General features: G+C 42.0%; 1 protein-coding gene across 1 annotated transcript; it reads right to left on the reverse strand.

Annotated features, from left to right (window-relative positions):
• Positions 1 to 12023: 12023 nt before the first annotated feature.
• On the reverse strand, positions 12024 to 16402 carry PIM3 (Pim-3 proto-oncogene, serine/threonine kinase). Its single transcript, XM_086609948.1, has 6 exons — positions 16318 to 16402; positions 15850 to 15959; positions 15632 to 15682; positions 14928 to 15291; positions 13404 to 13580; positions 12024 to 13249 (listed from the first exon to the last, which is right to left on the reverse strand). The coding sequence occupies exons 1-6, from the start codon at positions 16400 to 16402 to the stop codon at positions 13065 to 13067; spliced, it is 972 nt and encodes a 323-aa protein (XP_086466074.1). The 3' UTR covers positions 12024 to 13064.
• Positions 16403 to 72089: the final 55687 nt, after the last annotated feature.

Below are 72089 nucleotides of genomic sequence, written 5' to 3' on the forward strand. Positions count from 1 at the left end.
ATACCTTTGCCTTTGCTTCTGCATCTACCCACTTGGTATTTTTTTAACAGTTCACTTCATAGGTCTTCCCAAATCCCCCGGACATGGTCCAAGGCAGGTCTGGGAAGAGTCTTGCTCTGTTGTGTTTGTGCTGTATACAACAGTCAGTCCCATGTTCCCTGGACTTCATTGATTCCAAGCTAAAGGGATGCAACTACCTACCTCCAGCTCATTGATTTTTCTGAAAATCAAGTTTACTTTCAATATGTTAACACTTCCCTTGATGAAAGCATTAATTTCTAGAGATAACTGAGACTCAAGATGAGATCTTCTCTTTCTCTCTCTGCAGCATGGCAAAACAACTGCTGGCACAGTGAAGACGTGCTGCTAACAGGGATAATAGCAGTGGGTAAGAAGTTGGAGGGGGAACCTGACAAAGTGGTATGGCTTCATTTTCTTTTTAAGAAGTGCAGATATAGAGGCAAAGAATTCATGTACCTGAAAAGTAGTAGTTTCTAGAAGACATTTGCATGAATAATCAACTCTTAGTTCCAACAGGAACATGTAGGCTTTATATACACCTGTATATGTGATAGACCAGAGATGTTGCTACATATGATGCTAATATAATGAAGCTAGGAACATTAAGTCAGGCAGTGAAATCTCCAGCAGCTCTATTCTGCCAGGGCGGTCTGTTAGGTAGCTTGAAAAAAAGGCCCACCTTACACATCTGCTTTATCACCGTTTTCTGTTTCCGTGTGTCTTCTGGTTTAGCACATAAACTGTGGCTTGTACAGTTTCCTCTCAGAAGTGATATGGTTGCTCTGACTAGATATTCTTTGGTTGATGAAGGGGAGATGAGATCAGTTGTCAAGCAATAAAAATAATGTGTACGTGCCTAACATGTAAAAATAAGGTGCCTATGTAAGTGACAAAAGTAGGCTGGTTCCATTGGCCACTCTTGTCCAAGGTTGTCCTGTGTTATAAGCTGATGTAGATGGTTATTGAACAGATTGGGGCCATCTAGCAACGCCAATCCGTCTGTTCACCTAGCAATGTCAGAACAAGGGGGCAGTTGCCTCTAAAAGCCACTTACATCTTAATCCACTCAACTGTTTTCTGCTTGTACATCTGGGGATGAGGCAGGATCAGACTCTAGCCATGACCTCACATAATCCTCCTGCTATAGTGACACCCTTGCATAATACAGAAGAATATTTGTGGTGTAAGGGTCATATGTCACAGCAGCGCAGGGAGTCACAAGTGCCATGACTGTGTCAAGGAGTTTTTAAACAAGTGTGACTGGCAGGGAGCCTTACACATGTCTGTCATATGGCCTTGTAAGAGACAGATTTGGGAAGCCCTAAGCAAGGCTGTTCCCAGATGTAAGGTCACCGTCACATAACAATGATGTCCCTGTGAGGTGTTCCAACGAATGATCATCACATTTGACCATTAGATTATCAGAGTGGATGTTGTAACAACATAGTGTTGAGTTTGAAAGGAAATTATTTTCATATCTGAGCCAAGAAAAATTTTCCAGTAACAGCAGGAAGATTCAACTTGGATCCCTACAAACTATTGCGAGTTAATAATGGCTAGGCAGAGGGCCAGTGGAAATAGACGGTATTTGTTTTAAAAAATATATTTGTCCCTTTCCCCTTCCTTATATTTTGCCTGCTGTTTGTCTTCCTGGACTGCAAGTGCTTAAGAGCAAAGCTGTGCTTATTTCTTGGGATCAGTCTGTTGCTTACTTAATCAATGGTTGCTAATGATAAACAGTAATAATACAAAACATTAATGTCTTTTTACCCACGTCTGCATCTGTCTTATGGTGAAGTACTGCACTTGTTACCGCTGCACCTGACCATATGTTCATGGTGCAATCCCTTTAATGTCATCACAGCAGCAATACACCTGGGACGTGAAAGCTGCCAGCAAATCCCTGGTCTCAGAGCTGGAAGCAAGAGACAGAAACCAAAAAAGCCAAGAGATACATTAAACTCAAGGATATGGTGTAAAAATGGCAAAGAGAGTGGTGAAGAGTCAAGAAATCCACATAGTCAAAGGTGAACCCTGGGCCAAGGGAGAGGCAGGGACAGAGCAAAACCTGGCAAGCTAGGTAACAGAGAGATCCTACAACACACATCAAGCAAAAGATGTAGTAATGAGATTCCCTTATTGCTGATCGGTCTAACAAGCCAACTCTTGACCTCAGCTTTGGCCAAATGGCTGACTGCAGCTCAGTAGTCTTCATGGATACAGCAGCATCCATTACACTCTGACAAGTACTTGGGGCCCTTATGACATTCTGCTCAGAAAAAAGTAATGAGATACAGACCTCTATCGTGTTCCATATAACGATGATGCAGCAGGACGCAGATGTATGTAACGAGCCATTGAAAACAGGCAGTGTTTTGCAAGTCTTTACACCTCGCTGTAATAATAAACAGTAATCAGTCATTGTCATTTTTCTGCATTTTTCCTTCTGATTCTTTAGAGAAACGTTACACCAGAGCAATCTGGTTTCATTAGCTTTGAAAAAGCTGCTGTAGTCTCTTCCCTGGAAATGGCAAATATGCATAAAATCACATTTTGTATGAGTATTGTAATAAAGATTCAAGCAGAAATGATTGTGCAAATTCTAGTGCCCTTATCATTCATGAGACCAGACTACCACAATGAATCTCAAAATCTGTGAAGCAATTTTTTTCACCTTGCTATTCTTCACTTTCTAGTTTTAAGCCCATTCAATTTCATTAGTATTCCTTCACTGTGTTGTCAGTCTGCATTATGGTGGGGTTTTGGAAGGCCTTCAATAAAAGAATACTTGACTGTGCTACAACCCTCACCCTTTGTACCTCTGTTCAGATCCCAACAGAATGAATTTCTAAATGCCTGCATGTTGCAGGAAACATGAATTCTTAATGAATCTTAAGATACAAGTCTAAACAGATGACAGTACTTTCCAATCTGCTACGGAAACAATATGTTTTAATTAAGTATAAGGTTTAATAAAATTTTCACTCTTTGTACAAAAATGAATGGTGATTAGCAGACAGCTGACAAGCCAACTCTAATAATTTCTGATTAAATGCTTTTGTTTAGTGTTTTCAGTCACTCTCTACAGGGAATTAATTACTGGAAACTAAAAAAATGAAGGTTCATGCCAGTTAATATTATTGAGAAAGTGGAAAGTAATCAACTGTATAAATTACAGTGGCATATGCAGGCCAGCCAGCTTGTGGTCAAAATTTGTACAACATACCCCAGCCAGTTTTTAAGTTGGTTAGATTGAAAACTGGGGAAGGCAGGGGAATCTATCTCAAGTAGCTACTCCATAGCTTTAGGTAAATAGTGAGCAACTGTATTGGAAACAAGACGCCATGTTGGCTTCCTTCTGTTTATGCTATTTTTAATGACATTTACTCATTTACAGTGGCCACTACTATTGTAGGTTCGAAACGTGTTTACATGATTCTTTCGTGCTTCAAATTGCTCTTTAAGTAAGTGAAGCAGCTTCTAAGGGCAAATCTACATGGAAATATGCATGAGGAGAACCATTCACCAGAGGTTTAATGGGATGGAGGTGAGTATATGGGCAGAGAGTGCTGTCACCCTGCTCCAAGGAGCTGCTCGCTGCAGTGGACACTCACATACCCACACTGGCCGAGGTTTCATCTAGCCTTGCTGAGGCCATTTCAGCTAAATTGGTGTAGCAGGTAAATGTCCCCAAACGGGCTTTGTATAAAACTAATAAAAAAGGCGAAAGGAACCTTTTTTTTTTTTTTTTATCCGTTGTCCTCAAAGAGGTGCTAGTTTGAAAATTTACCTGGGAAAGTTTACTTGGCCTTTAGCTCAAGTAAGCAATCTCTTAGCTGAAGTCTGTAGATCTGCTTCTCTGAGTTGATTGCCAATTAACTTGAGCTAGTTAACAGCTTTGTAAATGTTAATCTAGATATTTCATGACCAACAGAACAAAAATGTTTATGTTTTTCTCCAGGTTTAAGCCAATTGGCAATCAATTAACTTGAATTTTAGCAGCTTCAAGTGCGGTACTCTAGAACAAACACACGCCCTCTGTGCTGATCTTTCCCCGGCAGAAAGCCATTGATGTCTTATCACTATGCTATTTGAAGCTTCTTCCATTCCAGTTTGTCTTAAGTACCACATAAGCTTTGTACTGGCCATCTGCAAGAGCTAAGGGAGAACTTTATGTGCACCTCTGATAATCTTGTGTTTGTCCAGGGATTCTTTAAGACTTTGTAATATTCTCTTGATAATCACCATTTAGGATGTTTAATTGTCAGTAAGCTTCAGCTGAACTAACCTTTTCACTGCAGAATACTTATTACAGCAGTCTGAAATATTAGTAAATTATGTAGCCATATGTATGAACTAAGACCTGTGTAATTTGAAATTTCTGTTAAACAAACACTAAGTTTTCCAGTGGAACCAAAAAATCAGCCAGAAAGACCAAATAATTCCGGGTGTTTTTGGGGTCACTACCTACAGCCAAAGGTAAGAAAAGGTAATAGAATAACGAATTCGCCCATGACAAATATTCATTGGGTTCTAAATTTCTGTTCACTTTTTAAACTCTTCTCTAGTAGATTTCATTGGGAACTGAAACAGCAGAAGCCTAAGAAAACATGGATTAGAGTAAAACGTAGAGACCTATTTCCTAGAGTTCTGGTTTTATTTTGTATTTTATATTTATATTATACACCATACAATAATTAGCAGTTATTAATTACATAATATAATTAAGTATAATAAACATATTCTGTTTTATTGTTCTAGAAAAGAAAAGGAAGTTTTTTAATAACTTGGCTAAATGTTCAGTGCTGTCAACTTTATTACTTTGATCTGGAATCAAAGAAGCTTTTCTATAAGGTGGCAGTAAGATCTAGGCAAAGGGTTTCTATCCTATGTATTCTCACAATTAACAAATGAAGTTTCTAAAGTGCTGTGAATGATGCGTGGGTAAAAAAGACTATTGGCACCAGTACAGTTTTTGCCATTGTGGATGTTATTTTTTAAAAGAATATTAACTAATAAGAATGTAACTTAATAAAGAATACAAAAGTATGTACTATCTGTTCTGCAAGTGTGACTCACACATGTTCACCTTACCACCTGTATCAGAAGGAGTTTGTCATAGCTCATAAAAGGAGTCGCGTTGTGCCCTTTGTTTGTGACATGAAAAGTCTGTTCGGCAGAGGAAGAGGAAAAGAGGGGTGACAATTATTATCAACATTGTTATGAACACTTTCTCACACTAACAGGCAGTTAGATGGGAAAAAAGACTTCTAGTGAGTAACTGCTCTTTGTGGTATTAACAAAAATACCACTCAGGCCTCAGGTTCTAAGACAATCTTTATGTTCTACTTCTCTTTCAAGTTACCTTGCCCTTGCTTTCCAGATACCTAGTTTGTTATCTCACAGGGAGATGCAGCTCTGACTTCAGAAAGACGGAAGGGCTCCCTTTCCCTCTCTCTACCTCTTTCCAGCATTGCAGTAGAGGGTTTTCTTTTCAACTTCAGGCTCTCTTACTCATTTTCTCTCTAGGGTAGCCCTTCCTTTGTCACAAGCTAAGAGATAATCCTGTAGTCACACTACACAGGCAACACTCCCCTTGAAACGATTGAAATTTTTGAACAAGAACTGCAGTATTTGGTCCTATGCCACCAAAGTGCTCCAAAGAGTACTTTGGCTAGGAGTCGTCTGGGGAATGATGATACTCAGCTCGATACTCTACTCCAGCAGATCACCGCAACAAGCAGTAGACTGGAGGACGGTGTAGCTTTAAAATGCACTCAAAATTCGTGGTTTACATAGAGTCTGACCAAGATTTCCAAGATGAATTGCTGAAGTTTTCCTCTAAGTATATTGGAATACTATATATTGAATTATGAGTATCGGTAGAGATATTCTAGAAATGATAATGGAGCTCACGCCTGCTGCAGAGACTGACAGTGACAGAGAAATAGAGAAATCATAGATCTTGAGACAAAGCAATAAATGGAATTATGCTCTTTCAACTCATTTGCGTTACTTTTTCTAGCTGTAACTTTTTTCTTCATGCATTGTTGTAAAGTGTCATTATTTATTAGCTATTCTGAAATGTTTCATGTATTTTCTCATTTGTAAATGTACCTGTGAAGCTGATTAAAAAGTAGGGCATACTGTTGAGATGTGTAAAAATATTCATGAATTAGGTGCTGATCTCTGTAAGATTCTGGGTGATCTGAGTTCTTCCACTTCATCAGGAGCTGAGGTACTGCGTACCTTTCAAGCAAGTGTTCAGTATCTGATCTGAAAAAAAGCCACCTAAAATAATTTGCATGCAAGGTTGAAAATAGAGGGATTTGTCAACATTCTTTGGCAACTCTTTTTTGCAGAAAGTGTAAAATAGAAACTTGAGGGTCTGCTTTATGGCACAGGCTAGAGAAAATCAGTGTGTTATTACGTATGTCCTTTCTTCAGCAGTAACATCTTTCTTCCCTCACACTCCAGTTCCAAGTGATTGTGCGTATTCCCTCAGTTATGCCGGGTCGTTATCAGAGGGATCAGTTTATTGATTTGACTATCAGTGCACCAGCAAAAGGAAGGGATGGTGTGAGGGAGGATCGGTTTAGCTGATGCTTTGAGAAAAGGTCAGCAGCCCCATAGCCTTACCACTATGAGAAAGTCTGTCACTACTTCTATTGATTAGGTCAAATCTGCATTAAAAAGTGTTTTGCCGGTAGCAAAAGGGGCACTGTCAATAAATTTTGTAGTGGTTCAACAAGCAGAACGAATGCTGTGAACTGAAATATCTTTTTTTCTTTTTTAACTCACAAGCATTAGGCTGATGAAATCTGAAGTATTTTTCAATCAGCTGTAATTTCTAGATGATTTATGAAAAATGCTTGTTTCTAAAAATGATGTTTTAATATACTCCACAGTCCCTTTACTCTGGTGTTTAGCTGTCCTTACAGATACAAAGCTCTTCCTTACCACAACTTAATCTGCCTTCATGTGGACTAAGTTTGTTATCTATTTACCTCTGCCTGGACAATAGATAAGTTACCTTTGGAAAGCTGAGATTTGTTATGCTTTTCTATGTTGATGTACATCTACATATTGTAAGGCTTTTGCTATTACATAGGTATTTAAAATGCAGAAAAAATCTTGCATGGAGTCTGAACAAGGGAACATTTCCCTGTGAATAATGGGTAACTTCCCATAGGATGATCTTGAAAGAGACTGTTCCCTTTCATGACACCATTAGGTTTGGAAAATTTTGGGTAGAAATAAAACCATCTAGGAGATCGTCCTTCCAACTAAAATAGATGTTGCAAGCAAAGCATTTTTATTTCAATTAAACAGCATTTTTTAGTAGAATATGTATACACAAAAACATTCCAACTAGCTCTTACACAGATAATGATCCACGAAATTATAAAACATTTTTTCAAAATTCTGCACAGAATGGAGCAAAATACCCTTCAGTTTTCAGTTTAATTTTCTGTAATCTTTCATTACTCCTAATTGGAAAGTTAAAGTGACTGCTGAGTCATTAACAGTAAACAAAGAAGCATATTGATCCACAAGACGCTCTGTTGCCTACGACTTAATTGTATTTTCAAGGTTTAACACAGACTTACCTGAGAAAGAGTGCAAGTTAAAGTATGCATCTCACTAATTCTCTTACTGGACTAGTATAAGCAGCTTTTTACATAATGGTTTGTGTAGTCAATTAGCAGAGTATTAGCTATAATAGATAACATTCTTACTAAGACCATATTAATTAGAGCTTAAACACAGCTAATCTGAGACCTATATTGAATTTATATTATTATGTAAGCATAATGCTTCCGTAGGCAAGTAATTTCCTTCATGGCATTTTTAAGGAAGAGGAAATCCTAGCATCTGAGATATAAATATGCAAATTTTAACAGCTATTTGGAAACCACGTAAGGTTTCTTAAAACTTGAGTGCGCCAGGCCATATTACAAATAATGGTAAGATTATGAGCTGTAAAGGACACAGAAGATTCAATACCTTTTAAATTTATTGGATCTGTTCCAATAAGGAGTGGGATTGCTAGCTAAGAAAATCTCTGCAAGAATTTCACATTTATATTACTGCTCCTCATTTTGCCTTGGTTTTTTGACTCCAGTTCTGGGGTTCTCTAGTGTAACTTCTCTTCAGCAAAAATAAAGCCTAATGTGTCTCTATGTCCACATTTTTTATTGACCACATGAATTCATCAGTTTTTAGGTAAACATTCTATGAAATTTATCAGGAATTCTGTCTAAATACAGACTTAAATTCATTTTTTGTGGCATGGGCCTGTGGCCTTCTTATCACTTTGTTCAGTAGTTCTGCAATATAACCAAAGCTTAATATGTCTCTGGTATATCAGCTACCTGAAGGAACCCCTTAGGCAAAAATGTATTAACTTTTTAAATCACAGATAACCATGAAACTAAGCAATTGCAGATTTCCGAGCATGGTAAACTTCAGTATAATATCAGGAAAACTGATATACACAATTTCACAATGAAATTAAAATGCCACCTTCTTGACTTCTGCCACCAATAGCAGCATCACTGCTGTTAGTAGAAAAAAATCCACTAATACTAAACTGATAGGTCCACAATGTTCTGTTCTGTTATCTAGTTACACTGCTGAGCATTGTTGCCAATCTGTATGCTAGAAGACAAGTGCTTCTCATCGTGACTGAAATGAAGTGGAAGAACGAAGACTAATATGCTCCTAAATGTTCATGCCAAGAGTCGTGTAAGTGACCAGGGGTTCACTAGGCAGGTTACCTCTGTGACTTCAGGTGCAGAGTGGACAACCTTTTGAATTCATACTCCTCTCTCCCATTTTTATGGAAAATCTATTTTCATATTTTTAGTATCTTTTCTTTTTCTTTTTTTTTTTCCTGCTTGTTTTTGCCATGGTAGCCTTTCAAACATCGTGGGATATTTAAATATCAGCCATACTCTTCCATATCTAAAAACATCAGTCAGTGGCGTTTTAAAATCTCTCTTCCAAATTTATACATTATTATTTTTGGAACATATACTTTAATTTCACCAACAGAGGTCAGTAAACCACTGAAAGAGAACCGTAAGTGTTTGGCGAGAACACACCCTAGTCGGTCTTTCTAACATCCTTCTGATAGTTCTGTGCAAAGGGCTCTGGTTCTGTTGCTTCAGTAAACACAAGCTTAGTTAGCCGAAAAAAAAAAAAAAAAGCAAATGTATGCTTATGCACACAGGAGAATGTGTTTTATTAAGGAGATGAATTACAAAAAATACTATATTGTTAAAGCTCTTTCAGCATTAGAATATATTTGAAATGCCTGTTGCCGAGCCAGTAGCATTCATACATGCACAGGTATGATCACAGCTAAATCGATTTCTCAAGGTTAAAACAGGTGGTGATTTAAACAGTAGTACTTGGAACAACCTGCAGAATTCTGCTTTTCAAGCTCTGTGCTGTTGAAAACCAACCTAGTGTGGAAAGAGTACGGAGGGGAGGAACCCAGAGAAGCAACATTCAATGATATTAAAACGACAGAAGTGCAGGAGAAACCAAGAGTTGTCACCGACTTGCTCCTTTTGACAGCAACACTCAGCTAATGGGACTATATTAACACATCATTTTCCAACTTTCAACTGTAAAGAAAAGCTATTTTTACAAATCACTACTTTCGGTATAGGGTGTTTCAGCAGCACGTGGCTGCTATTAGTGTACAGGGGAGTTTCACAACCAAAGCTGCCTCTGCAGTACTGAAAGTGTACCTTTTATGTCGAGCTAATCCCAGAGGGGAGTCAGCACTCGCGCCCGCGTCCTTTTGACCTTTATCCTTTTAATGCATTTTGCCTCAGTAGCAAAAGGTGACAACCTAGTTTTTATGTTTCAAAACAGACCGCTTCAACAGCAATTCTCTATGAAGCTAAGGAAAGTAACACACGCTCCTGTGGAAACGCTGAAAGTCCCTAGTTCAGCAATCAACAATAGCTTTAAAAACGTATTTTTAGAATGGCTTTTCTGGTAGCCCTTTGAAGCTCACCCGCACGGCCTCGCTGCCACCCCTCTCAACAGCTGCGAGCATGCGAAGCCACTGGAGTGGAAGATGTTAATTATCATCAGCTACTGGAATTTCTCCAGGGACCACTTGTGGTTAGAAACGTGCTTCCTTAAAGAACTGCACTAGCCGCTGGGATCATCTCTCCTGCAGGTTATGAGAGTCCCTCCACTTTCCCAAAAGACACAAACAATTGAAACACCCAGTCTTCACTTTGAAGCGTTCTTAGGACGTGATCATGTGATTTTCCTAAGCAATGTTAGCTGTAAAATCTTTTATTTCTGTGAATAAGGATCCGACAATAGGCATTTTCATCTATATGTGAGCTTCCCAGGGACTAGGCTTAGAATACGTACAGATTTTGATTAAAAACTGGAGAAAGAAGTCTAAAAAGGAACAAAACCAGAAAACAGACAAATTGATGGACACGACTGCGCTTGGGTTTTATTTCTCTGACAAGAGTCACTTGAACTTCCTTTTTATGGCCAAGAAAAAGCTACGCACCTTCCCCCCATATCATCAGAAAACCGCACACACAAAAAAAGGTTTTTCCCCTTCTGCTTTACCTCCTGCTATTCAGTGGCATTTCGAGTCTAAACTAGTTAGCGTCAGGAGCTTGATGTGATGTCAGCAAGCGAGATATCCCCACAGGGAACCAAAATAATAGTAGATGAGCTGGCAGAAAGATCCGCAGAAAGGGAAATAACATAAAACCAAAAGGGAAATAACATAAACCCAACAGATTCTAAGCCTAGCCCTTCACCATGACTACTACACAGCACCTTTAATGACTGAACACATCCTTAAATAAGTCTTGCTTGTAGATCCCTCTGTGGTAAACCTAGTAATCACTACCACCCCTGCAGAAAGACCAAGTCAGGTCAGTCTCTAGCTGCAGAGAAACTAGGATGAACTCAGTAATCTGCAGGACTTGACTCCCAACACACCAAGACAAATGCTGAGGATGTTTCCCTTGCCTTCACTATGGACGAGAATGGCTCGTTGCCCAGCCCTTTTAAGAAGTGACACACCAGTCTTTCTAGTTTTTGACTATGAGCTGAAGGAAAACATGTGCCCTGCTCTCCAAGAATACTGTTCTTTTCCTGTAAGGGCACAGGAAATCCCCATCCACCCTGGGAGGAAGGGGTACGCAGGAGGAAGGAAACTGAATGTAATGGAAAGTAAACACGTCAACTGCAAAAACAGTAACCATCAGTGACTACAAAAACGCTTCCTTGTTGTACTTCAGGACAATGGTATTTCAGTTATTCAGTGTTTACAGAGTTAAACCCCCCACCATTACTGGCCAGTTCCCTTCTGTGTAGGCCGTTAGTGCTGTTGTGTTGTACACCTTCTCCAGTTCAATATCGAATACATGATCAAGAAATAGATACAGTCAAGATGAGGGATTGCTTAATTCTTCCAAAACGGTCACTGCTTAATTGCATAGTCCTATTAACTCCAGGTCAGCTGCTGTAGGCCTTTACAAGCTGGAGAAGGTAACAGAATGCATGTTTGCCAGCTGGCAACAAGAGTCACGGTGCAGATAAAAGTGAGCACACAAACACAGAACTGTTATATACAAAAAAAGTTTAATTGAAATACCTGTATAAAAAATATGATCTCCATACATTTCACACTGTTAAACAGAAGAAAAAAAATCCAAATCCAAGCTGCATAAATGCAACCAGATCACAGAAACACAGCTATTAAAATAAATTAAGGTTTATGACTCTGCCACTCTACTTTCCAGAGCCAATGCACGGAGACTGTACAATGTCAATAATTTAAAACCCTTCCAAACAGCATTACTTTACATTTCTGGTACAATAATACCAGACAAAAGGCATACTGACTAACTTTAAAAAGTCATTCTATTTCCCTTAAATTAGACTTTGTACAACAATTTTCCATCTTCCAACAAAAATTGATAAGGTCAGAATTTTTTTGTGGGTGTTTTTTTTTTTTTTTTTTGTTAAACAAAAGTTGACAGGAATGCAGAAAAAAAGTGCCATGGGCAAATCACTAGAATTCCCATGGGGAGAAGGAGGGGAAAGCACAGTGTTGAGTAACTCTAACCAAATAAATTAACCAAATAAATAGCCACAGCTGAAACCTGTGGGAGGTCTTCTAAACTCCAAACAATAAATAACTGTATAGCACATGGGGAAAATACAAGTTTACATAAACACATTATACAGGTATGGGAAAAAAAAAAAGTAAAGTCCTTGAATATTGCATTGATTGTGCATTTAACATGCCCATACATACTTTAAGACTCGCAGGGTGACAAAAGGCCAGGGGGAGTTGAGAAAGGGGCTTCTCATGCCCAGTGGTAGAGATGATAAAAGGAAACATGAATAAATGTTTCTGATAAAAAAGCTGATATACCTGTTCATATTTCTGTGCAGGCTATAGGAAATATTTTGAGCAGCAGAGGTGGGTTGGATTTGGAAAGGGCCAGGGGGGCAGGAGTGAAATGTCTGTGTTCAAGTATTCCATCACCAGTGGATGGGACTACTTCATTCAATCACCGAACATGTTTTCCAATGCATCATAGGAGCTGCTTCCTCCAGCACTGAGTCTAAAGGGAGCAAATTCCTATAATGAACTGGATCTTCTTTGGACATACACAGCTCAAAAAAGAAAGTCCCACTGAAGCAGCTTTCAAAAAGGCACTCAAAAGCAAATAAAATCTAGTCCAGGCTCTATGAGAGCAAAAAGGTTTACCATGTATTCAAGAGGTCACTGCTTTCTTAATAAGGTCAGTCTTTGACTAAGTACTGGCCTGCAACTCCCAAACATCAGCGTTTCCAAAGGAAATCTCTCATTCCAAAGCAGAAACCAGCAAAGGGGGAAAATAAAATCAAGTCCCTCAGACAAAGATTCAACTACAGAATAATGAATGCATTTTTCTAGCCCCTCCTACGTATTGGCAGCAGCACTGTGGTCTTTCTGCTTGTAGCTCCCCTCCCAGTGCGAGGTCCTTAGTAATTCACAGACTCTCGTTACTTGAACTTGTGCTAGATACATCAGTATCAAGGGTCCGTAGCCTTATGTCACAGTCCTCAGACTTCACGACTTCGGATTTGTGCATCCATTGATGGTCAAAAATTTGCTCAAGTGTTGGTCTGTCTGAAGGCCTCAGTGAAAGGCACCATTTGATCAGCTGTTGACATTCTGTAACAAACAAATAAAAAAGCAATTTCAAACTAGGGAAAGTAAAAAGACTTTTCTTGAATAAGAAAATCCCTACTTGTACAAACAAAAATGTGCAGGACTATTTAAAAAAAAAAAGAAAAAAGAGCCCCCACTTGACCCATGCACAACTTACCAGGCGAAATTCTTCTCCTGAAGTATAATCGTCCCCTCAAGATTTCTTCATCCTGCTCAAAAGGGATGTCTCCGCAAACCATATCATACAGCAGAACTCCCAGAGACCATACTGTTGCTGACCTCCCATGGTATCTGTGGTATCTGATCCACTCTGGAGGGCTGTATACTCTCGTTCCTAAAAGCAGAGGGGAGGGAAAACAAAAAAAAAAAAAAGAAAAAGAAAAATGAAGTCAAGGTTGAGAGTGTTTCCCTGTTGTTCAGCTCCTTCTAGTAGGGATAAATTAAATTAATAAACTTGTCATTTAGGAGTTAAAAAAAAAAAAGCTTTACATTTCTTATGGGCCAAAGCCATTAGCGGTGTAACTTCAGGTCATCTGCGGGGTTACACCATCAACAGACTTGGCCCATCCGGTTGTGCTATTTCGTTGCAAGGAATAACACAGCCCGTCAGCTGACTGTTTACTGAGGCAAGCTCCCTTTCACTGACCACGTGGCGTCTGCAGCATCACACCAAAAATAGACACAAAAGGACAAAGGGGGCTGGCGGGGAGGAGGCAAGAGGGCGGCAAGAAGGTGAAACTCGGGTCCACCCGCCTTACACGGGGCTAATCTGCTTTATCCAATTCCGCAAGGCAGTAAACAAAACAGGGCGCTTTACAATTTCTACGTTTTTAAGGCCGCTCCCCGCTCTCCCTCCCCTCCCTCCGCCCCGGGCTTCTCTGCGGCAGCTTTTCCCAACCCGCCCCCCCTCCCTCCCCGGGTGCCCGCGGGCTCCTTGGATACCAAACAAAACCGGGAATTCGTGATGCTGAGGGTCACGTGCGGCGGGGCTTCGGGTTTCACAACAAACAGATGTGAGTGCGGCAGCTGGGGGGGGAGGGGGGCGGGGAAAAATAAATAAATAATAATAAAAAAAGTCCCTCGTTACATCAGTCACACTCAAAGGGCAGGGGGAAACGCTCCCTCCTGCCACCCGCTGGATTATTTTCAGCTTTCCCGTCTCTATAAAGCATCGAGCCCAGCCCTGACGCTGGTATCGACATTTCGAGGGAGCGCGTTTAGCCCCATCGCTTTAAAAAGCTGCAATGCGGGATTTCCAGGACATCGGTGGAAAAAGGAGGGGGGGAGGGAGCTACCGCTTCACGTTAAAAAAAGCACCGCATGTGAAAAAACGGCATATCCACACATGGAAACATCCGACATTGGCGAAGCCATCATGTAAACAGATCGCCCTCTAGGAAAAAAACCCGCATTTTCCAAGACAGGGAAACATAAACTGCTGCGTCACTGCCTGGGATCGCTTCTTTCCTACGCAACTGAACACCCCTAAGCTGCCTCGGGTCCAAGGGTTTCCATTACCGATGGACCCGATATGAACCCCTGCGTCAGAGGCATTGCTCGTTACTGCGAGGCGCCAGAAACGGGGTGGGTACGCGGCGCCTTTATAGGGCCATCACCCCGCGAGTGGTGTGGGGGGCTCTGGCCAAACCCGGGCTGCCCCTGGGGCGGCGAGGGCACGTACCGTCGAAATCGGTATAGACCGTGTCCTTGAGGAGGGCCCCCGAGCCGAAGTCGATCAGCTTTAGCTCGCCTGTCCTGAGGTCAACCAACAGGTTCTCATCCTTGATGTCCCGGTGCACCACGCCGCAGCCGTAGCAGTGGCGCACGGCCTCCAGCACCTGCCGGAAGAACCCGCGGGCTGTCTCCTCGTCCAGGGCGCCCTTCTCCGTGATGAAGTCGAAGAGGTCCTTCACCAGCTCGGGCCGCTCCATGATGATCAGGTAGCCGTCGGGCCGCTCGTACCAGTCCAGCAGCTTGATGACCCCTCTGAAGCCGGAGCCCACTTTCTTCAGGAGGACGATCTCCAGGGGCACCATGACGCCGCTCTGGGCAGAGAGGGGGCCGCGGGTCAGCGAAGCGGGGAGAGCGGAAGCGGCGCGGCCCGGGGCGCCCCCGCGCTGAGGGGAGGGAGGGAGGGAGCGAGTGCGGGAGGGAGGGGAGGGGAGGGAAGGGCGGGGAGGAGGGCGCGGCCGGCGGGCCCCCTCCGCCGCTGCCGCAGTCCGAGGGGCGGGCGCGGCGCTGCGGCGGCGAACCCCCGCCAAATTCCCCCCGACGCAGAGGCCGCGCCAGCGGGGCGGGCCCCACCGCCCACACAATAGCTCCGCCGCGGCGGAGCCCCGCGGCCGCGCAGCACCCCCGGAGCACCCCCCGCCCCGGGATACTTACAATCGTGCCCCACTCGGTCACCCTCTCCTTCACCACATGCTTGACGGCGACCTGCGGAGCGAGGAGGAAAGGAGACGCCGTGAGCGGCGGGGCGGGCACAGCCCGCGTCCCGCCGCGGAGGGCCGGGCCGGGCCGCGCCCGCAGCCTCCCGCGCGGCGCCGCTCTCCCGCCCGCCGCCCCCGCCCGGGAAGCGCTGTGCGGCCATCCCCGCGCCTCACCGGCAAGCCGTCGGCGATCCTGCTCCCCGCGTAGACGGTGCCGAAGCCCCCGCTGCCCAGCACGGAGCCCACCTGGTAGACTTTATCAAACGGCTCCTTCTCCACTTTCACTGGGGAAACGAGAGGGAAACACACCGCGTTAGCGTCCGCAGCCGCGCTGCGCCTCACCAAAAATAACAATAAAAAAATAAAAATAAAAGCCCCCAAACACTCTGTCCAGTGGACGCGTATTATGTGCGCTGCCCTAATTTTGCCCAAGGCTTTTTTTTTTTAAAAAAAAAAAAGAAAAAGCAAATCGTCTTGATCAATTTAAAAAAAGAATAAAACCGGCACCCTCGGAGTTCCGGGGGCTGCGAGCCGTTGTCCCCGGGCACCCTGAGGTAGCACGGGGCCGGTCTGCGCCCCGCCCGGTGCGGCGCGCTGCCCTCGCAGGGGAACACCCCAGCCCCGGCGCCGGCCCCGCCGTACCTGGCTGGAGGATCTTCACCGGCAAGTGGTCCATGCTGGTGGGGCTGCAGATGTGAGCCAGCGAGCCGAACTTGGAGAGCAACATCTTCCGAAGGGGGGGAGGTGGGGGACGGCGAGTCCCCCGCGGAGGCACCGCAGAGTCCTCCCGGCTGAGCGCTCGGCTGTGCGGCGCGGCTCTCCTCTCTCCGGAGCCGGCTGGGGGCGGCGGGCCGCCGAATCCTTCTTCAGCGGGCAGCGGGCAGCGACGGAGTCCTCGGAGGTCCCCGCCGGCACAAATCCACGCGGCAGTCGCACCAAGTCCTCCGGCGAAAGGCAGTCGGCGAGGGCGCCGCTCCCGCTCTCCCTCTTCCAACCGCCGAGAGCCGCTCAGCGAGCTGGCACGCGCAGGCAGAACCGGAGCCCTCCGCGGAGGCACGCGGGGCCGCGCGTGAAACCCGCCCCTGCGGGGGCCGCCGCGGCGGGGAGCGGGCTGGGCGCCGCAGTGGAGCCGTGGCGGGCGCAGGAACCGCTCCGCCGCCGTGCCTGCCCGCGCGCTTCTGAGCCGGCGGCGCCGCCGAGCCGCCTCTTAACTCCCAATATTTTGGTGCGGGCAGAGCGCGGCGAGAGAGCCGAGGATATCCCTCCGCGGGGGAGGGGGAAACACCTCTCTCGCTCTCCCCGCCGCCCTAGCGGCCCCCTCCCCTCCGCGTCAGGGCGCCCGCGGTGCGGCGGCCGGGACTGCAGCCTCCCGTCCCGCCCCGTCGTGCGGGCGGGCGGGGGGAGGGCGGGGGGCTGGGAACTACTTAATTTGTAGTAACTGGCGCGCAGAGTTACCGTCTGCGGAACGCATCACACATTAGCGGCGAAAAAAAACCCGATGGGGGGGGGTGTGTGTGTGGGGGAGATTCTCCTGTTTGCGTTAACATTTCCGCGCGGCCAATCGAGGGGTGCCTTTTCAAAGGGCCGCCGGCGCGGCCAATGGGGAGCGGCTTCATTTGCATGCGGCGGAGCGAGGCCAGGCAGCAGAGCGGGAATGCCGCGGCGCGCCGGCCCCGGCCCCGCCCCGCGGCTGCGGGAAGGTCGCTCCGCGCCGCGCCGCGCCGCGCCGCCCGAGACACTGAGTCTGGGAACCGCCAGCACCGCCGTCGCCGGGGCAATGCGGGCCGCGGCTTCGGCGGACGCGGCCCTCAGCGCGGCGTCTGAAAGCCCGCTTGTTCAGGAAGACGGTGCTCGCCGAAGTAACGCGTGGCGCGCTGCCCCCGCCCTCCGCGGCGATTTCTCCGCCGCTGCCCTCCCCGCCTCGGCGCAGCCCCGGCGGCGTGCCAGCGCGGAGGGACGCCGGGCGCCTGCCTTCCGCGCCTGCTTCTGTCAGTCAGCTCCCCTGCGCGGAAGCCCCGCGGGGCCGATGTGGCGCGACGGCGGGCTCCGGCGGCGCGCCTCGCAGGAGCTGAGGGCTTCCCTCCCCCCGCCCCGCTCAGGCGCCGCGCCGGGAAGGGACACCAAACTGTTCAGCTTCCCCGGCGCTGTCGCCGCTCGGCTCCGCGGCGCGTCCGCCCCGCCCCGCCCCGCAGGGGGCGCTGCGTCAACGGCAATCGGGGCGCGGCGGCGGCTGCCGGGGGCGGCCTACCCCTCCCCGGTCGGCTTCAAGGCGGCTGTGAAGTGTCGTCTTCCGACGAGGCGGCTTTCCGCGAGGCACCCGTTTCCGTCCGGCTTTACCCGGAGCGGTCCCAGGGAGGCTGTTAACGGCTCTCGGGGCGCTGCCGCCGTGAGGTCCCCGGCGCCGGCCTCGCCTGAGGCGGGGGGGTGTGGAGACAGAGGCAGCCGGGCGGCCCCGGGGGAGAGGAAAACCCGAGGGCTTTCAGGGGATCTAGTCCAGCAAAAGCTGTGGGTCACTGCTTTAGAGTGACCCACAGCTTTTAGCACAATTAATTAGTGCTGTGCTGGGTGGGTAACAATATTTTAATAACTGTTCCAGCAGCTACTTAGACTGCGACCCAGGTGCATGTGAGTGGAGAAATGGCGTGCAGACGCACGAGGCTGAAGCTCAACCAGGGAATAGAGTACCGTGATGTTTTCAGACAGCTGAAGCGGTCAGCACCTCCACCTCCCCGGCACTGCCGTCGCTTTTACACCAGCGCAGTCCCAGGTGCATAACAGGCGTGTCCCACGTCCCCTCTGTAGAAAAGAGTGAAGTTGGAGACACCGGAGCTGCAGGGGGGATCCCCAACGTGAGAGTATTTTTGGGTAATCACTTGGAGAGCTGGCAGTCCTTCCCAGCCTGGGCACTGGGAGAGCCTTGCAGTTGGCATTGTCTGATAATAGTAATGCTGTAATCTCAGGCAGTCGTGCCCATAAACAAAGCAAGGGCTTCTAGGGAGAGGTAATGTCTTTTATTAGATTAGACCAGCTGATGTAAAGGTCAAGTTTTCAGGCACGGTTTCAACCCTTCATGTCCCACAATGTGTGTTTTGAAGCTACATCACTTGGGCTATAAAAGGTCCTGCCTCTCGTACAGACCGTGGTATTTGCAGAGGAACCAAACTAAACCATTCGGTTTATTGAGCAGCTGAAGAATTCGGGAGGTCTCACGTTTACAGATTTTTTTTTTTTTCCTTAAAGCTAATGATTTGGTTTATCAGATGCAGCAATAAGAAAGCTTTTTTTTTTTTTTTTTTTAAATGTTAGATATCCTGCCTTTTGGCTCTCTAATCACATGAAATAAGCTTTTAGGAGGTTCTCCAGATAAAGGCATATACACGCTATACTTATGTTTATTGCTGCTGAAATGTAAATAAGTATAAAGAGTAGGAAGATTCAGTGATCTCACAATATACGTTCCAGGTTTATTTTAAAGAATGTAGCTATATCTGTCTTTTGCTATAATCCTTGTCAGTAGCTTGTTGTAAGTATTGTTTTAAATCGAGAGGAGGTGTTTCTCACTTCCAAAACGAGATCTCTGGTTATTGAAATAGTGAATATTTTTAAAGAGAGAAAACTGGCATTAAATATTAATATGCATAAGTGCTAATTATTTAGGGAATTAACACTGCACATAGTTATTAATTCCTGTTTTTTTTACATGGCTAAGCATGAAAAATCATGCATGTATCACTAGTCTGCAAACGTAAAAACATTAGGCCTTTTCATTCCAACTGCATTTGCAATTTCTGAAATCCACCTCTGTGTTGTCAATCTATGGTAAATCAGTGATATACTTGCCTTGAACCTGTAATACAGAGTTTCCTCAAAATCCTGTTGAGTTCAAGCTGCATCTTTTTCAGCTGTAATACTCTGAGTCAAAAGAGTATAGCATACCTTTACGCATCTACATTTGAAGCAAAATGGTAATCTAAAAAAGGCCATGATCAATGTCTGGTATTGGTATCACTCCTGATCTGATTTGTATTTTCACAATGGTGTAAAAGGAAGGGTATTTTATATTTAACACTAAATAAAACAAGGTAGTTAATGTAAAAAAAGTGATAAGGGGGTATTTGTTCTTTGCTCACTTAATTTTGGCAGACAGACATTTAATTTGTATGCAGCTACAAGGACTCTTGCTTTGACAGAATTACAGATGGATCCCAGACGTGGAATTTACCCTGTCTTTACACATAAGCCTTTCATGGGTTTGTGGTGCTCCTTTTGATCTGGCTTGGAACATGCAGTTCAGTGGTCCTAAACAATTATAGCTGCAGAAATATTTTATAAACTAGTTTTGGCCTCTTTAGCAGTGGCTTTGCAACTATAAATGGAAAATCATTCATGGGTAGGATGCCAGTTTTTTCTTTGATGTACGAATCATTTTTCTGTGCAACGGTCCCTGAGCAGGCATGAGTTTCTCAGGCACAGAAATACAGAAGATCCACGGGAGTTTCTGCTTGCAGCACAGAGACAGTACCACCTTTAGGCTACCTTTTAATGTCTGTGTGGAATCCAGTTCAAAGTTTGCTGTGGCACATCATCAGGTACTGTACTGGTGGTGTGCCTATAGCTGTTGTAGGTCTGCTGAGTGGGACTACCAAAACGCATCTGTTTGCATAATGTGACCATAAGGACCACTGCTAAGAACGCTTTAGCAGTTCCTTGCAGTTGAGAAGAATATTGGTATTCTCAGGTCCCTCAACCTCCTTGTATGTCCAAGTTCCTAGCCATCTCAATGACCCCTCATTCAACTCCCTTCAGTCACTCTCTTTTATTTGGTGAGAGAACAAACGGAACACAGTGCTCCAGATGTGGTTTCATATATGCTGAATAGAGGGCAATAATCATGTTCCTTGACCTACTGGCTGTAGTCTTGCCGATGTAGTCCAAGACGTGATTAGTCTTCATTACTGCAGGGACACACTGCTGACTTTGGTTTGTGGTCCACTGGGTCCGCTCTCATAGACCCGTTAGTCCTCGCCTGCACTCCTTCCTAAGTATATCCTTTCCCAGATGCAGGACTTCTTTCCCAGATTTATCTTGTTGAAACTTCAGAACAGACGTATCTGTTACACACTTGTTCAGCCTGAATGGCAGATATACCCTCCAGTATACCAACAGTGTCTCTTGATTTGGTCACCTTGTACTTCCTAAGGGTCTCATCGTGCAGTTTATGGATGTAAACGTTAAATAATATCAGCCCTTGTATCTATCTCAGGGTATACCACTTGGAGTCACCTGCTAATTGGACTTTGAACAGTTATTAGCTACCCTTTGTGGGTAATATTCTGGTCACTTTTTAACTCGTCTTGTAATCCACCTACATCTCTCCAGTTTGGCTGCAAGGACACTAGGAAACTGCATCAAAGGCCTTGCTAAAGACAAGAAGAACAGCACCCACAACTCTAACCTCACCCAGAGAGCCTATAATGTAGTTGTAGAAGGCAATCAGTTTGCCCTTGGGAAATTCAAGATGGCTGTTCTCAATAACATTCTTGTCATTGTGTCAATGGAAATGGTTTCCATGAGTACCTGCTCCATAGTTTTTCCAGCGACTGAGAGAAGGTTGGTCAACCCTGTCATCATCCGATCTTCCTTCTTGCCATTTTCTAAGAGAGGCATAACATTTTTATAGTGGTCAGAAACTTGCTCTGATCACTGTGACCTTTCACAAGGAACAGAGAGTGTCCTTCCAATGATATTTGCTGACAGTCTTAGTCCCCTCAGTCGTATTCTGTCCTATCCTGTGGACTTGTATTACGTTTCCAGCTTGTTTAAATACACAGTAGCTTGATCTTTGCTACTTGACATGGAGCTCTGGGAGGCCTGAGGGCAGACCTTGCCAGTGAAAACTGAGACAAAGACGACATTGAGTACCTATGTGATGTGTCACAAGGTCACCTGCTGTATTCAGCAGCAGGCCTAGATTTTACTCAGTCTCCCACTTTGCTTCAAAAGTGTTGTTACCCTTGACACGCAGCTTATCATCGCTTCTTTGAGAAATGACCACAGGAGTTTGTTTGCCAGTTCCCCACTGAATACGAATCTAATCTCCCTTCACAGGCCCACAGAGCCATTGGGTGGAGATCCCTTAATCTCTGTGGCCAAGACAGAGTTTCAAATGGATGAGGACAGGTGGAAAGACCTCTCTTCCAGTACCTTTTACAAGCAGTTTGCCTTTTGCATTTGAATGTCTAGAAATCAGGGTGGTTCTTTTTTTTCTTAAACCTCTCTTCTTCTCCTTTATAGAATCATAGAATGGTTAGGGTTGGAAGGGGCCTCAAAGATCATCTAGTTCTAACCCTCCTGCCATGGGAAGGGAAACCCTCCACTACACCAGGTTGCCTAAAGCCTCATCCAACCTGACCTTAAACACTTACAGGGATGGGGCATCTACAACTTCTCTGGGCAACATGTTCCGGTGCCTCACCACCCTCTGAGTGAAAAATTTCTTCCTTATATCCAATCTAAATCTGCCCTCTTTCAGTTTAAATCCATTGCCCCTTGTCCTATCACTACATGCCCTTGTAAAAAGTCCCTCTCCAGCTTTCCTGTAGGCCCCCTTTAAGTACTGGAAGGCTGCTATAAGATCACCCTGGAGCCTTCTCCAGGCTGAACAGCCCCAACTCTCTCAGCCTGTCTTCATAGGAGAGGCGCTCCAGCCCTCGGATCATCTTCATGGCCCTCCTCTGGACCCGCTCCAGCAGCTCCATGTCATTCTTGTGTTGGGGACTCCAGAGCTGAACGCAGTATTCATAGAATCATAGAATCATAGAATGTTTAGGGCTGGAAGGGACCTTCAAAGGTCATCTAGTCCAACTCCCCTGCAAGGAACAGGGATATCTCCAACTAGATCAGGTTGCTCAGGGCCTCGTCCAACCTGGCCTTGAACGTCTCCAGGGATGGAGCATCCACCACCTCTCTGGGCAACCTGTTCCGGTGTTCTACAACTCTCATGGTAAAAAATTTTTTCCTAATATCCAATCTGAATCTACTTCCCTCTATTTTAAAATCATTACCCCTGTCCTATCACAACTGGCCCTCCTGAACAGCCTCTCCCCATCTTTCTTGTAGGCCCCCTTAAGGTACTGGAAGACCGCTATAAGATCACCCCAAAGACTTCTCTTCTCCAGGCTGAACAGCCCCAACTCTTTCAGCCTGTCCTCATAGGAAAGGTGCTCCAGCCCTCTTATCATCTTCGTGGCCCTCCTCTGGACCCTCTCCAACTGGTCCATGTCCTTCTTATGTTGGGGGCTCCAGAACTGGATGCAATACTCCAGGTGGGATCTCACGAGAGCTGAGTAGAGGGGCAGAATCACCTCCCTGGACCACACTTCTTTTGATGCAGCCCAGGATACGGTTGGCTTTCTGGGCTGCCAGCGCACATTGACGGCTCATGTTGAGCTTCTCATCCACCAGCACTCCCAAGTCCTTTTCCTCAGGGCTGCTCTCAATCCATTCTCTGCCCAGCCTGTACTTGTGCTTGGGATTGCCCCGACCCATGCACAGGACCCTGCACTTGGCCTTGTTGAACTTCATGAGGTTCTCACAGGCCCACTTCTCAAGCCTGTCAAGGTCCCTCTGGACGGAATCCCTTCCCTCCAGCGTGTCCACAACACCACACAACTTGGTGTCATCTGCAAACTTGCTGAGGGTGCACTCGATCCCACTGTCCATGTCGCCAACAAAGATGTTAAATAGCACTGGCCCCAGTAGTGACCTCTGAGGAACACCACTCGTCACTGGCCTCCATTTGGACATTGAACCATTGACCCTTTGAGTGTGACCAGCCAATTCCTTATCCATCGAGTGGTCTATCCATCAAAACAATGTCTTTCCAGTTTAGAGACAAGGATGTCGTGGGGGACAGTATGAAATGCTTTGGATAAGTCCAGGTAGATGATGTCAGTTGCTCTTCCCCTATCCATCAATGCTGTAACCTCATCACAGAAGGCCACCAAATTAGTCAGGCAGGATTTGCCCTTAGTAAAGCCATGTTGGCTGTCACCAATCACCTCCTTATTTTCTATGTGCCTTAACATAGTTGCCAGGAGGATCTGCTCCATGATCTTGCCAGGCACAGAGGTGAGACTGACTGGCCTGTAGTTGCCTGGGTCTTCTTTTTTTCCCTTTTTAAAGATGGGGGCTATGTTTCCCGTTTTCCAGTCATTGGGAACTTCACCAGATTGCCACGACTTCTGAAATATGATGGATAGTGGCTTAGGAACTTCATCTGCCAGTTCCCTCAGGACCTGCGGATGTACCTCATCAGGTCCTGTGATGGTTTGATGTGGGGGGGAGGTTCTGGTGGCAGAAGCTGCCCACCAGATTGGACTCCCATCCCCCTCGGGGTTAAGCCAATCGGTGCCTCTGCGAATTGCCCTATTTATGTTGGGACAAAGGAACCAGAAAGGTGTGCCCTTGCCCAGGAGAGGGGAGGGGTGTGCTGCCCCCGCTCCCCAGCGCCTGGCTGGGCGACAGCCTGTGCCGGGCTGGCGCCACCCGCTGAGGATGGCCGCGGCGGAACCGCTTGGGGAACTCGGGGAGAGCCCCGCTCCTGGGGTGCCCACCGGGCCGAGTTCACCCAGACAGGACTAAGATCTGAGAGAAAGGGCTATGCAGACACCAGGTCAGTGAAGATGGAACGGGACAAGGTGTGCCGCAGCTGAGTTTCCCCTGCAACCAGTGGCAAGATGGCAGGCGGCCCCCTGCAGCCAGGATGGTCTTGGTGGAACAGAGACCCACTCGCAGCCCATGGAGAAACCACGTTAGAGAAGAGATGCCTGGATAGCTCAGTTGGTAGAGCATGAGACACATTTAGAGTCTGTATGATGACCCACGCCGGAGCGAGTGGCAACAACTCCCTAAGAATCCAAGACTGTGGTAAAGCCAGCACCGGAGCAATCTGATGGAGGATTGCATCCTGCGGGTAGGACTCATAGAATCATAGAATGCTTAGGGTTGGAAGGGACCTTAAAGATCATCTAGTTCCAACCCCCCTGCCATGGGCAGAGAAATCTTCCACTACACCAGGTTGCCCAAAGCCTCATCTAACCTGGCCTTGAACACTTCCTTGACTCACGCTGGAGAAGTTTGGATCTTCCTCATGAGTAGGGGATCCACTGGAGCACGGGAAAATGGTGTAAGGACTCCTCCTCTTTTAAGAAAGGAGTGGCAGTAACAACATGGGATGAACTGACCTTCACTCCCCCATTCCCTGCCCCCCCTGTGCCGCTGTGGGGAGGAGGTAGAGCTGGGAAGAAAAGGAAAGGGGGGTGGAGAGGTGTTTTTTTTAAGATTTGGCCGTGTTTTCTTTTTATCCTCTCAAGTAACTGGTTTTGCTTGTCTTTATTCTTTTAAGTAACTGTTAATAAATTGTTTTGCTTTAAGAAAGCCAAGTCTGTTTTGCCCGGGACCATGGTTGGTGGGTGCTCCCTCTGTTCTTGTCTCGACAATGGGTGCTCCCTCAGTTCTTTTATTATATTTTTCTCCTCTCCACTTTACTGGAGAAGGAGTTAGAGAGCGGCTGTGTGGAGTTTAGTTGCCAGATTGGCCTAAAACCACGACAGGTCCCATGGACTTGACCGCCTTCAGATTCTTTAGATGGTCTCGAACCTGATCTTCTCCTACAGTGGGTGGCTCTTCATTCTCCCAGTCCCTGCCTTTGCCTTCTGTGACTTGGGCTGTGCAGCTGGAGCTCTTGCCAGTGAAGACTGAGGCAAAGTCATTGAGAACCTCAGCCTTCTCCATATCCCGGGTAGCCAGGTCCCCTGTTTCCTTCCGGAGAGGGCCTACATTTTCCCTAGATCTCTTTTTATCACTGACATATCTATAGAAGTTTTTCTTGTTGCCCCTGATGTCCCAGACCTTCTCCTTTGGGAGAAGGTTAAGAGATAAGCTCTGACCATCATAGTCTAGAAGTATGTACAATTTTTTTTTTTTCGTTCCGCACCTGGTATTTGATAGCTCTTTAAATCTCACATAGGAAGAGTTTCCCAGCCTGGGAACTGAAAGAAAACAACAAACTATAGAATTAAAGCACAGATGGGTAACAGAGGATAACTGTGGATGTAGTCCTCTGTTAATTGAAGACCTCATGTTGAAACTGGATTTAAAATAAGGCAAGAAGATATGCTCATGTGTAAAAAACTTACAGTTTTGATGTAGAATTTGCATTAGTTACCATGATATTGTGTTAAGGGAAGTTGGACTGGAAAGTCTCTGCAACATTAATATTTATGACTCAAAGAGCATGGTTCCCCACAGAACAGAGTTCTCAGGACCTCATCTTCCACTGTTATGCAGGTGGCACATTGTGTTCAGTAGAGAGATTGCACAATTTCAGCAGCTGCTTTCCCCATGTCAAAAAATGTATTTGAGAACTAAAGTAGGATCAAGGAAGGGTAATGAGAGTGACTGAGGATATGAAAAAAACCCTCTTTTGAAATATTAGGCCTTTTTTCACTTTAGAGAGAAGATTAAGAAAGGGGATGCAGCAAAATAATAGTCTAGGTACAGTAGATTAGATGACCATATTCTCTGTCATCTAACATGAGCACAGGAACATCAAGGAAAATTAAAAGGTAACATTCAAAACTGATAAAAAAAAAAACCAACCTATAATTAACTCTACTTATAAAACTTGTAATTAGACTATGGAACTCACTGTCAAGTCACAAAGGCCAAGACTGTAGCAAGATTAAAAAGAGTATTGTATTTTAAGGGATAATAAGAATAGTCAGAGTTATAATTGGAGGATAAAAATAATACAAGGGCTATTAAGTCTCAGATTTCCAGGTGGAAACCAACTTTCTGTCTTGTAGAATAAGCTGATATTGACATTGGCAAATCAGTGAATAAGGAATGTGAGCAAGGAGGAGGTGGCCCACTTCTTCCTGCTCTGGGGTCTTTGTATAGAGTGACCCAAAGTGCTGGAATAATGTTTAATGAGACAATTCTTAATAAAGTCCTGAATTTGCCTGGTTTAATTCTGTTTGTTTCAGTAGCTTTATACTTAGACCACTGCAATGATGTGAAAAGTTGATCCCAGTGTTTTGTTCAATGGGATTATAGATTATAGACTATATCACAAAGTGTTCTATGAATTCTATGTTTGCCCACATGCAACCAAACAAAATTGAGGGGTGAAAAAAGAGAAGTAATAAAAAAAAGTCAAGGTTTACTTTTTTTTTTGTTACTTGATAAAAAATAGTAAGTTGCAAAAATAGATCAATACATAGTCCTTCAGTTAGAATTAGAGTCCTTCAGTTAAAATTAGAGAAATGCTGGAACAGATGCATCTCCTAAGCTTTCATGTAGAAATCATAAATTTAAAGGGACATTTACTATATGGGATGAAGCAAAAAAGCATTGTTGTTGCGCCTGTGTGTGAGTTTTAAAGAAATGTTAGAATACAGATTGAACTGGATTCTGATAGTACCTTTTCTTTTCAAAATTCTTGTATGGAAATTTTGAAATGTGAAGGATAAGTATATGAAAGTCTTGTCTGAGCTGTGACCATTACAGCTGTAAAATTTAGATAATTTTTTGGATATGTGACCTGATTCTAAAGGCGCATCGCTGTGCTCCTAGTAAAATAATTCGGTAATTTTTTAATCATAAATTCGTTCCAGAAGTCAGTGACAGTACTAATGTGTCTTTCTATATTTGAGAACAGATAGAAAAGTTTTCAATTATTGTGATGACAGTAATATTAACAATGGTAATAATAATAAAATCACTGAAGACTTGCAAAAAGAGACTTAGTATACAGAGCTTTCAGCTCTGCACTTGATCTGTCTTGAATCTTGACACTAAATTTAAAACCAAACTTACAATACCAACATTGTGAAACAAAATGTTACAGGTTTACATGGTCCTATGCTACTAATTTCTACTTTACATAGAGATACAGTTTGAATTTTAAAAGCGAGAGGAGTCATTTAGAAGAGACTGAAAGGACAGTTAGTGGTGATGGAGTTAAATCAAGAGTTGTTAAAATGATATTGTAGTTGTAATATGGACATGATGGAATAAGTTCACATTTTTAAGTGCAATAAGTGGATCCACTTTGGAACAGTGGTTTAAATTTTCAACCAGTTTTATAGCTACGTAAGCTCCTAGTTGAGGCTTCCTGAGCTAAAACTGAACAGTGTAAAATCATTCAAACCTTTCCTACTACCTTACCATTGCATCCTGTGTGCCTCCATCTCCACTTTCTCCACTTCTGTGGAGCTTCTCAACCACTCTGTAATGAGAAAACTACAAGTTACCATGATCACAGAAGTAAGATCTGTCCTTTGAACCACATACAGGAGGGACGCACCAGATTACTTTGAATGGGTGTGCCCCAGCTTTCTGGTTGACAAGCTGCCAGTGTTGCTGATCTTTGCTGAGCTAAAAGAGTGTAATTATTAACCAGCAAAAACTCCAGTCCTGCACGTGCATCCCACGTGTAGTCGTCTGCAGAACTGTCAGTAGTCACTGCTACTTTCATTAGTATCAGACGCAGACAGCATCATTAGCAAACTGAGTTGGTGTGTGTGCCTTTGTACAAAGGATCCTCAATGCTCTCCTGATATATGTAATTGACAACAGAAGTTCAGGTGGAGGGAAGGTTATGTATTGAGTACGTTTTTCTGTAAGTATAATTACTCTTGTCAGCATAGGCTGCACTTTTTTATTTTTCAAAGTCAGATCAAATCTATGAGAAGAACAATTCCGTTTAGCATATACAGAAAGTTGATACCTGGTTTGTTAATGTACTGTTAAAATTAAAAAAAGGATGAGAAGGAATGAGTATCATTAAATGATCTTTGATCAAGGCTCAGCTGAATGCACTCTAACGTTTATACTATAATTAAACACATAGTGACTGTCCTTGCTCAATGTTTTATTCATAGATAACTAAGGTATGTACCATAAACTGCATATGACTGTGTGATCAAAAGACACTTTACTGTGTATCTTATCAGCAGTAGGATACTAACTTTATGATCATAATTTTTCTGTTGTTTCCATGGTCTTCGTAAAGATTATCGTAGTTTATGTTATGTTAATAAATATCTTACCGAGGTTGTTTTGTTTGTTTTGTTGTTTTTTTTTTTTTTAATTGCTTCCTAAATGTTAAAATCTAACAACAGATATGCTACAATTTAACTTTTGCACTTTCTCAGAGGATGATTTTACTCATATTTCAAACTGGTGATTCTCTTATGCCTGATCTAAAAATGTGTCCACAGAGAAAGAAGAAAAGGTACCAAAATTGGACAGCAAAAGCTGGGACATACAAGATGATAGCTCCTTTTTTGAATATTTTAGCCATATTATCTTTTATTCCTTTCCTATGTGTATGTTTTTGAGACCAGATGTGAGACTTTCTGGCTTTGAACTTATCTGGAGAGCTTTTCAAAGGGTCTGATTTTGAGGAGGTGGGGACTCGGTATTTTTGCTAGTGTTTATGCATGGTTAGGAAATAATTCAAGTATGTAAAAAGATGCCATTTTAGATGGCAAGGTGTCCTAGTTTTAGCTGGGACAGAGTTTTTAACAGCTAGAAGAGCTCCGTGTTTTGGTTTTACTCAGAGGCTCACTCTGAGAAGAATGCTGATAGCAAGCTGATGTTTGAGACTCCAAGGACTTTTCAGTGTGCCGGAGAGCAGAAACACGGCGGGATAAGGGGGGAGCATGGCTGGGACAAGGGGGACACGATTCCCCTTGTGATTTGTGGTGGAACTTAAGATTGAGGGCCAAACTGGCCAATTAGTATTCTGTCGCGGACTGCCTGTATCCTCTCACGATGGGTTGCAACCAAACGACTGTTGCGACCACGATGTGTCTCACGATCAGAAGGCTGATCCAATCTCACTGTTATCTCAACCAAAGGTTATCCAACAGAGAGCTTCAACTCAAGCTCTCCAGGGGCTGCTACCACTCCAAACTCCAGGAGGGAAATGCCCCACTCCCTCTTGGGAGTGCCCTGCCTTTAAGCTTCCCATAGGTCACGTGGTCTCCAGCTGACCACCGTGACTCACAGCACCTGTCTCAACAAGGCACAGGTGCTCCCCATGTAGCAGCCAGGAAACTTCCCCGACAATTCCCCCTTTCTTTTTTTAAAAAAAAAAAAAAGAAATGCCTCGCAGCCTTTAGGGGTTTCCAACGTTTCGATTCCATTTTCCGTCGCCATTTGTCAAACACCTTGGAACCAGTTCATGGGGAAGTCGTTCTCATTTTTTTATCATACCACGTTGGCAGTGGATATATCCATTGTTCTGATGATATTGGATACATCCACCCTGGCTGTTCTGGCTGCTTTTCCGGCTGCTTTAACATTCCCTCTGCGGTCTTTTCTGGACTGGTCTGCGGCTGTTGCAGCGTTCCCGCAAAGGGCTTGCCTGGACTATAAGACATCTGTGCACGCTTTCTCTTTCTGCTGTTTCCCGGCCGGCCGTTTGATTTGCAGTTTTTGGCGAGATGACCTATTCTCCCACAAATATAACATCTTTGTTTAGTTAGAGCAGTGGCCAATGTGGTCATCTCGCTTTCTACGGGCCCGACTTTGGCACATGCAATCACCATTTCTTCTAGAGAGGGGTCCCCCGGCAATACTTCAATAACTCTCCGACAATCGGGGTTGGCATTATCTTTTGCCAGCTGTTTTGTCAATGGTGCCCGTAGTTTACTGTCATATATTTGTTTTTCTATTGCCCCTTGTAATCTTTCTACAAATTGTAGAAAGGGCTCCTTGTTTGATCGTGGAGTACCTCGCCCTGGGCTCTGCCATTTCTGTTGTGCGCATAAGGGCTTGCATCCCTATTTGTTTGACCTGTTCCAGAATCTGGGGATGCCACTGCGCCTGGATTGTTGGATTACTAAAGATGTGACCTGTCCCCATTAATACATCTGTGCCTACAGCGTAGCAGGGGTCACCCTGGGGCAATTGGATGTTCTCTAATGCTTGATGGTCGGCCAGCTGTCTCCAGACATTCATGAAAACGGAGCACTGTATCGGCTGGAACATCACCTGAGCCAGATGTTGGAAGTCATATGGCACTAGTATTTCTAAGTTCAGTAACCGTAATAACTGTGTTACTGCTGGAGAATTCGCTCCGTACCATGCTACCGCTTTCTGCATATCTTGAATTACCTTCCAGGACCAGCCCAAGTGTCGATTGGGCTGGTTGGAGCCCGGGAGGGCTAGTTCTACGGGGAATACACCCGGTCCTCCTCCCATTTCTGTTGCAGTCGAATCTTTATTATCAACTGGTACCCCCAGGGCTTGGACCAAGTCCCAGTCTCTACCCTTTACTGCTTTTATCCGAACCTCGTCCCAGTAACGGACTGGGTCACGAGGCTGAACTGTTGCTTTGGGGGCTCCCAGGGGGTCTGGTTCAACTAAACAGGCGGGTTTTGGTGACTTTTTCCTTGGTCGAGAAACCGGCGGTAGCTCCCCAGCTGAGCTGTTACTCGCCTCAGAGGTTTCTTTTATAATTTCTTTTGCTGTAGGGGGGGTCATGGCCCGTTGCAGCATCTCTACTACAGCTGCTAACTGTTGGGATATACCTTGCAGCATTGTCATGGCCTGGCGTACTAATAACGGCTGCATTGCTCGTACCTGCGCCATATATGTTGCCAGATATGAAATTGCCAGGGGTGGGGTCATTAAATCAAGCGGCAGAGCCGTAGGCTTGATACCTCCTGAGGAGGAAGGGGGGGCTGCTGGGGCAAAGGGTGGGGGACGCTCCAGTATCTCCTGGAGGGTGGGGCAGATTTCCTGCATAGTCCCCGCAACTTTGTTGATTTCCGCGAACAGCGAGGATACATCTAATTTGCTGTCCACACCGTCTCCTTCAGACAGTTCGTTGCCCCCTTCATATCCTTCGCTCGCTGATACATAATCTGTTAATTCCTCTTCCTCCTCTTCTGCCAACCCCTTTTGAATTATATTATCCAGGGCCTCCCATGTACGCAGCAGGTCGATATCGGTTAAGTCCTTTTTCCCAAGGACTACCTCACAAAGTAGCTTATCCCCCAGCCTTTTCCAAAGTTCTAGGTTAAAGGTGAAGGTAAGGCCAACTAGGTCTTCGTGTCCCGCTGCCCAGTTAAGTAAATAATATAAGTCTTCATTACTTATATTGGCCCCCGCAGCCATTCCCGCAGATTTAAGGAAAGTGAAGATCTGATTCTCCTTGACAAAATTCTGGCCCATTTTAACTCCCAACGGCTCACCTTGTTCCAGGTGTCTAGGTCAGTCTGCAGCTTCTGCCACTTCTCAAGCTTCGCTGGGCTCTGTATCTTGTGTTTACCGCACTTCACCCTGCGGTCCAGGCAGCTCATGTTTTGATGAATCACATCGGGGTCACCAGATGTCGCGGACTGCCTGTATCCTCTCACGATGGGTTGCAACCAAACGACTGTTGCGACCACGATGTGTCTCACGATCAGAAGGCTGATCCAATCTCACTGTTACCTCAACCAAAGGTTATCCAACAGAGAGCTTCAACTCAAGCTCTCCAGAGGCTGCTACCACTCCAAACTCCAGGAGGGAAATGCCCCACTCCCTCTTGGGAGTGCCCTGCCTTTAAGCTTCCCATAGGTCACGTGGTCTCCAGCTGACCACCGTGACTCACAGCACCTGTCTCAACAAGGCACAGGTGCTCCCCATGTAGCAGCCAGGAAACTTCCCCGACAGTATTCCATATCACGAAACATCATGCCCAGTATAAAAGTGAGGGTCAGGCGGACAGAAGGGCTTTTGCACTTTGGCTCTTTCGCTGCTTTTGCTCTTTTGTGCTTGCTGTGCTTTTGCTCTACTGTTTTTCTTTTTCTCTCTCTCTTAGTACTCCCACTCTCGGAGTACTCTCTCTCTCTCTCTGCCCCTCTCTATTTCGGGGCCTCGCGTTCGTCCGGGATTGCAGCTTCGGGATGAGACGGGCTTCGCATACGAGGGGGCGGTGAGCATCTACACTGTGTATTAAATCACCTGTATTAAATTGTTCTTATCTCAACCCACGGGTTTCCCGTTTATCCTTTAATTCTCTCCCTCATTCCTGTGGGTGAGGGAGGGTGAGTGACTGGCTGTGTGGGGAGGTTCAGCCTAACCCACGACACAAGGAAATCCTGTTTGACCTTCTACTGCTGCTCAAGAATAATGCGATTGTTGTGCAGGTCCTTTGTCATCTGCTGTCATCTGCGTTGTCATCTTCCTATGTGGAATCATCAGATATGCTGTTGTCTGAAATTATTCAGACATCTAGTAGTTTAGATAGTTTACTGTTACCATTCAGTAACTGTGTTTCTGTAAGATGTTATGTATGTTCTTTACTGCAGGTTTTCAGATGCACCATGAATGCACTACCAGAATCTTAACCAGACTGGTGTGGATATAGTATGTGGGACATTGAAAACTACCTAACTTGTGCTTTTGTCTACACAGAAGGTGAGGATGTATCTGGAGATCATTCTCAAGTCTGTTTATGTCAGTGAGCCAGTATGCATGCTTACACTCAAGTCCTAATAATTGTTCAGCTCTGCTGGACTTCCAGCAGTGATATTCACTGGAAAACTCTGTCCTTTAGCACTTCCCTTTATGCAGTGCCTTAGAAACTGTGATCATGTCCTGCTAAAGACTGCTGCTGGTAGACTTATTATTCCCTGTTCCTAGTCTTTTCCACCTTTCCATAGAATTTTCACTATCTGGTAGCAGCAAAGAATCTGAGACGAAAGAAATGGTTGTGCCACAGTCCAAAGACTCTGCTTTCCACATGCAAAGCATGAGGTGTATAGCTTTGATCCTGGCTGCCCACCCTGCGGTTGAAGAAGAGCATCTATTACATGATTTATTTTGACAATTGCTTTTGACCAACCCTCAACACTAGTGTGGGTATTCATCATGCAGAAGGGTATGTCTGAAGAGGCATCTAACTCAGAATTTTGCAGAGGGCAGCAACATCCTGTCAGGAATGAAACATCATCCTCTTTGGCGTTCCTAAGGGGTTGGTATTGGGACCATTGCTGTTTACATCTTTGTCGGCAATATGGACAGAGGGATTGAATGCACTCTCAGCAAGTCTGCCGATGACACCAAGTTGTGTGGTGTTGTGGACACACTGGAGGGAAGGGATTCCGTCCAGAGGGACCTTGACAGGCTTGAGAGGTGGGCCTGTGCGAACCTCATGAAGTTCAAAAAGGCCAAGTGCAAGGTCCTGCACATGGATTGGGGCAATCCCAAGCACAAATACAGGCTTAGCAGAGAATGGATTGAGAGCAGCCCTGAAGAGAAGGACTCGAGGGTGCTGGTGGATGAGAAGCTCAACATGAGCCGTCAATGTGCGCTGGCAGCCCAGAAAGCCAACCGTATCCTGGGCTGCATCAAAAGAAGCGTGGCCAGCAGGTCGAGGGAAGTGATTCTGCCCCTCCAGTCTGCTCTTGTGAGAGAGACTCCACCAGAAATACTGTCTTCAGCTCTGGGGCCCCCGACAAAAGAAGGACATGGATATATTTGAGTGGGTCCAGAGGAGGGCCAGAAAGATGATCAGAGGGCTGGTGCATCTCTCCTATGAAGACTGGCTGATGGAGTTGGAATTGTTCAGCCGAGAGAAGAGAAGGCTCTGGGGAGACCTTGTAGCTGCCTTCTGGTACCTAGAGGGGCTACGAGAAAGCTGGAGAGAGACTTTTGACAAGGGCATGTAGTGATAGGACAAGGGGCAATGGATTTAAACTGGAAGAGGGTACATTTAGATTAGATACAAGGAAGAAATTCTTCCCTCTGAGAGTGGTGAAGCATTGGAACAGGTTGCCCAGAGAAGTTGTGGATGCCCCATCCCTGAAAGTGTTCAAGGCCATGTTGGATGATGCTTTGGGCAACCTGGTGTAGTGGAGAGTGTCCCTGCCCATGGCAGGGGGCTTGGAACTAGATGATTTTTAAGGTCCCTTCCAACCCAAACTGTTCTGATTCTATCATGAACCTGTGGTGAAAGTACTAAAATACTCCAATGGTTAGGGCCTGACAAAAGAAGTGTTCTAGACTTCTGACATTAAGAAGAGGCACAGCTGTAGCTTCTTAGGAGCGTCTTCTAGTTACCAGGTTAATGGTACTCTGAGTGCATCCACCCTCTAAGGAGTGTGTAGTTTTGAGCACAAGATTCCATGAACACCGAAATGGAGTTCTCTAATAATTTGTATTGATCTTAGGTATGTTCAATAGTAAAATGATTCTTGAGGGTAGACAGTATGAATTACTTTTGAGCCTTGAGAATTTAAATTCTAAATTAAATCCCAGTTGAAACATTCTGAGTGTGTCCCTCCTGGTTAGGGTAATCTTGTGTGATGGAGGTATACTTGACTGTAAATTGTGGTCCAGAGTTCATTTCTGTATTTATTGTATAAAAGGACACTGTGGTACTAGGACATAAAATGTGTATTTCATATGAGGTGAGAAGGAGCAAAGTTATCTGCATTTAAGACAGTGGTACAGAAAAAAATGTATTGAAAGAGCTGGTATCAGTGTTGGACGTGCTGCTAAAAATGTGTTTTAGCTGGTACTGAAGTAGAAGCTATAGATAATTGGTAGATTGATAGGGCTGGAAACTGAAAAAGACTGAGTGGCTTGGACTGCAAGAAAGTGAGTAGAAAAGCCAAAGGTGTACCCAGCACTGCTTAGGCTAGAGAATGATGACTAGGACTTCTTTCTGAATGACACATGAGAAGGAAAATGGTGACAAGCACCACTCTCTCTGCATCCACAAATAGTGGGGGCAGCTAATAGTGTTCTGCTTCTGCAGACTTTGGTTGTGATGCTGAGCCTGACAATATTTACTAGTTCAGAACTTATATTTAAAATACATGTGAGAAAGCCTGTGTCAACAGTTCCAGCTAAGGTCGGAGGCTGAGGTATCTAACGCTTTCTCTAAGAACTATGGCCTCTGTTACTATGTAGAGTTTGGGTTATCTCCTCACACGGGAAACCTCTATGTACTTCACTCTTGTTATTCTCGCTTCACCCAGAAGTGCCAATATATTGTTTTGGTTGGGTGAGCTAGCAGTGAAGTACATAATTTTGAGTAAATTGTTCAAGATAAATGCAGTCATCTTTCCGTACTGCTTCAGTGAGGTATCAGCCATGCCTCCAGAGTGGCAACGAACAGGCATGTGCACAATTGAATGCTTCCCTCATATAAATTCAGGCCACATAAATACAAATGGAATTAATATTTGATGAGATAAAATAATATGCATTAACAATTCGCCCTTTAATTGGTGGTCCTGTTGAGCCTGTGCCATTACTTTGCCTTGGATCATAACATTTCTGTCTTTGAAGCATTGGCAAAGAGAATGCCAAAAGGCAAGAAAAACAGCCAGTTCTGAGTCTTCAAAATATATTGAAATTCTCAAGGATCCAGATGATTCCTAATTATTTTAGAATTCTTAGGAGAAAGTTACCCAGGCCTGCTTATTTTGCGGTGTTTATTTTTAATTGCCTCTCTTTAACATCATCCTGAACTAATCTTGAAAAAGGAAATATTTCACCGTTATTTTATGGTACAAAGACATGCTTAGCTTTGCTCCAAATACAGAACAGAAACATACTGGACACCTCTGCCTTTTCCTGCATGATTAACAGTTTTGTCATCTGCCTTTTCTGATGTAATTGATATTCTTGACACCTGTTTGTAGCAACATTCACAAGAACTAGGATTTCTTTTAATAATTTGTATTAAAAATCAATTGTCGTCCTTAGTCCTATTGAACATGGAATTTTTCTGCCTATAATTTTAATTTCGCCTGTTACCTGTTTTCTTAACTTCTGTTTTACATTTCTTGATTCCATATTTAATTACTGTTCTTTGCCATCTGTCTGCAGGGAAATTTGGGATATCTATATTACTAATATTTAAAAAAAGACAAATGTGAGAAACTGAACAATAAATTCCTACATACTGAAAATGTGTGAAATACATGGGCTGAATGCAATCTCTGTAGGTTAACACTAAACTCTCATAATTTCTAATCCGTCCTGTGGTCAAAAAGAAGAAAGTGAGTCAATGTTGTATCACTTGCCATACAACTATTTTTCGTACCGTTTCATTTAAGATGAAGTTTTTGGTGAAGTAGAAGATTTAAATTAATGATGTGAATGTGGAAGTCCATTTTTAGGTGTGTAAAAAGTAACTGTCTGAGGACACTGATATACTTGAGGCACCAGATTAAAATCGGATATTTGTTAATTCCTTCAGTTCTGTGCCTTGCCCCCGAGAAGGCCACTGGCACCCTTGGGACAAAGATGCACTTGTTGATGCGTCTGCTGCAATTTTTAGGTCAGATCATTAAGATAACGTTATCTCAAGGCTGAATCATTTTAGCTGAGATTTTCCGTAAGAATAATAACTCAAGTTACAAAAACATAATTTTGTTATGGTTTCTTTAAGTTCTGTGTAAGTAAAAAGAGGCGAAGTACAGCCAGCCCAACTGTAGTCATTCACAAAAGAGAAGGTGTTATGCCCACTGCCATTTGTTGTCGTATTATTGGACAGTTTTGTTTCTGTACCGACAGCTCTTCACAGGGATTTCAGGCCCAGTTATAATTTCTCACATCCTGGATTTTCTCCACTGAATTCAAAAGGATTTGCATTGCCATAAAAGAGAAAGAAATAAGACCATTGCAGACACATCTATGCAGCTGTGTTCTTACTATCCTATCACTTTTTATAATTCCCATTACATACTTTATTTTGCTGGAGCAAACAGGCCTTTTTTCTACCCCTTTATATCCAGGACAAAGAGGTAACAGAACAAAGACTTATCAGCCTTGAGGGTCATATTTCTGAAAAATAGACTTAAATAGTACAGTCGAATATCTTGTACTTGGTTTCATTTTTAATTTCGTTTCCAAGTTATACTGTATTTTAATCTTTTTTTTTGATGTGGATCCATGATTATTCATATTGCTGAACTTCACACTTGGACAGGAAATAATAATCAGGAAAAGGAATATATAAAGAATAAATGCAGTCCATTGCCTGCTCTGATTGCAGGATTGCACATTGCAGATAGCAGAATGTCGTAACACATCGAAATCTGCTACATAAAATCATACAAACTGGCACGATGTGCTTTAGGAGCGTGATAAGGAATCATAGAATGCATTAGAAGTGAATGGAAAAGCTTTCCTCTTAGACTAGTTGTAACTGTAATGAGTCTGTTCTTAAGTTCAAACTTCTAAACGCCATAATAGTAGTGTTAGTAACAATGAATGTCATACTGTCATGGTTTGATGTGGGGGGGGGAGGTCCGGGTGGCAGAAGCTGCCCATCAGATCAGACTCCCATCCCCCTCAGGGCTTGAGCCAATCAGCGACTCTGCGGATTGCCCTGTTTATGTTGGGACAAAGGAACTGGAAAGGTGTGTGCCCTTGCCCAAGAGCAAGGAGAAGGGAGGGGGGCACAGTCCCTGCTCCCCAGCATCCAACTGGGCGGTGGCCCGTGCCGGGGCCATCCGCTGGGGATAGCCGCGTCGGAGCCGCTTGGGGAACTCGGGGAGAGCTCCGCTCCTGGGGTGCCCATTGGGCTGAGTTCACCCAGAAAAGACTGAGATCTGAGAGAAACAGCCACACTGACACTAGGTCAGTGAAGATGGAACGGGACAACGTGTGCCACGGCTGAGTCCCCCTTGCAAGTGGCCCCTTTGCAACCAGTCCTTGGTGGAGCAAGCAGAAACCCACTCGCAGCCCGTGGAGGACCCACGTCGAGAAGACATGCCAGAGCCTGAGTACGGTACGCATCTAGAGTCCGTGGGACAACCCCTGCCGATGGGGAGGTGTTTCGTTAAAGTAGATGCCTGAGCCTGAGACTATTGTGAATCATGGGCACAGGTCGAGGTGCATTTGCACATTTTATGCATTTAAAGTCTGAATGGGAGGCACATTTACGCATCTGAAGTCTGTATGAAGACACATTTAAGGTCGATATGACGAGCCACGCCAGAGCGCATTTAAAGTCTGTATGATGACCCTCGCCAGAGCTGAGTGGCAACAAATCCCTAAGAATCCGAGACTGTGGTAAAGCCCGCACTTGGAGCAGTCCGATGGGGTAAGGATTGCCTCCTGCGGGTAGGACCTCACGTTTTCCCCGTGAGTAGGGGATCCACTGGAGCAAGGGACAATGGTATAAGGACTCCTTCTCCTTTAAGAGAAGCGCAGTAACCGCATGGAATGAACTGACCTGCACTCCCCCATTCCCTGCCCCCCTGCGCCGCTGGGGGGAGGAAGTAGAGCCGGGAAGAAAAGGCAAAAGGGGGGGAGTGGTGTTGATTTTAAGTTCTGGCCTTGTTTTCTTGTTATCCTCTCAAGTAACTATTTTTGTTTGTTTTTCTCTTTGTAGGTAGCTGTTAATAAACTGTTTTGCTTTAAGAAAACTGAGCCTCTTTTGCCCGGGACCGTGGTTGGTGGGTGCTGCTCTGTTCCTGTCTCGACCCTCAGCTCTTTTATTACATTTTTCTCCTCTCCATTTTCCTGGCGTGGGAGAACTGCGTGGAGTTTAGTTGCCAGATTGGCCTAACCCATGACACATACCAAGTCCAAGAGAAAATAGCTTTCATCGTTTATGAAGGAAGATAGAAATCTCATCTCACAAGCGATATCTGATACACTTGTGTATTAAACTGTATACATCTTGCCACTTAGTGTGCAGAAACAGGCAAAATACTGCTTACTCCTTCCTTCATACAGAATGAAGATGACAGAAATCTGTCTTATATTCAGAATCCACTATGCATGCCTTCAGTATGTCTTCACACCCTACCATGATGAGTATTATGTTCTGATGGACCAAGGGTCCACTGTAGACTATACCTGCTGCTTCCAGACTCTGTATTGCAAATGTAAAATTTTATTAAACTGCCTCTGATACTGATGGTTCCTGGTGTGCCTGCTCCTATACCAATGGTGAAGAGCTGCATCAGCAGTTGCATCAGCAAATAGAATACCTCCTGTCTAACCTCTCTGGAGATAACTGAGGGTGGAACAGCTGAACATTGTTTCCTCCTTGTTTTGGTGATAACATCCATTCTTCCCACAGATGTGATTATGTGTTGCCAAAAGCAAAAAAGACTCTCCTAAAACATTTTGTATCCAAGGTAGAGTTGCCTTTCCCCAAGGCTTTGGCCTTGTTGTGAGACTCATTGGCTCTGGCAAAGTGGTAATCTTACTCAGTTTTCTTCTGTAAGAAAGAGGAAGGACAAGAGAGAAATACTGTATTAAAACCTGTCAGGATAGTTCTGCTTACAGATTCTTGGAAGTGTGACGTGACCCAGTGGTACTATATTATGACAAAGAGGATTGTGTGTCTTTCAGATATGTGGAGTTTTTGAAGAAATAGGGAATGCCTAAAGGCCAAAGGGCATGGACATGGTGTGAAGACACAGTAGTGCACAGACTTCTGGATGTTGGCTGGCTTGAGCTTCCTATGTGCACTCTAAGATGTCTAGCCTGTGTGTGGATTTGCTCTGAAGGTCTTGTGCTCTGGGAAATCAAAAGAGGAGCCTCTTGGAGCTAGATGCTGAGGCAGTCAGGATTGGGAGTTTATAGCATCGCTGCTACAGGACGTACAGTTAAAGTACGTGAAGTGCTAGGATGGATGAGTTTTTTTTCATCCATCTTTCTCTTAGTATTTCTTCTGTCTTCAAAACTAACACCTTTGCTGGAACTGTAGATCTTTTCTTGAACATGTGCCATCAGTTTTCCTATAAAAATACCTATTTTCCCAATATGTCTCATATGCCCAGTATGCCTGACTGGGCTGTGATTGAGTGCTGCTGTGGAAGGAGGTGCTCTTTTCCCCTTCCTGCCTACTTCTACTCACATCTTTCAGTTACACACTCCCACTGCTTTCTTCCATTGATGTTGGTACCCGGTAGAACCGTGGCTGATTTATCCCTCTGTCATTATAGAACCAGACTAGCAAAAAAATAACCAAGCTCAGTGCACTTACACGTACCTTGTCTGCCCAGCACCAAAGTTGATCAGGAACAGTGAGGTAAAGGCAGCACTGCAACAGCCTGTAATTAGATTTACTTAGTCTACTGTAGAGCCACATTTTTGAGTGTTGTTTAGTAGCAGCAAGAGATTATTTAAAGTCAAAGCTACTGTGGTCCAGCCCTCCATTGTTGGCTGTATATTTTAATTTTCACCTTTGCGCTGGCACTCATGCTTGTCTAACTGGGAAATGATCTCAGAAATGCATCTTTTCACCCTGTGTTGAAATCCCTTGTTGAGTCATGAGAACAGCCACTGTTTCCTTTAGCTCTTTCCTACCCATCTGTCTCTCTTCCATTCCTCCCTCCAGTAGTTCTAAACACTTCCCATCCATCAAACCTTTTCTTTTTGAGAAATAAATTTTTCAGTGACTTGGCTCATTGCTGATATGTGGAGTATTATGCAGTTCTGAGACTCAGAAGTATGTGCTAGCCAATTATTTAGGGGTTGCACTCCTTTATTTATCGCAACTGCTTCACAAGTGCTTGGTCAGTAGCCATACTAAAAGGTGCCTTACATGGGAAATGTCTCAAGGCCTTAAATATGTGATGTGTCACAAAGTATTTCTTCTGGATTATTGATAGTGAAGGAATTTGAAGGAATATGGGAGAATTTTCTATGGAATGAGAAAGGTAGCGTACCACATCCTTCACTGTGGAACAGCTTTTGGTTCTTCTGTGAGAGAACAACTCAAACACCCTATTCAGATTCCATAAATTAGTAGGGGGAAGTCTGCTTTTCCAAATGTTACATTCCAACAACACTGCAACATTTGATTCCCAGGTTTTGTAAGCGTGCAGAAGTTTATGTGCTCTACTGTGTAGATGGAAACCAATACACAGAAAATGGCAGAAGAAACCACTGAACATACAAACCCAATCTGCTGCACTGCCTGTCACCTCACTAGAGGAATTGGGATAGACTGTGTGTAGTAAGCCACAATGAGTATTGAGGTAGTTATGACTAGCAGTCTGGGAGCAGAAATGTTTGGCTTAATATGAGCTTGGGCAGGGGGGAAAATGTATTTCTCTCAGATTAATGTAATTATGCTCTTTTTTTTTTTTTTTTCTCAATACCTGCATCAGTAATCCAAAACTTGTATTAATTGACAGTGCATTAAGTAAAAATCTCCAAGTTGTCCTAGGTTGTCTATGACACCGTGGTTGCAGATAGGTGTATGCTATGCAAGTAGCTGTTGCAACTGAAGATATCCTACTATTGCTTTCTAGGTGCATAGTCTTGCCTTCTGTTACAGTTTATCCCATCTTGGACTTCAGCTGGAAGTTTCCAGGAGCACTTTCTACTTTCTTCTGACAAAATCAGCTGGAAGTTATTTCAAATAGTTTATTTAACAATGTGAAGGGGTGTAGCTGATGTGACTTGAAGCGGACTAGGAAGCGCTTCACCTGGTTTAGTGCAGAAGAATTGGTAAAGAAGTGCTGTCATGGAAAAACATTAATCATGTTCTAGTGACACTTGCGTTTCGTAAAGCAAATGAGGTTACACTTTACCAACAGGAGACTGATTCTGGCCATTGTTCCAGCACTCCATTTTGCAAAGCTATACATGTGGTAATCTCCAGTGGCAGCGTGATGATGGATAGCTGGGAATCATTGTGCCTTTGGCTGGCACAGGGTATATCTATTCTCATTTCTGGCTCTATACTGCTGTGGATTGATAACACCTGTCATGTCTACCTATATGCCAGTCTAAAAACTTACTGCCTCTCTTCTGAATGCAACTAGCCTGTAGATCTGTGAGTATTCCCTAACCTATTTCAGATGAAAGGGTTAGCAAGACCTACTATGTAAATCCATTAAGGCAAATTACTTATTTTCACCAAAATGAGTTAGGGACTCCTTGTGTGTGTAGGTGTGGCAGTGGCAACCTGTTGCTCTGTGCAACTAGAATACAAAGTAGGCTCAGACTGCTATCCCCTGTGGCTAGACCACATCCAGTATGTAAAGCATACTTCTTCAGAGCTACTTTTAGTATTTTGACTGATTTATATATATGTTTTCTTTTCTCCTTTCAAGTTAGTTGTGCTTCACTTACCAGCCTGTTCTCTGAGTTGTGTTTTATTCTTCATCTCTGTAGGCCTCATTGGCCTCTTTGAAGATAGAAGACATGGTCATGCAGGAAGTCTCTGAGTCATGAGTTGCTGGAGGCTGGGAGAATGTATAGGGGTTGTATACTCTTATGTTTGCCCTGTTCATATGCTCTCCCCTAGGCATCTGCTCATAGCCACTGCTGGGAATTGGATACTAGGCTGAAGAGATCTTTGCTTTTACTTGTTATGGCTGTTCTTATGGTTTATTTCTGCACAGCTCCAGGAAGACAACAGATACTCTGTGAATTTGCAGGTTGTTGTTCAGTATGGAGATACTTTTCAGTTTTCTGGCCATGTGCAGTTGAGAAGGGGAAGAAGTTTAAAAATTTGTTAAACTATGAAGCAAAATATTTAGCCTTTCCATTTATAGAGCACATGTAAAGCATACAAAAATGAAAAGAAGGACAGTGATAGCAGGGAGTAGAATGAAGAGCAGGGCAGATGCTCTTCATTGATAGAGAAAGAGCAAAGGAACGAAGAGTCTATTAATAAGGCAAGGCCTGAAATGACGAAGCCACTATATGAAAGGGAAACAGTAAACACCATAGGAAAAAATGTAATAAAAGGAATACGAAGTGTTTATATGAGATTTTAAGAACAAATAGAGATGGTAATGCTTGAAACTTATTTTTGAAACTTTTGAAATTTTTAGCAAATAAAAACATTAAAGAAATGCATTTTGTAAATATTAGGAGTCCTCATTAAAAGGGCAGATGCACTAACTCACCTGTTCAAAATGCTTCAGTCCTTAAATCATAGAATTTAGAATTGCAGTATTTGTGTGCGTGTGTGTGTGTGCGTATGGATGTGTGCATTTGTGGTTTGGATGAAACTGGCATTTTTTCATTTGAATGAGACAAAGGTGGGGTCAGGGTGTTTTCTTTCAGGCATTTATTTATCATAGCTTACAGTTTGCTTTGTTGTTCAAATAGTATGTGACTCCACCCTTTCTCATTACCAAGCAGGGATATAAGGCTGCTTGGAGACTTTCCAATTAGTTAACACTAATGAAGTCCAGTATCACGTTGATTTCTAAGACTTTTAGGAGCAAGACTTTGGAGCGAAAATGGTAAGCATTGTATGATGATGGCAAAAACCTGTCTCTTTAGAAGGAAACATGGTGTTGAAAGACAATTCTTATACTAAGCTCTTCCTTATTTAATTGGAAATAAATTGTCCCCTTTCACTCCATTCCAGACTCTCTGTATAGTTAACTTGTGCAAGTTCAAGAACACAACTGCGGTGTTTAAGAATGTGTGGGTTTGATCTCCTGAAAGTAATTCAAAGTAATATGCAGACAGTAAGTGTAAGCATACCTTCATCTCCCCCACAGACAGGCTACCAGAAGTGGTTGCTCATGCTGGAAGGAAATAGTGCTTTATGCTTAGGGTGTCACAAATCACACCCAATGTCTCCAATGCAAATGTAAAACTCCAGGAAGCAATCAGTTTCCTTCTATCCCAGTACTCCCTGCAGATTGATGCAACTAGCTGCAGCCAAGGGTTAGCTCCTGAAAAACATGGGTGAAAAGGAAAATCAACCCTGTTAGCTACATCTGTGTATGAAACTGAGCCATACAAATCTGTTTTGCTTAGACCTTGTCTATTATAATATTTCTAGGTTTTCACAAGTCCTAAAATAGCAGGGAAGAAGGAGAGTAGGGTGGATGAAAATTAAGGTAAAATGTCAGTCTCCTTGAGAATGCTGTCAGTATGCTTCCTGCTACAGGAATGTATTTCTTACCTTTTTGGAGAACAAAACTTGGTGGTAAACCTAAAAAAAAAAAAATTAATGTAAAAATCATGTTCCATGTTTCAGTGGTGGCTTCTGGAAATTAGTTCATTGCAGGATTTGGTTGTGCTCCAGTGTAATACACAGAGATTGTTGTCTGTTTCCTCTATTATAAACTTTTCCATCCCTCCTCAGTAGTGAAGTCACCTGTTCTTTTGCCAGATGTAGGTTCGCTCTCAGACTTAGAACAAAGATTCCTCAAAATCAGTGTGTGTAGCACCTTAGCAGAGAGCACCATATGCAAAAACAGAAGGAGCAACTATGCAAAGGAGAGGATTCATCAGAGGTCAGAGAAGAACTTTTCTCATAGATGACTAGTAGGAAGGGATGGGCAAACTTTGTGTTGGTTTGAGGTTTTGTGAACCTTTTGAACTGTACTTTTGGTTTCACAGGGTTTGTGAACTGTTCCCTCTTCCACCTTGTCCTTCTCCCCATGGTATTTTTCACGATGGGGGTTATGTTTATGTTTTTGGTTTTGTTTGTTTGTTTGTTTCCTGTAAAAGAGAGATCCCTTTTTGTATGTATTAATGCTTGAACAATCTTTCCACTTTAGCAGGTTCTCAGCAAACTACTGGGTGTGAACAGTTTCTGTCCATATCATCTCCTCTTTTTCTCAGTATTTGCATTTTAATGATATTTTCTTCTCAGTACTAAAGCGTGATATGAGAAAGGGACCTTCTGGGTCAGTATCAAGAGGAGCTACAGCTTATTCTTTCCATAGGTCTATCTAGCTTCAGTTTTAAATGAGTTCAGCCTCTTTCCTTTGCTCTTCATTTAATCTAAATAATCTGATTTTGTAAAATTCTATAGTATATTCTTTTAAATTCTGTTTGTGTAACATTTTTCCTCTCTAATCCCTTTTTCAGTCACTCAACTGATCTTTAAAGCACAAGTCAGAACCAGGACCCTCCTGTTTTCATTAAGTTCTTGCACAATTGAGTCAAGTCCTTGGACTCCACAAAATTTAAGAGGATTTTAGAATAGAGGATGGAATACCATCCTTCTTCATCGTCATCTGTAGGAATGGATGTCTTCAGACTGACTCTCAAAGAGATAGCTTTATATTACGACCTCCTCGTTTAAATATCTGTCACACCATGCGTGTCTGTTACATGTTTAAAACATTGATTTAGTGGGTATACACTTTGCATTTGATGAATTGTAAGGAGAGAAACTTCTTCAGACATTGTATTGGGATGACTTGCAAGGTGACCTGAAAGGAAATAGTCAATAATTTGGGAACTTTGTTTATTGAATTGTGGTTTGAATACCTTTATCTTATAAATGGAATAGGTTTATTTTATTTTATTTTTTCTTTTCAGGATAGTATTTTGGTAGATCACTGCTGTGTTCTAAATTTTACCTTTCGTAGATGTCAGTTATGTTAATGAATTCTAGCTGGCCAATCAAAGAAGAGTACAAGCTATTTTCTGTTTGTAAAGTATACTAATTGAGATCACTATATGTAGTTTAATTGTGTTGGTAAATACAGAAATGTTTCATTTCTAAACAGTTCATCTTTTAATGGAGGAGGAGGAGTGGAGAATTTAGTAATTTGCCAAAAATGAAGACATATTTTCTAATTGCACAGATTATTCATTAGCATAAGTGCTTACAAAAAATCCCCTAAGGCACAAATATATATAATTTTTAAAAAAGGAAGTAAAGCTTTTATCTAAAATAGAACATAAAACAGAAATTGAAGCCAACTTTGATGAAAGCTTCGCACATTTTAAGCTGACTGTAGGGTACACAACAAATTGCAAAACTCAAATGTTAAAGCAACAGAGCACAGTCTGTATACTGCCAAGATACAGGAGAAGAATTGTCCAAAAGCCCTTGGTGCAATTACAATGAGTTAAATATGCAGACTATACTGTGTAGAATTTCTGCACTGTTTACTATCCTGCCATAAAAGGATTTTTTGATGGAGAAAATGACTTTTACAAGAACTGTAGATTTGTAATAGAAACAGGCATCTTTCAGTATATAGCCTGAGAAAAATTGAGGCTTTTGAGTTGAATTGAGTTCTTTATGCAAGAATATCCTTTTCATTTGCATTACTGCCACAAAATTAATATTAGGGCCACCGACAGAGATGTGATTTACTACAAGTAAAAGGATAGATTGGCAGATTTATATTCCCTAAGCAGTTTCCCACAACAGCTCCTCTGATGACAAGCCAACCTAGCAAGTTTTGGCTTGCAGTTTCGGTGGTTTGCAAACTGTTTCATTTTGAAAGTATGGGAGTTACTCAACACCGGGGGCCAAATGATGATCTGAATTGTGCTGGAGCTACACTTGTGCTTCTCTGGTTACTATTTTGGAGCAACTGCTAATGTACACTACTTTTCAGATCATGATCCGATCCAGTTTCCTAAACATTGTAGAAGGTGGTGGAAGAAAGAAAATTAAATTCCTCTAATCTGTGGTAGACCTTTGAATGTGTCTCTTTTTTGCATTAAGTCTAGGGAAAGCCTAAGGCACATATTTTATACACCTACTGAACTGCCCTGTTAAGATGAGTATCTCTGCACTGACTGTAGGAGCAGTCTGGTTACCTAACTACCTTAGACCAAAGTCCTAAGCTTTATACAGCTACAATGAGACAAAAAGAGTCCTGCTCTAGGAAAACTGATTTGGAAAGGAGGTTGTGTATTCTTTATCAATACCTTTGAAAGAAAATGGTCCTTTACGTTAGCAATATTTTTACTTGTAAAGGTGTTCATACTATTTTTTTTGTAACCCAGGTTAATGTTAAAAGTTTACTAAGCCTCAGAAGTCAATGTAATGTCATCCTGCAATAGAAAATTTTAAAGAATGTTTTGTAAGAAGAAGAAAGTAGAAAAACATGAAATCTTGTGCAAATACTGCCCTCTGCTTGGTGCTGATTCTTCCCAATCAAGAGCGGTAATTGAGCTGCATCATAGTAACTACTTTTATGGGTACCAGAAATCAAGAAGCTGTTTTTTTTTTTTCAGGTGATTGCAATTGATTGACTTTGTTCTTCATGGAAGTATGAGCTCTGATTGAAACTTTTCCCACAAATGAAATATTTATAAAGCCATTCTGCTGCTCTCGGTGTCTAACATGGAATGACTTCATGCTACAGTTGTTCCTTCAGTGAGGTTCAAACAAAGCCTATTGAGTAAGAGAGGAAATGAAGAACTACTGTAGGAAAAACTGCAAGAGCATGTCAAACGTAGGCTAGCCGAAGATCTAAGGGAGACTGGAATGCTTCTTATGGATATATCAAGGGACTAATTACCAGTAGGTGGGAAAGGAAAAAGGATGGTGATGGCCCAAGGTAAAAGTCATAAAACAGTTTAGACTGTGAATTTGAAAGTTTTCAAGAAAAAAATGTTGCTCTGGGGCAGTCTTCTAGGGGAGCATAAAATCTGACTACTGTTAATACTGTTAGTATTCCTGTATATGTTTTGGTATTAGAAACTGCTTTTTGAACATTCAGGTTACCTCATTACTATGACATTGTTTTGGGTCTGTGTTGTGAAGAACAGACACGAGATGGTGTTGAAAGTATTTGAAAGGGTTTTGCACAAGTAAAGGATTTGGGTATAACTGGAAACTAAGCTGTCATTTAAAATAATGGCAGAATTTGGACTAGTATGAGACACTTTAACTTTTAACTATGCAGGGAGATTTGTGTACTTGTTCTAAAAATCACACACACACACACACACACACACACACACACACATGCACACACACTCAGAGATATGCTCTTAACCTATCAAAATATTACGATTTAAGATTAAGAGTCAGGCTTCAATCTGCTGGTGCAAGGGCACTTTGATACTATAGCCTGTCCTTAATTCACCCTGTTGTTAATAAGTGGCTTGATCTAAAACACATCCAGCATTTCAGATAAGTCACAATAGTGAACAGAAGTCTTGACGAAAGTGCAGTGTATTTGAAATTGTTTCCATATGTACGTATGTTCATGCCACAAGATGTTATATATGTACTTTGAAAGCAGACACCATACAATGACCATGCTTAGAAGCATCACTAGAATCCTTTCACCAGAAATTGGACCAGCAATGTCTTAGCTAACTAGACTGTATAGCAAAGTCAGTCTTCCCCTCCCCCACCACACTGCATGTTATTATTAGCTATATGTGATAATTAGTGACTAGTGAAGCATTATTTAACTATCCCTGAGCGTACTGAAGGTTTTTCGTTAAATGTGCTAACCATGTCTACTATGGTTGTCCTTCTGGTTTAAACAGTGTACCTAAATTGTGTACATGCTGTTCTCTCTATGTTGATACCATTCTCGGATCAACCAGATGTATTCTGTTGAATTCTGTTGTAATGATTTAACCTGTTTTCCCCAGATGTCTGTCTCTCCTCTTTGCCAAAGATTGTCCTGTTCAAAAAATCAACAGAAAAGAGTGTTTGCCTGCTCAAAGACATTATCCCACAGCACTGATCAAGCCTATGGTTATTGGAGACTTAAGATAAGAAGCTTGACTTTTTATTGGAGCTGGATTTATTCAGTGACTTTTATTTACTTCTTCGAAGTCCTTTCAAAGACGGCAGTCTCTCAGAAGTTGATAGGATAGTTGGTTTGGAGAGCAATACCTAAAATCATTAAAGCAATATTTAACATCAATTGTCCATTAAAGACTTTGAATCAAAAAGGGAAAATATTGTGTGGCTGCTCCTTAATTATTTTATTAGTCTGTTATGTATGTTAAATTTATCAATATGTGAATGTTTGACATTTACTGGTAAATGTACTCTCAAGGAAGAATTTTCAAAGATATAAGTATCTGAGGAAACTCATGTCTTAAATTTGTGATATGTTGATCTGATTGGAAAGGCAGAACAATCCCAAGATATCTGTTTCATCCATTAAAACTAAAGAGCATTTTCAATAATTGACTTTAAATCATGGAGTAGTTCATGATGGAAGGGGCCTCAGGAGCTCTGTGGTCCAACCTCCTGCTCAAAGCAGAGTTGACTTGAAGTTAGACCAGGTAGTTCAAAGCTTTATCTAGTTGGGTGCTGAAAATGTCCAAGGACAGACTGAGCCTGTACAGCACCTCTGGGCAGCCTGACTGTCTTCATGGGGAAAAAGTTTATCATTATCCATAGTTGGAACTTCTCTTGTTTCAATTGATGCTTATTGCTTCTTGTCCTCCCACAATGTGCCGTTGTGAGGAGTCTAGTTTCATCTTCTCAGTAACCTCGTGGGTATTGACAGGCTGCTGTTAGCTTCCCCCAAAGCCATCTCTTCTCCAGGCTGGACAAGTCCAGCTTCCTCAACTGCTCCCCACAGGGCAAGTACTTCAGCTCTTCAAGCATCATGTCCTCCCACTGAACTTACTGGAGTTTATCAATGTCTGTCTTGTACTGGGGAGTCCAAAACAGGGCACATACTCTTGCTATGGTCTGACAAATGCTAAGTAGAAGATGATAATCCCTTTCCTCAATTTACTGGCTACATTCCTGTTAATACAGCCCAGAACATTGCTGGTGCACTTTTTTTTCTTTTTTTTTTTTTTTCTTTTTTCTTTTCTTTTCCCCCCTGCTAGGTAACACAGCTTGCTCATGCTCAGCTTGGTGACTACTAAGATCTCTTTCCAGTCCATCAGTCCCCAGCCTGTATCAGGGCAAAGGGCTCCTCCTTCCAATGTCCTGGAAATTCCTTGTTGAATTTCATAAGGTTTCTCTTGGTTCATTCCTTCAGCAGATCTAGATCCCTCTGGGTGGCAGCCTTATCTTCAACCATATAAACTGTTCCTCCCAACTTGGTGTCATCTGCAAACTTGACAAGAGTGCGCTCCAGTACATCCTTCTTCTTAATTTTTCCCAAGTGGGAAATTTTCATCCTTCTTTTTAATTTTTCAAGTGGGAGGATTAGTTCTCTCACTTGAAAGCCCTAGCAGACTACAGTGACCAGGCGCAGCAGAACTGGGTATGACATGGCAGTCGTCTGCCAGGATTTAACTGTCCTTTAACTTCATTATTTGGTTAACAAAATCAAAAGCTGAAATTTTATATGAATGTGTGGATTTTATTAATATCTGTGTGATATGATCCTGGAATGATACACCAAGTTTAAAAACATAACATTTATCTGGTTTGGAACTTTTCTGTGGTAGCCACGTAAGTAATAGGTTAAGCAGGATAACACAAGACAAGTGCAAGACTGATGATGTATGCGATTTTTTTTCACCTTGTACTGTTGATTGGCAGCTGTACATACAAAGTTGCATTCAATACTTTCAATTATTAGACTTAAATTTCCAGGCGATTCTGGGTACCAATGATTGTGTATACTATAATTTGGCAAAGGCCAACTTTTATCATGCTGAAAGATTTGTGAAACCTCTAAACACTATTCCTCTGAAAATCAATTTGTCTTATTGTGATCTCATGTGTGCTCATCAACTTGTGTGACACATTTGATAGGAACTCAGAGGAGAGAAGATAACAGGAAAATAGCCTATTGACATGCAATAGCATAGATAAAATCAGACAGGCTGGCCTAAATGATGCTTCCACATACATCTTTAAAAATTACAGGGGTTTCACATAGGCCAAGATACAGAGAAACAGCAAATTGATTGCACATCCATCAACATATGACCTGGTTACTTTCTCCTGAATGACTGCAGACTCATAACCAGCTTTGATAACAGATACAGTAAATCAGTTAAACAATCAGTGTTTTCATTAGCAATTTGAGCTTAAAGTCTGCACAAAATTATGGTTCATCAGATTGGAAAATGGGAATATGGAATTGTTCATTAAATCTATCCCAGACTGTCTGTTGGTACCAATCATGTCTTCAGATCTTTGTCACCTTCAGTGAGTATTTCTTATGCATAAAATGTAAATTACTTCTTCCAGCCTCTACAGTGTAGTTCCATGGTAGCACTTCTGGGATGTATGGTTCACCGGGGGAGGGAGAAAACGATATTGCAAGGTTTCATAAACTAGCTCCTTCTTCTGCCAGAAATCCCTGGTACTGGGTATTGAGTGGCACTCTTCTTTCATAGGTATCAAGCATGAAGGAGGTCATGTAGAGACAGAGCTTCAATTCCTGTGCATTATGGTTGCCACAGATTTCATTGAGGTCTGAGCTGTCTGGACTTACCAGGATTTACCCATGGAATTCGCTAAAGAAGTATGGAAGTAATTTCTTTTAGCTATTGACCTATTTAATGTATTTGGTTGGAACCACAGAAGATATAACTGCAGCCTCACTTGTCATTTTTTTTTACTTTTTATCATGATCTCTGCTATATTACATCTGCTCCTGTTCATCTGTTCTCCACCTTTACAATTTGGTTTCGGGCAGAGCAGAACAGGTGGAGAAGTGGTATTGGAGATGGACTCAAAACAGGATGATGTGAATTACAGCACTAGTGTGTGATTCTGCAACACATAGATGGAATAATGTCTGTACGCATGTGTGTAAAAATAAAAATGTGTGGACTTAATGAGTTAGAAAAAAACTATGTAAGTTTGTTTAGGTGTCCTCTTTAAAACTCATATCAAATAATGCTGCTTGATAATTTATACTCTATACCTGTGTTTTCCAGCAAAATTTTAATATGACTTCCAGAGTTAGACAAATTAAGAGTATCATAAATCTAACTTTTTAAAGTGAAATGAGAAAGAGATTTTAAAGGGCTGTACTGGCAAGTCTAACCACTTGCACGTAAGGGTTTTCACTACTGTATTCTGTAACCAGTTTCCAAGATTAAACATTGACTGACAACAGAAAGAGTGATCTGGAGCTCACTGATGTTACCGTCACATCCAAGAGGCTTTTCTTCAGGCTTACTGTGACCAGCATTCTGTACAAGTGAGGTAGAATTTTCTTCTTAACCCTGAAGTTAAATGCTTCGCATTTAATCAACATTTTTCTTGTAGTGTAAGAAGATGGCTTAAAGCAAACCAAATCACCTTCGGTATATTCAGAGCTTGAGCATTTTCTTAATTAGAGTGCTGTATTTCAGCAACAGCCTTGGGACATTGTCAGGGTCCCCTGCTGAGATGTGCATGAGGTGCATGTGATTTACAATAATCTCTTAGCAACAACATTTCTATGAATTGATAAATTACTGCATATTTATTCTGCTTAAAAATTATGTCATTTGACAGTGCTCTGTAGGAAGTGTCTCAGCAAGAAGCAGAAACACAGTCTTGAAAAATGGAATATAGTTTCAAGCCAAAGCAGAGCAATTTTTTCAGTCTCAATGCTAAAGAGGTGAGCTGTAGTAGGTATTAAACCTTTTGTGAGCAGCACAAATTAACCATTGCAACACCCAATTAATGTTATTGCTGTGTGAGTGTAACACACCTACAGCAGTCACTAGGGCCTACCTGGTGTACAGATCCTGTAGCTAAATCATCAAAAGGTATTAAAAATGGGCCAGAGTGATGCAAATAATAGAGCCTCTGATCTATCTTCATCTTTGATGATATCAAGTGATTGGAATGAAAGATGCTCTCGTCTGGCTCTATGAAGAGTTAGATTACTCTTCATATTGCCAACTGTAATTGTTCAGCAGGCCTAAAACCTGAAAAGTTCCAGAAAACTGGAAGTGGAGGTTGGGTGATTTCAGAGAGACAACTGAGTGTCAGTTAAAGGCTGACATTCCCCCTGCCTAAATCCATCCCTGATACATACAGGTGTGAGCAAGGTGAGCTGCTTCCTCTGCTGAGGATACTGTTAGTTTGTCACCGAGACTGTCACAAAGGTGCAAATAGCAGTTTTTAACTTTGGGGGAACCAATAGCTAGTATTTTAAAGTTGCTGGCAAATGCTTGCACAAACTCCCTGTCCTGGTTTCACTGGGATAGAATCATAGAAACAGTTTTCTGTTCAGAAAAGCTACATTTCTAAAGTAAGCTGCATTTTTAAGATGATTGCAGCATCCAATTTGGTGAGAACAAAGTTGATAAGACACTTCATTTTAGTTTGTAGCCAGCCGCAGTATGCAAGTATCCATAGTGATCAAGGACTTTTCAACTTGTTTTTGCTAATGACCCAGATGCCTAAGAACCTGAGGGGATTGTGGCCAGGGCAATTGACACCTGAATTGATAAATGGACATCCCATGCTATGTAACATCATGCTCACTAAAAATTGGAAAGTTTGTTGGGAATGGCCTCTTTTTCTCAATGATCGCCATCTGTGGAAGGTCTCACTCATCATTCTGCTCCCAAAGCCCACTCTCTCTCTCCCAGGATTGCAGTTTCAGGATTTTCCTGCTCCGGGATCGCTAGCTGGGAATGGGCTGGACACTGGTCAAGGGATGGAGAGCAATTGCACCATACATCACTTGTCTTATTTTATTTTATTTTATTTTATTTTATTTTATTTTATTTTATTTTATTTTATTTTATTTTATTTTATTTTATTTTATTTTATTTTATTTTATTTTATTTTATTTTATTTCAATTATTAAATAGTTTTTATCTCAAACCAGAGGTTGTCATTCCTTTTCTCAAGTCCTCATCTCAAGTGGAGAGGAGTCATTGGGTAATACAACAGCTGGCTATTGTTTAGCCCCAGATACAGGCTAAACATAAACACTCCCAAAGGGAAAATGATCCTGAGTCTTAATAAACATAAGAAGGTAGAGTTTGATCAGGTTTGGTCTTCGCAGCAGAGAAAAGGAGGAACTTAATCCTAGGAGACTATGGGATATAGGAAAACACGCACCGAGTGACCGTGAAAGCATAACGGTGCTGATACACATGATAGCCTTTAACCTGGGACCACCTTATAGGTCTTCATTTCTAATAGCAGAATGAGTCTTAACACATGGCATGAAGAAAGGGCCCTTCCACTTTTTAGCTGTGCCTTTTGCCAAATGAGATGAACTTCACTCCCTCATCTGACAAAAGAAATAGAGGCAAAAGGTAAAGAGCAAGTGAATAAATTGAGATCAACTCTTTGAAGCCAATGACAAAGACCCAAATCTCCTGACATCCTGACTGCTATTTTATACATGATGCTGCCTGACATAATCTCTTTGTTTATTTTCAAAGATCACTCTTTCAGCTTTGCAACATAACAAGGTGTTAATAGATATTTGGTTTTGTGTCAGTGGCTGAAGAAAACATGAGGGTGTAGTCGTGAGGTAGTTGGTCTGTTATAACATGTCAAAGCACAACACCTGGGGAGATAGTATGTGTTGCAGATGCACTATCTAAAAAAGGTTAAAAATAACCTACCAAAGATTTATCTGAGGCCTTCAGGGTAGTAATCTACTGCTTGTGAAAATTCTTGTGCCCCCTGAATCCCATTTAAAATAGCCAAACTATCCATATGTCCCTGATAATTCTCTTGGGTGCACTGACAATGATTGCTGAAGTCAGAAATGATCAACATATCCAACATGCCACTTAGAACAGCAGCAGATGTTTCTGTCTTTCAAATAGTAAGGGAATTACTGACTAGGAAACCTGGATTGTGGGTTGTTTTTCGTTTTTCCCCTTTTTTCCTATTCTGTAGTGGAGATTAAGGTGACTTTTTTTCTCAGATATTTATTGCTTCATATTAGATTTGATTTTACTACCTTAGAACAACTCTTTACAATACATTATCATGGGGTTGTTGGTTCCCCACACAGGGATCTTGATTGATTCAGAGGCAGAGCAAAGGGAAGATTTAGTAAACTGTGAAGTTTGTGATACAGTCTGGGGCCTTGTGATTCCCAGAGCTGGGCTTGTGTTCTCATGGAGTCTCTTTTGCAGTACAAACCTTTCCACTAATGGCATGCAAGCTGAGACAATAAAATAGAATTCCTCTTGGAATTATCCAAAATCTCTGGTACAATCTGAACGAGGTAGTTTCCAATATACAAATAACACAGTGTGCAGATGTGGAAAGCATGGCTCATCCCACTCTTTTCCCTTGGTGTGAAAGATTAATGTAATGGCCATGGTGCAGTAGTTCTAGTGTGGCGTTCTTTGCTGTATTTCCCAGATGCTGTTCTGTCTGAGTTAGGTAGAAACTTGATACCTGAAATATGCTTCTCAATATTGGAGCACATGGTATCACACTATGGAAATACTTACGGAAGTATGAGTATAGCAGGACTGGAAAGTGCTTTATGGCATTTCCCTCATTTAGGATTTGTGGGAGGAAGAACGGCTTTCAGGTTGCCTTCACAAGACTCAGGACAAAATGGCACTGGGAAGTTAGATTATAATTCAAAAATTATTTCTGTAATTTTCATGGAAACGCCCATACATCTCTGTAGCACTTCAGCCGAATCACTGTTGTCTCTTTTTTTTTATGCCTTGTTACTGAAAACTCATAAAACAAATTAGCTGTTGAACAGTTTCTGTACTCCTACCAAATTAACCTCAACCAAGGATAAGGACTTCCCTGATACTGTTCAGTTGATGACATTTTTGCTGAATGCAGAATCCATGCTTGATTATCCTCTGATGAGGATGAAAAGTAACTCCACCAATGACATCACAACATAAATACCATGTAAGCAAAAAGAGAATCAGTTCATAATACATAAAGACAGAATAAAAATTTAAAAAACTGAAAAGGACCTTTTCTCTTTCTTTCTTTCTTTCTTTCTTTCTTTCTTGTGGACAGAGGAATATGTAAATACTATAAGAAATAAAAAGTGTGCTAGTGAATCAAACACATTATTTTTCCCAGCATTTGTTATTTGCATTAAGGTATAACATATTACCAATGCTACATAAATCTTTAGTTCAGTTTCTCCATTCAGATAAATCCCAAGAGATTAGAGTAAAATCTCACAGCTGTCCATTAAACAGCAGGAAACATATGGTTACAGAAATGTACTTATATTTTGATAAGTTTATTTTTTAAAGACACTGAAATTAAAATGATTCTATTGGATGTATTCCCATTTTATACACACATACTTTTACTTTGCTTAAAGTGCCTATCCAGTAGAATCTTCCCGCTATAATGTCTTGAATTTTGTGAACAAATTTGACGGTCAAGAAAATTACTGTGTAATGACTTAGTAGCTTCCATCCATCCTGATTTATTTCTGAAACATGAGGAAAACATCACAGATGCATGCTACATTGTTCAGAGAACATACATATGCATTTAAGTCACTTACATTATACGTTTTAGTGATGTAATTGTGAAATATGTTCTTTTTACTTTCCTAATTATGGAGCAGAACAGATGGCAAAGACTTAGTTCAAAGTAATATATATCCATTAAAATAAACGATGTTGCCAACCATTCATCAGCAATAGAAGAGTTTACTACTTCCGTGGAATATAATTAGGCACTGCTCTGGACTGCAAAAAAATGTAATTATTTCAAAGTTTGTTTTCTGTAGTCATTCACAGTGAAAATTAGTCAGAAAACTGTATGAAAGCTTGCATTATCAGGTGCAATGCAATTAACATGGATTTGTCATTTGACAGCATGAGACAGTTTGCAGGGAATGTAACTAAGCAAGGACTACGAGTGATATTTATTTTGGCTCTGTGCGTGACTCATCGTGTTTACACCATCATAAGTAATTGAAAGCTAAACTCTTCCTTCGAGTAACAGGTTGCAGGAAGGATGTGTACTGTGATGTGAATCTTGGAAAAAGACTGAACAGTCCAGTCCCGAGGCAGTCCTGGGAAGGATCCCTGCTGTACCTGTTGGAAGGGCAGAGTTCCCAGTACTGGCAGGCTAGCACATTTTGCTAAGTGCTGGGGAGTGGTGTGCGGGGCTACGAGTCTTCCAAATCACAGTTTGCGTAGCATTGCTGACTCTGATCAGCATTCGCAGTCCCTAGGCAAAGTGCCTTGTTGCTGTGATGTTCCTGCTTAAGAGGGAACAAGCAGTTCAGGCAACACGCTGTGCAGGGATGCTGAGCCCTTTCTCCCTGTAGATGTAATAGAGGTAAGCAAGCGCCTCTGAAAAGTGATCCAGAAGCCCTGAGAAAAATGCCAATCACTTTAAACTAACTTTATAAACAGCTACATTTTGGCGGTTTGGCAAAGATCATTTCGTTCCTTCATTTCTTGACATTAGATGCTGTAGCAGATGTTTAAATTAAAGTGCTGTACCACTCAATGTTTTCTTAAAATGCACAGCACCAAGGATTTTACCTGGCTCTTCCACTGGGGCAAAAGGCTAAAAGGAAGACCCTAAGGCTGAGGTTACAGCCACACTAGTAAATTAAACATTCCCAGGGAATTTTCCCAGGCCCTAGAACTCAAATTTTCTACATCGTTAAATTGCTAGTACAGTCCCCAGCATGATTTTGGCTTGAGCTAAATAGCATTTTCCTAAGCCATTCCTGGGCACAGGGCAGAAATTTGCATGAGCCAGTCTGACTGCTCGCAGCAGGCAGTTTGCATGCAGGCATCTTCTTGTGGGGGTTAGGAGAGGTTGCTGGTCTCTTGGCCATGGTCTGCCGACTGCCTTCAGTGCCAGAGAAAGGCTTCTGTGTATTTACTTAGCTGGTATAGATAGTTAAGTTAGATTAGTTAGCCTTAGTTACCTGTCCCAGTTTTAGCTGGGACCGGGTTAGCTCTTCTTTTTAGCAGCTAGAAGAGCTCCGTGTTTTGGTTTTACTCAGAGGCTCGCTCTGAGAAGAATGCTGATAGCAAGTTGATGTTTGTGGTTGGACGTGAAACTCCAAGGACTTTTCAGTGTGCCGGAGTGCAGAAGCACGGCGGGATAAGGGGGAAGCATAGTTGGGACAAGGGGGACACGATTCCCCTTGTGATTTGCAGTGGAACTTAAGATTGAGGGCCAAACTGGCCAATTAGTATTCCATATCATGCAGTGTCATGTCCAGTATAAAAGTGAGGGGCAGCCAGAGAGAAGGGCTTTTGCGCTTTGGCTCTTTCGTCGCTTTTGCTCTTTTGCACTTGCTGCGCTTTTGCTCTATTGTTTTTCTTTCTTTTTCTCTCTCTCCCAGTACTCCCACTCTCGGAGTACTCTCTCTCTCTCTCTGCTCCTCTCTGTTTCGGGCCCTTGCGTTCGTCCGGGATTGCAGCTTCGGGATGAGACGGGCTTCGCATACGAGGGGGTGGTGAGCATCTACACTGTGTATTAAATCATCTGTGTTAAATTGTTCTTATCTCAACCCACGGGTATCCCATTTCTCCTTTAATTCTCTCCCTCATTCCTGGGGGTGGGGGAGGGTGAGTGACCGGCTGTGTGGGAGGGTTCAACCTAACCTACGACATTACCAAATTGCAGAGGACAAAAAAAGAAAAAAATTCAACCTTAGATAAGCAAGAGGATGATTTGTTGACATTTATAATAGATGGCGATCTGTGAGAGCTCTTAGCAGAAGCTCTGTTCAGGAGCAACACAGCAATCCACCACTTTCCGTTGTCTCCAAATGCGCACAATCATCAGCTTATACATGTTCAGGGTGAAGCTACTTGTGGGCCTAGGACCTTCACCAGAAGTTGTAGTTCGCACTCAGAGCCTGTATATTTGATATAAACAGTCTTCACTTAAACACACGTCTGAAATAATCTGTAGATAACAATTATTTTTGCAAGCTGGCTGCTCATATGCACAACTAGAGGTAATGAACAGGCCTGAATGTGATACTGTCTGTGAAGTGATTATAAACAAATCCTTCTGTATTTAAAATACACCCTGAGTATAAATGTCATTTTCTGTACTCTGGCAATGATTTAGACGCTGTACATCACTAGCTCCCTGAACTTTACATAATCGTTGCTTTGTAGAATGACTGCTGGGATAATTTCTTGGGTTATGGGATTTTTTTGGTCACCTAGTGGTGGTATTTGCTCTGCCTTAATAATCTGAAGGCACCTTGTCTCTGCAAAAAGATGATTGCAGGAATTATAAATCTTCTAAGTGAAACCAATTACTGAGATGAATCAAAGCCCTCTCTGCTAATGCAGTGCTAATGTAAATCCTCCACTAACTGTAATCAGGAAGAGTTTTGCCATGGATTTCAGTGCTTGAAGGATTAGGTCTTAACTAAAAACAATAATAATAATAATAATAATCTGTGGTTTTCATTCTTCAATTGCTTATTAATTATAGACAAGAGGGGTAATAGACATGAGGCAAAGTCAACGGGTTTAATGTGACAGCTATTCATTATGAGAGATCTGGTCTTATTATGTGTGTCCAGAATTCCGCAGAAGCCCATGGAGAGTTCTGAAAAAAAGTTCCCAAAGCTTTCAGAGTTGGTTGTTCTTGATAAGTAAAAATAAACATGATACAATAGAATGCAACTGAGTGCAATGCAGTGCAATACAACGCAGTGCAATACAACGCAGTGCAATATGATGCAATGCGATATGGTACAATGCAATACAACACAACGCAATGTAATACAACACAATACAAAACTGAGGCCACATAAGTTTCTATTTGATCACTCTACTGGTATTGCCGAATTGGTGGGAGTGTTTTCTATACCGTCTTGGGTGTTTCTCTTGATTCAAACTGGCTTGAGAAATGCTTAAAAAAGCTAACTGAAAAGATTTTCTTAACATAGGAAATTTAATGCCAGTCAGATGGCATAAGTCTCCCAGATCTGCATGTGACACTTCCCTCCTTTCATGTTCGAAACTCAACAGCCTCTAGGAAAGCTCTTTCTTCCCATTCTTAGTCTCTGCAGCTATCTCCTGGAGAGCATTCTGACTCTTTTCTGTAGGCTGATGATCTATGTTATGCAGGCATGTAATTGAGGTATATATAATTTCTTACGTGAGATACATATAATTTCTTATCCTGGAATCCAGGTTTGGGGCAGAATAGTTACTGTACTTCTCAGCAAAGCCGGTTGTTTTTTGTACATTTCATCTTTCTGGGCGGTTTGGCATTGGGGAAGTCTTGACAGGTTGGTATTGTGAAAAGCTCACATGGACCCAGAGCTGCAGCTTAAGGAAAAAGAGTCTGTTCCCAGAAAGGAATAAGCCCTATTCAGGAAGGATGATGGAACGAAATCAAGTATGGATCATGCAGGTCATGGAAGGTGATCTTCCCTCTCTGCTCTCATGAGACCCCACCTGGAGTACTGCATTCAGCTCTGAGGCCCCCTACAAAAGAAGGACATGGACCTGTTGGAGTGGGTCCAGAGAGGGGCCAGAAAGATGATCTGAGGGCTGGAGCACCTTTCTTATGAAGACCAACTGAGACAGTTGGGGTTGTTCAGCCTGGAGAAGAGAAGGCTCTGGGGACACCTTCTAGCAGCCTTCCAGTACCTAAAAGGGGCCTACAAGAAAGTTGTAGAGGGACTTTTGACAAGGACATGTAGTGATAGGACAAGAGGTAATGACTTTAAACTAAAAGAGACTAGATTTCAATTAGATCTAAGGAAGAAATTTTTCACTCATAAGGTGGTGAGGCAGTGGAACATGTTGCCCAGCGAAGTTGTAGATGCCCCATCCCTGGAAGTGTTCAAGGCCAGGTTAGATGAGGCTTTGAGCAACCTGGTGTAGTGGAGAGTGTCTCTGCCTATGGCAGGGGGGTTGGAACTAGATGATCTTTGAGGTCCCTTCCAACCCAAACCATTCTATGATTCTATGATGATTCTATGTTGTATATCCTGAAAGTCTCTTTACCAGGTCTCTTTAATACTTGACATACATATGTATATATCTATCTATATATCTCACATATCACACAGCTGGTGATTATGCTTCACCTCTGGAAGAGTTACTGGTTTTGATTAGATGTATCTATCCATTTTTTCTTCACCTTTAGTACTTCTTTCCACACTTCAAGAATGCCAAAGAACTTTGGCTGCTTTGGTCACTGTTTTCTCAGAGGAGTGAGCTCACTGAAAGGCAGATTTATCATACATAAGGGTAGAAGTTTATTGCAGGTTGAAAGAGGAAATTTATAATACTGTCTGCATCACAACAGTCACTGTTTGGAGCAATACTTTCTCAGAAAACTCTCTGGAAGAAGAATCGCAGAAATGCTAGACAAAAAATTTCAAAACATTATTCATTTTTTCTGTTCTGTTATCGTCATATCTGAGCTGTCCTATATTATCTGGTGTATCTGACAAACCGCTCAGATTGCTCCTGACCATTGCCATGGATTCTCAACAGACAGCCCTCGTGCAGATGGCAAACACCTCCTACCTTGCTTGCAGCTTGTGTGATGTGTTATGATGTTTGTCTTTATCCTTTGTGTGATAATTCCTAAATATGAAGGGGGAAATCTTAGCATTCAAAGTTTGCTGTGGTTCGCAGAAATACTGTTTGTACTGAGATTTTTATCAAGCCAGCCAGAAAAATCAGATGGAGGCGGGTTAAAGAGGAATAAAATATGCAGAGACATCATTAAAAATCCACCATGGCAAATAGTATCACCAAGAAATGCACTACACAACTGAAATTAATTAAAACTTATATTGATTTTAATGGCAGAAGAACATGTTGACTAACAAACTGAAGAACACTGTCCTGCAACATATTGTTCAGATATTACTGTGAAATACAACAAGATAAAGAAAATACTGTGATAACTTTGGTGTCTGTTTACATTCAAACTGTAATTCAAACCGTGACTTAAAAGACAAAGATACCTGATGGTTCATCATGTCAATAAAGGACTACAGTGACTTTTATTTCTATACTGTGAGAGAAGTGTTCAAGGTGCTACCACTCAAGATTTCTTCAACTCTGATATGAGTTGGTGATTTCTGGTGGTTTCTTTCAGAAAAGAGCTTATATGTGACCAGAATCTTATCATAACTACACTTGACAAGTAAGGCATGTTTCAGCTGTGTTAGAATAAAACTAATCCTCTCCCCAGAAAAAGAAACTTTCCTAAGTATCATATTTTTTAGCCCCAAATCTTATCCTCAGCAAAAGTAAGATTTTTACTATTATCCAGGAGAAGCCCTGCTTTTTAGAATCTGAGTTAAACAGGCTCTGAAAATTAATGATCCTGTCTTGTTTAAGTAGCTCGAATTGCTGTTTTCAATGTACCTTGATACAGAAAGAGGTTTTGATTTCCTTGAGCTGTCACTGCTGCACCTTCTTGAGCATTACATTAACTTAAAGAAGATGACAAGAAATATTATGATCTTGTAGATACATTCTGTCATTGATAGGGCAGTGAAAGTTTAGAACAATTAGTAAAATCGTCTGAAATCTGAAACCTGAAACTGTACATTTCATAGCATATAGGAAAGCTTCATTTCTTTTAATTGTGGTGTTACAGAGTTTTTTTTTTTTTACCATGCAAACTTCTGTGCTAACACAGTGTCACAGAATGGTTGAGGTTGTCGGAGACCTCTGGAGACCCTCTTGTCCAAACCCCTTAGTGAAGTAGGGTCACTTAGAGTCAGTTGCCCATGTCCATGTCCAGACAGCTTCTTAATATCTGCAGGGGTGAAGGCCCCACAATCTCTCTGTGACATATATAGTAACAGTGAGTGATGTGTAGCGAGTATTAAACTAATTACTACCTGGTTGTTTATGAGCAAATGAGATGGGGAGAACATAACAGGCTGCTGTGAGAGAAGCCAAAGGAGCAGCAAACGTAACACCAGACACTGGTACAAAAAAACCCAACAAACCAACCAATCATACTTCTGTTGTACATAGGACCTATTATTTAGAGTTTTACCCTGATGCCATTCTGGTATTTAACAGTTTTTCCTGATTTGGTGGTAGTTTAGTACATTCCACAATTTTCTCCTCCTCTTTTCCTGCTTCCTCTCAGGCATGGATTTTGAAGGACAACACCGTCTCTCTCTTAATGTTCTGAAAAATTCTGCCTCTCCTTTATGGTTATCATTAACATACTCGGTGAGTGTGAGGCTCACTTATGTTTAATTTCTTCTTCCTATATTGATGTGTTCTGATATTCTCAGCATTTTTTAATTTCAGAGAGGGTGGTTTTCTCCCTTCCATTAAGAGAATAGAGCCCTTGCGCCAATGTTTGCTACCAACCATAAACTAAACTGAATTAAATGTTTTGTCCTCTTTGGTATTGCAGTATAGATTACAATTGCTGTTTTATTTAAGATGGCATAAAAAAAAAATATTTTTTTCCTCTATGTTAATTAACAGAAACTTTTTTAAAAAAAATATATTATCAATATAATTCGTATTGATAAAAGGGAACATTTTATTTTACTTGTTATAGATTTATCTTTATTTCAGTATGATACCCAATTTTAGAAATTTTGTCTATATTTTCAACATTCCTGTGATCATTTAGAGCAGATCAAATATTGCACCTATGAAATATTTATTGAAATTTATGAGAATTTTAAATTTATGAGAATTTTAGGGTTTTTTTTTGTTTTAAATGACAGTTAAGCTAACACTGTAAATTTTTTTCTGTATATCTCTAAAAACTGAGCATATATGTTGAGGAATCTCAGTGTCCTTTACAAGAAATTAAACACATCCCTTGCATAAGTGAGTTGAATCATGCACAATGAACTATACCACACATGGAAAGCAGAGGTACTAAAATTCTCAAGTAAGTGTGTTTCTGGAGATGAACAAACAAAGCTCAATATAATAAAAACACATAAAACTTTTTCCCAAATGAAAATAAGTTAAATCCTTTAAAAATCAGGAAAGAAAAATCTCCGTATGTAAATGGATTGCCTCTTTGTCTATTGTCTTAGTGTGACTGATCAGTAGTAGCACAAACATTTGATATTTTGCCAATTTAAAATCTAATAGAAAAAGAAGTAAAGAAAGTGCCTTAAATAGCTTAGAAATGGCCAACAAGACCTGACAAAAACTACGTGGTTAAAAAAAACCCGAAAGCACAAACCCAACCATGATGTTTCTCTCCCACCCTGTTTTACACATATCTATAGATATCATCGACTGCTGATGCTATTAGACTTTGTGCTGACTCTGTGTCTGCAGCAGGAATACTGGCAGGCAGCACCGTATCAGCAGTCTGAAATTACATACAGACAACTATAAAAATGAATGCCTACACCTAGGTGCAAGTTTATTTATTATGGGAAGGCTGTAACATAAAGGGTACGTGACCTTATGGATAAATTTGATACGGTTTTGTAGTCTTTCACTATGTGGACTTGCACTCTGTTTAAAATGAAGATTGGAAACAAGTTTGACAGTGCATGCTGGTAATTATTCACTTTACATGAGACACCTGGTCCAACTCAGAGAAGACTAGTATTGAGATTAATCTAGCATGAGAAGGGATCAAGCTATCTCCTACTGTGTGCTGTATTTAGCTAGGAATAAACAAAGCTAAAGACTAGCAGGTTCTTAAAAGTTTCTCAATCTGTTTAAATAGCATAAAGACCATAGTAAAGTGTCATCAGTAATCTTAAACACCAAATGCCTAATCCAGAGCCTACTGAATTTAAGGGAAAGATTTTTCCTGTCAGTGGGTTTGAAAACAGTTCCTTGACATCATTAAGACAAATCTGACTGGTTTATTCCCTCTGCTGTATGACCAGGCCAGATTTTGTGTTCTTCTATAACAGTGTTATGAGAGAATGAGCTTATGCAAGTTCCAGCGCCTAACGAATGGAAACAAAAGGGCAAATTCAGTCATGATGTAAAGAGAAGTGAGAGATGAGGGAAGGCAGAGATCAGAACAGCTACATGAAAAAGATGTTCACGTCATATCAGATGTTGCTGTGGGGGTATGATGGCCAAAGAATTTCCATGCCCCTTAGTGAATTTATATTAAATGGAAAACGTTGACCTTAAATATGCTTCATGGGGGGAATGAAGGGTCAGGACTCTGAGGACTAGTACACTTTTCCTGCATATAATTGGTTATACTTTGACTGCAGCTTGGGCTCAAGGGCTAAGTCTGCACTGTACTTAAAGTAGTCCCATGGGCTGGCTAGTCCCAGAGGTGTCCTAAAATGTGTTATGCTCTCAAGATCTGGGTCTGCACATCAGTGTTTCCCAGTCCCACACATCTGAAAATGTGGAAGCCCTTCCAGGGTAGACATTGTCTGTCTCTTCTGCACAGCACGATCACATGGCATTGCTTAGTCTGACAATACGTGAAAGTGATATGAGCAGCATATAACTGTAGGAAAGAAGTTTCCCCATTAATATCCCACATGTTCTAAAACCAGTCCGAAGATATACTTGACAAAAACAGGATAGATGAGCTGAAAATGACTCTAGTCTTGAGCCTCCTACTATTAAAATATAGATCTAAACTTGAGACACCTTCTGACGTAGTGACTTGAGTGTATCTCATGTCCCACCTTTCATGAACAGGAGAGTGGATCCATGCTAAAGTGCTGGAAATAATCAGTGCCTTGTCTCCCCTTCTCCAGGACCTGGAGTTCTCCAACTGCATCAGTCTGCAAGCAGGGGTTTAGGTATACCTCAGGTGAGCAATAGACAACTCTGAACTCGAGAGAAGGTTTGGAACAGTTCTTGGACAAATTGTGAATTAACAATCAGATTTTGACAAAAATATTTAAATGTTTTTAATATCTGATATACTTATTTATTAATAAATAGTAATTTAAAATACATACTGGACATAATGGAGACAGTCCAGTGAAGGACCACAAAGATGATTATGGGACTGGAACATCTCTTCTATGAGGAAAGATAGTGAGACCTGGAACCATTTAGCCTGGTGAAGGCTCAGGGGGCAATCCTATCAATGCATGTAAATACCTGAAGGGAAAGTGTAAAGAAGATGGAGCCAGGCTCCTTTCAGTGGTGCCTGGAGACAGAACAAGAGGCAATGGGTGCAAAATGAAACAGGACACTCCATCTGAACATCAGGAAAAACTTTTTTACTGTGAGAGTGGCTGAACAATGGAACAAGTTACCCAGAGAGGCTATGAAGTCTCCATCCTTGGAGAAGTTCAAAAGTTGTCTGGACACGATCCTGAGCAACTGGCTCTAGGTGGCCCTGCTTGAGCAGAGGGTTGGACTAGATGGTCCCTGCCAACCTCAACCATTCTGTGGTTCTGTGATTCTGAATACGTGGGAGTGATTATGCTCATACTTATACTTAGTTTCACTGTGGAAATAGAGAAGTGTGAGTTCTTAGTCTTCTCCTCCATAGTATTCTCCTTTAAATGCACATACAAAAATAAAAGATAAGGATGCATTATTTAAAAATGGTAGTTTCAAAATTTAAGTATTAGTTTCCAGTGGAATCAGAAAGGCAGAACTAAACTCATTATAAACGAATCAACTCAGTTACATTGTTCTCTATCTATATTCATGTCTTTGGAAGAATCTACGTCTGCCATTGTTTCACTGTTTCACTGTTTCATTTATCTCATTTGTTCCTTCTCCATTTGGAAGTGTAGGAAGAACAGTGGATTACTCTGTGGAATTGATTAGTTGACAATAGGGATGAGTCTTGTCTTTTATTTACTACTGGTGCATTTCTAAATTTTCACGTGCCTTGTCAGGTTTTGTTTTTTTAAATTACAGTTCTCAGGAAAATGTTATACTAAAATGACTAAATTCCACAAGACAGTAAACTGAATGATTGAACTAAATGAACAAAGAAGCAAATTATATAGTAGGTTAATGACACTCCCAAAAACTTGGGTGAAAAGCTAAAGCAGGAGTAGAATACTAATCAGAAGCTGCTCTCTAACCAACAATTACATCTACTTGTGAAAAATAGTACTTTTACATTACATTAAATCCTTTCTTCTTTTTTTTTTTCAATAGCAGCAGCAGTGATTTCTTAACATTTAATTCTTACTAAGCAAGTGAAATATTTGATCCATAATAAGCCATTATTGAGTGTGAAGGAACTAAACACAGAACGTATTTCATGCAGCAAGCACTACTGTATCGCAGAGGCTCTGAACGTGAATCTGTGCTTACACAAGGGTGTGGCTGTACACGGCAATTTGAGGCAATTTGGCATTTCCCTCCGTGTCAATAGTGTACTGCTTGTTTCTCACAGACAAGTGTCTGCCGTGCAGAAACCACCATAACCTCTCGCAGTAACTGACCCCCTTGTTGATAGCGGCAGCAGAGCGCAAGACGGGAACGAACGTGGAGATAATTACCCTGGCTCCACAGAGGTCGGGCCTGGGAAACGTCTGTGGGGCAGCGTCTGCTGGAGCTGACTGGGCTCTAGCTAACATAAAGATTTCATACAGAAGACTTCTACCACTAAAGCTATCTTTCTGGTCCCTTTCAAGAGATCTGAAGTAACCTATTTATTTTTCAGCAGTGCACTGGTCACAGACACCACAGTGCTGGTGCTGTATTAGAGGCTACGGGCATTTTTATTAAAAGGTTTAAATATTACATATTCAACTGGGAGGTATGGTAGCATTCTCACTTGTGAATAATACAGCAGAATTCTGTAAAGAAACAGAGAAAATTCCATTTAACACCTTTTACTGACAGAGCCTCAGAAACCCTTGAACCCATCACAGCACACACACGAAGCAGGAGGTGATATTTCCCCTGGTATGAAAGACAGACCAAAGATAGTGGTGGGAAAATAAGGCACTAGGAAGTGAAATAATTTGCTGAAGATCACCCAGAGTATCTATTAGAGAGCTGAGAAGAAAGCATGGGTCTACTGACTATTACTTTATTCTCATATCCATTAGATTATGGGATTTTCACGCACTTCCCACAATGCTGTCATGTTAATGCTGCCATCATATTCTTTCTTTATCATTTAGGAGTCCTAGTGTATTCCATATGTGTCATGGTTAGTGAGCACAGAACGACATTATTAACAGGTTACGGGTTAGATCCAAGGTGTACCAATATGAGTGCATCCCAAAAAACTTTGGATGGAGCTTATAATAAAGGGACAGGCACTGCAACTCTGCATGTCATTTAACAGATGAAAGAAAACGGATTTTTTTAATTTAAGAGCAATACATAAAATTTATCATTCCATAACGGAAAACAAAATAATATTTTTTTTTTTTGTGGAACAATTGTGAACTTCCCAACATCCTTGTCTTGGCAGGAAGGCACCTAGTTCCTCAAGGAATTAGATGTCCCTTGGAAACTCACGAAGACTGGATTTTTCAATTTATAAAAGATAAATTTCTGAGAACCTCATACAAAACCCTTGGGAACAGAGCCCAGATTGTTGAGGGTTTTAAGTTTTTCAAGTCGCGTTGTTTTGCCAGCTGAGTTTTGGCTTTTGAGAACTTTCCAAGTTGCTAGTAAGAAGGTAGATAGGTGAGCAGAAACTGTGCAAGAAATCCAAAGAATGTTTTGATTTCACTGAACTGACATCTTCCAAGGGGAGAAAACTGTTGCACAGGAACATTTCTGATTGGTTTGGTTATGATTCCCTATACTAATGCAAGGAACTTTGGATTCTGATTTTACAGTGTCACATGCCTAGAGGTCAGTGTACATGTCTGTGTACACATTGCACAGAGGATAGATATACACTGGTTTGATACGTCACATTTAGAAAGACAATGTAAGGCTTCTATAGCAGGAACAGGGCTTGAAGAGTGAGATGACTACAATGTGATCAGTCCCCATACTACTCCACATCAGTAGTCCCATCCAGGAAGATGTTTTTTGCTGATTATTCGTTATTAACATGATCTGAACATTACCAATCACTGCAAAAATACACATTGACCTTCATTAAAGAGTCAATGACTAGAAGAAGCTAATTAATAAAGAAATAGTGTTCTTAGAAATGGAAACAGTCAATATTGGTTTCCTTTTTTATTTATATGAGTAAATATCATACATGATTATTGTAATAAATTATGTTAATGGGAAATTTCCAAAATTTATAAGTTCACCTCTAACTAGTTCAGTCTGAAAGAGATAAATATGTCAAGAAATGATACTAATTCCCTTTCCTAAATATGAGGAGATGTAAAGATATGATTTAAAATGTCACATTTGCAATCAGAGCTAAACTCTCCAATCAGGAATCTGCAATAAATATTTACATCATGTTTTTTGAAGACAGAGACAGTGCAAGCATATTTCAAGCAGACTAAACATGTCTGGAAGAAATTCTAAAAATAATTTCCTCTGAAGATAGGTTAATTGTTGTTTTATAGTGCAGGGCTACAGCTAACAAAGTCTTTCCCGGCTGTGAGCTTCTAATGTAGAGTTTTTAGATAAGCAAGTGGTTTACTGTAACAGACACATATCTGAAAGCTGAGAAGATGTAAGGGTAAAACCCAGATGCTGTGGGTTATATATCTTAGTGCAAGTCAAAGAGGCATATCACAGAAAGTGTGCGTGACGGGAAAGGTGTCATTATGTTACTTCCAGTTTTGGACTACTGCTAGGGGTGAGAAACATCCGAGATGTCACAGAGCCAGAACTCACACGAGGCTGTACAACACGACTGCTCCGTGGTACTGCTGAAGGCAGGGAAGGCAAGGAACCCCAATGGGCTCCCTCTCTGCCTTGAGGGAGCGCTCACGGGAGAGAAGGAGGTGCATGTGGACACCCAGCACCATGTTCCTGTGGTGGGAATCCTTCAGCTTATAGCTCGTGTATGCCATGGGAGATGTGACTTCCCTGTTTGCTTAGATTTTACTGATTTAATCAATCGATTAAGGTACTTTTCCAAGCTAATTTTCCCAGTTTTTCTAAAATGTCAAAAAAATCATAGCTGGTAAAAATCGTCAAAATAAGACACGTTTTCTAGTAATATTCGGAATCTTATATCTGATGCCCGCAGATGTCACAGAAATACATTTCTCTCTGATTTCCTGTTCAAATCTGTCATCTCTTGCAGAACTATGATAACGCCTGCCATAAGATAGTGCACTTCTCCATCGTTCGGTGATTTTGATCCCATCTGGCACGAAAAAGGGGATGGAAGCTTTTCCTCACATTAAAATGTCTAGGCAATCCTTGTTAGCAGGTACGCTGCTCATTTTTTACAGTAATTGCCTATGACATTGCAGTAGACTTTCCTGAGATAAGGTGGCTTGTCTGCTGTAGAGACTTGGATTCCCATCTCTCTGCCTTGGTTTTACTCCACTTTATGGTGGTGCTCATGTGAGTGAGTCTGGTCCTGAGTACTGCTGGAATGAGTGGAGCGTTGTCAGCAAGTTTTCAGTTGTTAAATTAACAGCTTCCGTTGTAAGTGCATCGCAGCTGGGGCTGGAGAAACGGGCTGCATTGCCAGACTTGAAGCAGGAGAATGAATCCATAGTACAGAAAGTCTGACAAGTTGAGGGTCTTGCTCTGAAGCTGTTCATGAATTTGAGCAGCCAGAATACAGCAGGTTTATCCTTCAGACTGACAGGATGGGGAAAGACATTTTAGTCAGAGAGTAGTTAGCAGCTAAGTCAAGAGTGGTACTTCCAGAGAAGACTGATAAGAGCATACTTTGAGAGATGCTTGAGGAAAGGAAACTGAAATCTCAGTCTGTTGGCCTTTGAAATTACTAGAAAGCTTGCTATGGACTTCAGTGGACTCAGACTAAGACATCGTAGGCAGCAGGGAAAGGTCATGGATACTAATACAGAGATGCTGTGTATTTGCAGCAGAACTGTGAGGTGTGTCGTGTGGACAGATAGCACTGAAGGGAACGAGGTCATGGTCTCCAGGTTGGGTAGTGGGAGATGCGAGGTATAAGAGAGGAGTTTTTGCTGCTTTGTGTCATAATCGATCATTGTATGCTTTTAAAGGAGGAGATTAAAGAGATAAGGAAAAATGATCTTTGAGTAAAATAGCTCAAGATTTGTGCTAAGACCTGTGATGCAATTATAAGAAATCTTCTCACCCCTATCGTTTTTCTAAATTCTTACAAGCAGCAAGTACTGAGCCAAAATTCACAAAATTAGATCAGAGATCAAAGTTGGATCATCTGGAATCTTTTCTCTCACTTTCAGTAGCAATATGTTTTGAAAAATATCGTGTCTGTAACAAGAAAAAAAACACCACAGGAACCCCAAATATATATTTTTATTAACTATATAACCACACAAATAAGCAATGAAACACTGAACTGTTTATTATCATGACTTTGTTTTTAAAATACAAAAAAGTACTTAGCAAAAATGAATTTAGCAATTATTTTGGAAAACAAATTGAAATATGTTCTTATAGACAACTGTTGATATAATTTTTGCTTATTTATATTGATATGAGATCATAATATAATAAGTATTTTTCTTACTTGTGAAATTATAATATAGCATCAATATTTTTACTTTTCCTGTGTGTTACTGTGTTGCATTTTCTTCTACTTGATTAATCAATATAATCTTATTTTTACATATTAATTTGTGATAAGTAAGAGCATCTGTTTGGAAGCATTTTTTAAAAAGCTAAAAAATATTTTCTTCTCTAATACTTTGTTAGAAGACAAACAGAATTTCTTTGTCTTCTTTCTTTATATTTGTAGCTTTTTCCATTACTGTTTTTAATTTGTAATGAGCAATATTTGTGCAGAGACGTTTTGTTATGAAGACAGCTGAGCTCTGCCAAACATTGTACTACTAGTTCAAGCTAGAATTGCAAGAAAACATTCCAGACTGTGCCCTTTTGAGTGGACATTT

The sequence above is a fragment of the Tauraco erythrolophus genome, chromosome 4, assembly GCF_009769465.1.
Source record: "Tauraco erythrolophus isolate bTauEry1 chromosome 4, bTauEry1.pri, whole genome shotgun sequence".
Taxonomy (NCBI): Eukaryota; Metazoa; Chordata; class Aves; order Musophagiformes; family Musophagidae; genus Tauraco; species Tauraco erythrolophus.

What these genes read in the sequence shown, in the direction of transcription:
- PIM3 (XM_086609948.1), bottom strand. Translation starts at nt 16,402, where the DNA reads ATGTTGCTCTCCAAGTTCGGCTCGCTGGCTCACATCTGCAGCCCCACC. An exon ending in TGACCGAGTGGGGCACGATT is followed by an intron (nt 15,292 to 15,631) that starts GTAAGTATCCCG and finishes CTCTCTGCCCAG; the next exon opens with AGCGGCGTCATGGTGCCCCT. An exon ending in CAGGAGAAGAATTTCGCCTG is followed by an intron (nt 13,250 to 13,403) that starts GTAAGTTGTGCA and finishes TGTTTGTTACAG; the next exon opens with AATGTCAACAGCTGATCAAA.